The sequence below is a fragment of the Solanum lycopersicum genome, chromosome 6 (assembly GCF_036512215.1).
Source record: "Solanum lycopersicum chromosome 6, SLM_r2.1".
In the NCBI taxonomy this organism is placed as follows: Eukaryota; Viridiplantae; Streptophyta; class Magnoliopsida; order Solanales; family Solanaceae; genus Solanum; species Solanum lycopersicum.
The window spans coordinates 37,945,502-38,013,488 of record NC_090805.1 but is presented as its reverse complement, the minus strand read 5'-3'; the positions used below and the strand labels follow the sequence as shown (position 1 = coordinate 38,013,488).

Sequence of the window (67,987 nt, the reverse complement as noted above, 5' to 3'; positions counted from 1 at the left end):
AACCATTAAACTCACCTCCTTTACGAAACTTCTTAAATGTCGATGCCATGGTGAAGTCGTCTGACTTTACTCCTTCCACTTCTATCACGAAATCTACCACCTCCTGAAAAGATTTTGCTGCAGCAGCTACCTGTAAGGCTGAAATCCACAAATCTGACCTCAACCCTTTCACGAAACGGCGAATCCGCTCTTGTGGACTAAAGCAAAGCTGGGTGGCATACCTAGATAGTGCACGAAACTTAGCCTCATAAGCAGTAACCGACATCCTGCCTTGCTCTAGGCTCAGGAACTCATCTCTCCTCCTATCCCTCAAAGTTCGGGGTATATACTCCTCCATAAACAAACTAGAGAATGATGCCCAAGTCATAGGTGGTGACTGTGCTGGTTGACACTCGACATATGACCGCCACCACATTTTGGCGTTCCCCTGAAACTGATAGGTCACAAACTCAACGCCAAATCGTTCCACTATGCCCATCTTATGTAGCAGCTCATGACAATCAACCAGAAAGTCATAGGCATCCTCAGATTCAGCACCCTTGAAGACTGGAGGTTTCAATTTTAAGAACTTACTGAAAAGTTCATGCTGATCACTTGTCATTATAGGCCCTGTAGTCAACCGAGGAAACGTGCCTATTTCCAATGAGGCATCCATGCGGGGAGCCACAACAGCTGCATGCTGTACCCCCGGAACCTGAGGTGCTGGTGCAGAAAACACTGGGGGTGTCTGGCCCTGATCAGATAACCCTGCTAAGATAAGCAAGAACCTGGTTAATCATCTCTAGGGTAGGTTGGGGTGGTAATTCCTCGTTCTGCACTTGTTCATTTCCCCCTTCCTCACCCTCTCTTAATACTTCCTCAGTCGGTGGATGAGTCACCGCCCTAGTACCAGATGGGTCAGGTGCTTGTCCTCTTCCTCTAGAGGACGTCCTCCCGCGACCTCTACCGCGGCCTCTTGCCACTGTTCCTCTTCGAGCTACAGCCTCAGTTGCTGGTTCAGACGCATCTTGTCTTGCCGGTGTTGGTGTCAGTGCAGTTGTTGCTCTAGTTCTAACCATCTGCGAAATAGAGTGAAGATGGTCATATACCAATTTGTATCACCTAGATACCAATTGGATCCAAGTAATAGCACGAAAGAAAGAAAGAATGGAATTTTCCTAAAGTCTTGTAGCCTCTCAAAGAAAAGTAAAGGCGTCCCCCTACCGTTCCTCAAGACTCTACTAGACTCGTTCTTGTGTGATGAGACCAACGAACCTAATGCTCTGATACCAAGTTTTTCACGACCTAAAACGAGCCGCGAGTGGCACCCACACTTATCCTACTATGTGGGCGAACCAATCAATCTAAACCCCAACATTTCAAACATAATAAACAGAATATAATGCGGAAGACTTAAAACTCATTAATATAACCAATAAATAACTTCTAAAATTTATCAATTACTATCCCCAAAATCTGGAAGTCATCATCACAAGAACATCTATCCTCGAATTACTAAATCTAAGAGTATCTAGAAAGCTAAGATAAGTAAACAAATGGTCCATGTCTGAACTTCAAGGACATCAAAACATGAATGAGAGAGAATCCAGTCTGAGCTAGGAATAATAGCTCACCCTGAAATCTGACGCGATGAAGACTGGCTAGAGTTGCGGTTGAGTTGAAGACGATGGTACGTTTGCTACACTCCACAAATAACAAAGAGAAAAACATACAAGTAGGGGTCAGTACAAGCACAAGTACTGAGTAGATATCATCGGCCAACTCAAAATAGAAAGCAATATATATCGAATAATAACATAAAATCAACCATAACACTTAACAGGTGACAACAACAAGTACCATAACCATTGGGCACAACCCAAGCACATCTATGAGGAATCAAGCCTCCACACCATACTCATTTGGGAAACAGGTTCATTAAATTGAGTACATTAACATAATTCAAGATTCATTCTTTTTACTATCCTGGTGTCGGAACATGACACTCCGATCCCCTAATACTACGTGTCGGTTCGTGACACCCGATCCCCCTAATACTACGTGTCGGTTCGTGACACCCGATCCCCCTAATACTACGTGTCGGTTCGTGACACCCGATCCCCCTAACCTCATTCTTTTAGTTCATCAAGCCTTCTTTTATACCAAGGCATCGTCATTAACAGAGAGGGTTTTAGGTTTAAGCTTCACAACCTTATCTTTCCAACTTATTACAATTACATAATCACATCATGCAAGCATACAATTAAGCATATGGAAGACTTTACAATACTACCCAATACATATCATTCGCTATTAGGAGTTTACTATGAAATAGCATAAAAACCATAACCTACCTCCACCGAAGAATTCGTGATCAAGCAAGCTATCCCCCAAAACCTTTGCTTTCCTCTTCGTTTCTCTCTTCTCTCGATCGTTCTCCCTCTCTTTCTCTTTTCCTGATTTTTCCTTATTCAAACTCTTTTTCTTTTAGCCTAATTACCATATAATTAAGTATAAAAGATGACCAAAGTAACCCACTAATTAATTCAAGGTTTAACCCCAAGTAATTGAATTATTAACATTCAACCACTAACTTTATAATTATAAGCAGGAATAGTCCAAAACGCCCCTTAAAACATTTAACAAAAATCCGACCTAGTCAGGGTTACGCAGCCTGTGACGGCCCGTCGTGCCTGCGACGGTCCGTCCTGCTGCTTCCGTCACAAAGTTCAGAGAGTCAATTTTATTTATGACTCTGTGACGGTTCGTCGTGCCTACGACGGTCCGTCTTGCTATGTCGTCGCGAAGTTCAGAGAGTTGTTCTCAGTACCCAAATTTCCAGAATCTAAGTGTTTTGGAACGAGATCCCCTCGACGGTCCGTCGTGTCCATGACGGTCCGTCATGGGATCCATCGACTCAGACAGTTATTACCAGAAAATAAACTCTACTGCTCAAAACGACTAAATAGGTCGTTACAATATGCACATATAATCTTTGAAATCATGCTTAAAGGACATTTTGTTCAATGTCATGCTAAGTCACTTTTGAAAGCCTTAATGCACAAATAAGAACACATACAAGCCAATGATCACATATTTATTAAGACAAGTCCATATGCAACACAAGACCTACATCATCAATAAAGTCAAGTCACATGGATTTTATCTACATAAGGTCATGTCACATGAATAGTAACATATCAAGATCATATAGCCAAAGCAACTCCAACATAATTTCATAACAACAATACATGTACAAGAGTTCAGATCATCATAGCTTGTAAGACCCTTAGTAACAATCCCATCCCAAACATACAAGTGCAATGCTCATGTGAAGTCCAATAACCCCACATAATCAAGTAAACAAGGAAAGAGATCATAAGTAATTGCCTGGCGTCATATAACATAGCATCATGAGTAGTCATCATCATATATAACAATATACACCAATAACTTGTTCATAAGTGAAATCAACATCATATAGGATCATCAACATGTAAACTCAACATATGCATATCATTTAATTTATAAGAGCATAAGAACAACCTCCTAGGACTTTCCTCAAGGCAAACTAGTGCAATGTATAGGTAGAGTCCCATACCCCTACCTACACTAAGAAGAACCCCTTAAGTCTTCTTAGTTTGAGTTCACTATATTACTTTCATTTTTCTTTCGAGAATAATCACCTTAATCGACAATAGATTATGTGAGATAAACATGGAATTCGGTGTCATGAAACTCTACACCGAAATAAGGTGGTCTACTTGCCAAGGTAGGATCAAAATATGAACATAACATTCTAGGTGGATCCACTAGCTAGTATTCCTATGGGGGGGGGGGGGGGGAAATAGTTCAAGAACTAGGAGACATATGCTGGACTCTCTTTATGCACAATTGCATTATACTCACTATGTCATGAGAACCCTTGGTGAATTTCCCTTCTATGGGGAGTCAACAACTCTCATTGTCAAGTTCACTCAGTGCTAAGCTAAAGTCCATTTTTGAAATGCCATTAAGTCATTCTTAACAATCATAGCTTAATTTAGGTCATAGGAGACTAACCCCCTTTTCTATAATATCATTTAGCTTATTAGGCATAGGATAAGAACTTCCTATCATCACAAACCAATATTAGTGAGATCAACATATCGTTATCTTATCATCTAAGGCACACAAGAGAAGCCATCTTCAAACTTGCATAGGATAGCCTCACAATGATCTCACATTCAATATAATTATATCATATCATAATAATCATATTCATCACATCATATCTTCCTAAATCTACTCACATGTAATTCTACAATTGCACAACATCATCACTAAATACAATCCATCATTATTGAAGTAAAGAGTTCAAGATCACAATGTCTTACCAATTAGCCTCCGTAGCCTTCATCAAGAATCTCACCCTCAATTCATTAATTATCCAATAAATAACTCATCATCATCATAATATAGTGAATTAATCAATAACATAACCAATTCTAACAACCCTTATCATCTTCAAGTCCAATTCATAACTAGGGTTTGGGTAAAAGGACAAATTCATAGATTTCATCATAAACTAAGACAATGAATAAGCACTAAAATAATTAATTCATAAAAAATAATAATCTATCATTAATAATCAAAGGAATTCAACATTAAATCCAATTGAAAGACAATTCACGAAATTGAAAAGAAACCCATGTTTTTGATATCTTTTGAAATCAATTTGAAAGAGCCTATTGAGGAAATATATCACAACAATGAACAACTTCTATACCTTAACAATCCTTGAAGATTTATGGAGATAAATTTGAAATCTTGTAGCCCTATTGAACTTTAACCTTGGTCTTCAATGGTGTTCTTTGGAAAAAGAGAGAGAAAATAGAGAGGAAGCGGAGAGAATTTGAGTTTGAGAATTGTGGGGTGTTAGGTTAGTTTAATGAGTGTTAAGTGTTATATATTCCTTTAAATAACTAAATTAAACGCTACTTAACTCTTAATTAACCATCTAAATAACTAAATAATTAAGTCGTTAACTAAAAAATTAACAGTTAAAACAAACCCTCACCTATGAGACCCCGACCTACGATCCATAGGTCCATCGATGGCCCCGTACTGTTCAAGCTTCATTTGCGATAGAGACCAGTTTTACTGTAAATTTTGGAAAATTTCTAAGTGTTGAACCACGGAGCCGTTGATGTCTCGTCGTTTGGCTCGTGGATGGTTACTGTCAAAAATAACTTTTTGGGTCAATTGGAAGGGTCCTCTCCAAGGACTGTTACGATGGTCCTTGGAGAGTTGTACTCGGACATTTTGATCCTTAAAATCCTCTTCTATATATTTAGCAAATTTTTACCATTTTTCATTAAATTCCAACCCCTAAAACCCATTGAAACATGCCAAGGCACACTAGTGCACATTTCACAACTCATCGGACGTCATGGTCGTTTATTAACACTTTGACTTTAACACTTCCTAACTAGTTTGAATACATTATTTTATGCCTATATACAGTGTTCTAAGTCTTAGTTCTTCATGCAAGGCTCTAGAGTAGGTCTTAGACTTCCAAAGTGTTACACCTCGGCTCAAGCGAAGGACCTGTCGCTTAAGCAAACTTCACTTCAGTTAAGGCCATTCGCTTTTGCAAAGCCCAAGATATTTATAGGGTTTGCTTTTGCGATATATGATAGGGGTTTTGACCTGTCATTTTCAAGGTTTAAGCCCCATTTTTAAATTTTGAGCTTGGGAATCCTTGGTGTAGATTATGGAAAGATTTTCTTGTGCTAAATCATTTGAGTAAGCTTCTATGATCCTAAACCTTCATTTCCATTTGATTATTTATGAATTTTAACACCAAAATATGAGATTTTGATTGGTGAATGATGAAGTTTTGCAAGAACTCAAGCTCTTAGCTAAAATGGAGATTTTGAACTTATATTTAAGTTCTTTTTCGAAATTAGTTTTCCCAATGAGTTCCTAAAGCCTTGAGCAATGTTTTCAAGTATTAAATTTTGGATTCAAACCTTATTTTCCAGAATTGAGTTTTGTGTTGATTGACCCCTTTTTACGAGAATTGATGTTGGTATTGTTGTTTCTCCAAGGGGCAGATTTCTGGGAGAGAGAGGGTTTGAAGAAGAAAAAGTAAGTATGTTTTATTAAAAATAAAAAATAATATTGATGAATATCGAAGAAGAAAACAACTATTGAAGGCTAGAAATTTGAGGAAAAAAAGAAGATAGTTGTAACAACCCATAGTCTAGTAGGCCAACTAGGGCTAAGTATGACGAAAAAAGCCAAGAACTAGGGGAAAGAGCCAAGGGAAAAGGGGAATGGTCCAAGAAAAGTCACCAAGGATGACCAAGAGTTCCCAAGCACTTTCCCCACCTTCATGAATGCCACCACAGCCAGTGGTGGGGACCATGGTCAGTGGTGTCTAGGTAGTAGTTCCCTATGTGCTTCCCAATGGTGTCTCACCTTCACGAGCCACTTCAAGGCCAGTGGTGAAGACCACGACTCGTGGTGATGCCTTCAATTTATGGTGGCCAATAAAAGGTGGCCTAGAATACTAGTCTAAGGACCACGGCCAGTGGTGAGGTTCACAACTCGTGGTGCCTCTCGTGAGACCTGGGCAATAGGCTGACAAGTGAGGGTCATTTTTGGGAAATTCCAGTTTAAGTTAGATTAAAGTGAGGTCATTTTTCCTAAGTGTAGGACCACTATATAAGTGATTTTAACCCTTTAAACTCACCATTCAAGATATTATTTCCAAAACCCCAAAAGGATCACAAAGTTCATCCTCTCAAATATTTCTCTCTCTGGAAACTGAAGAAGAAGAAAAAAGAGTTGGAGCTAGAGTCAAGATTAAGTCTCCATTACTCAAGCAATTGTGGGCTTTGTAATCAAGGTATGATAACTTTCGTCCAAGTACATCTCTCAAAATCCAATTTCAAAAGATATAAATCCCCAATTATTAGGGTTTGATTCAAAAGTCATGGGTTCCTTTCAAACTTGATTTTAATGGTTAGCTTGAACTAGCACAATCGAGTGCTTTTCATGGTAGCTTGACTTGGTTGGTAGCTTGGATTGAGCAATAGTCCCCTTCCTTGAATAGTTTGGACTTGTATAAGTTAGGTGCTTTCTATGGTAACATGGTTCAGTTTAATGTGGTGGTTAATAGGTTTGAGTATCTTTGAGTACCCTTGAGTATTCTTGAGTTGAGGGAGTTGAGAAAGGTAAGTACTTTTCTTTTTTCAAGATTCAAGCTTATGTTATGCTTTAGAAATTCTCTTACATGCTCGTACATTCCACGTACTGAGCCATTTGGCCTGCATCTTCTCATAATGAAGACACATGTATTTAGAATCATCAACAAGAACTTTGTTGATACATCCGAGAGTTTTAGTTAGCTATGGTGAGCCTTCTTGCTTCCTGAGAATTTCATTTACTTTTCAGTATAGTAAGAGAATCTGTATTATTTATTTTATTAAATGTTTTAAAGACTTAAATTTCCTATTTTGGGGAGAGTTGAATATATTTTTTATTCAAAGTTTTCTTTTAAATTAAAGTTTGTATTTAAGTTTTATGAACCTTTGTTTCAGTTTTTAAGCTTTTTCATGCTTAAGTTAGTCTTCTTCTTGTACTCATCCAGTATGAGGGTTCGTTTGGAAACCATCAATGATTCTTAAGTGCCGGCCACGTCAAGGGTGTAGACTCGGATCGTGACATTGAATACCAAGAAAAACACATTTCTCACCTCCATCATCAAGCTTATTTGTTTTTGCCTCTGAAACATGTGCATAAGCAATGGACCGAAAATTTTTGAAGTTGTCTACTACCGGTTTCCTTTCATCCAAGATTCCTTGGGTATTACATATCGAAGAGCAAAAGTGGACTTCTATTCAAGATGTGAATTCTCCAATTCACTGCATTTGGTTAAAAAAATTTCCATCAGCATGCACTAATGGTCATAGTGACCAACAAAACACAAAATAGCTGCTTGCACACAATTTCTCTCTGATGCCAAAACTTACCATTTTTTTTTAGTAAATTTCCAACTCATAAGCATTATTGATAAGGTGATTACAATAGGAGATGATATATTGGCTATTTTTTCATTTATGCATAGATTTTAATATCTATAATGCTTCTTAACCTGTTAACATTTTCTATTTTTTATTTTATTTCATTTTAATCAACACATTTAGTTTTGTTGCAGGAGGTGTGTGTACCCTTGTCACGTCTTGTTGAACTAATTTCAATATCAAATTAGGAGCTGGATGCTTCTCCTTTAACGTGGCATGTCTTGTATACACACAATTGTACTCAATGCATTGGGCATTATGAACCTTAAGAATACGAATTCACATAATATATCAAGCTCATTGCCTCTCTTATTGTAATAGCACCGTCGCTCATGCTGGTGATGGAAATTTCCACGTAGTAGTTCAATTTGATCCTACCAAAGAGGAACAACCAAGAGAAGTTGTGAGGTTAACCACTTCATGGTCCATATCACGTTATCATTGGAAGGTACAAGTTGCATTTTTCTACGTCTTAGTGACCCTCCTTTTTCCTGGACAATTTCCATGTAACACCTTGCCAAAGAAAAAGGAAATATAAAGCAACAATGTAGTCTAACTTCATTTAGGCTATGATGCTTCAGCAAGAAAGGGTCAGATATACGTATCAACTATTTTATTTTGTTTAAACTAGTCACCCATTATACTATTTGGCTATATGAGTCCTTACTGTCAAACAAAGTTTCATATCTAACCCTGACTTGACGGACTGGACATGTGGATTGATAAAACATCCAATATGTACAATTTTTCATGGCATAGGTGGCTGTATGCAGAACGATTCACAACTTTGAAGGTTGGGGTCGAACCACAAGGATTTTCATCAATTGATTTCACAACACGAACACACTAGCAAATTGAATTCTCAACACTCATATATAAAAGGGAGGGGGGGCTAGTAATAACTAAAATTCACCAATATCAAGTAATGAACGAGAAATGAACGCAAATTTGATCTGCCAAGTTTGGAAAAGACTAGCGGATATTTCTCATATTTTAGAGTCTTGTGACCGCCATAGGAGTTCTTTTCCTTTAGCAACTTTTGGATGTAAATATTACTAGAATACTCCTTGTAAATTCTTTTGTTTATAATAAAAGTTACCTTTCTCAAGAAGTTTGGAAAAGACTAATGGTGTGTGTATAGTGATTAGAGTTTCAACTCAAATAGGCAAAGATTAATCATGACCAAATTGATTGTTACATGGATAGCATTTGGTCTAGGCAACATTCGATATCCTCTCAAACTATCCAACGTATGTTTCTTGGATTCTCTCAAACTCCAAGACCCTTTTTAATAAAACACCAAAATTTGCTTTAGTATATAGACTATCCCTCAACAAGTCCTCACTTTTCAGTCTTACCCAACTCCATTTTGCCTTCTCAAGCCAAAACGGTGTTAAAGAGCTAATCAATGTTTATAACTACTGATTTTCGGATTAAAAATTCAAAACAACCGTAGATCCATTTCATACAATCAATCTTAGTCTCGATTAATTAAATACTCATTTTGGGTTTTACACCCTCGTCTAGCGCATGCATACCCCTAGTTAAGGACTTAGCTGCTCATAAAAGCTAATGTGATCCACAAAATCTGAATCTCAAGCTTAGAGTGATACAACTTTGAAGTTTTTTCCTCTACTAGCTAAAAGAAGTTCTTCACTATTCTCTATGAATATCCAACAAAAGAGTGCCCCTTTATCCCCGATCGAAAAGAAGATGAAAGTACATAACTATACAAATTTCTAAAATATCCTTGGCACCTCCCAAATGAAGCACTAAATTCTCTGATTGCGGTGTTTCCATTCAGCTTTCGTCTTTGAGCTTGAGTTGGACTAGCGGAATGCCTATCTAGAGTGTCAGTTGCTTCGCTGCTTCTACCTTGAGTCCTCTTAGAAGCATCTGCATTGGGATTAGCGAGATTCTAATCAAGCATTGTACCACACCAATTGAGGCGCTGATATTGAGGATGTTTTGCCCTAGTCGAGATGACATTTAACTGGCAAGACGCCAGTTCCTTCGCTTGTGTGCTTCAGTAACTTTAAGCTTCAAAATCCACCAAACTTGATTTTTCCAAGAAATGCCTGCATATAAGAGAACTACGACTAAAATTTCCTTAATTAACATTAAAACATAGCAATAGTTTATAAATTTGAGACCATAAGTTGGTAAATATCAACTAATCATGGAGGCTTGAAAATGGAAGGCCCAACTCAAATAAAATAGAACTCTTCGATCCTAGATAACCTGCGACCAATTAATTTAACCCACTTCCAAATAAAATCCCTAAAACTTAATAAGCAGAAATTTCTCATTACACTTCTCCGTCCAATTTCAGTGAAAGAGAAAGAGGTAAATATTAGTTGCTTGATTTCGAACTCCCTCCCATTTCATTGAGAAAAGAAATTGGATGAAGATGTGACTAAAAGACGTGAGTAAAAGACGTCATGTTTGATGGTTGCATTGAAGTATTTTTTTTCAAGAGTAAGGGCTAAAAATATTTTCTGTTTGTTAGAGTTGGGAGTCCCACGTCGGTAAGGGAATGAACAAGAGGTTTAGTTATATAAACTTGGACAATCTTTCGCTCATGAGCCAACTTTTGGGATTTAGTTAGGTTCACGTGGCATGTCTTCATATGGTATCTAAGTTAGGTTCATCCTCATTTAGGCTCCCGACCATACTCCAATTGGCCTGGACAGCAAAGAATGTGGGGTTTAGAGTTAGTTAGAGTCTCAAATTGGTAGGATAATGGACAAGATGTTTGTTTAGATAGACTTGGACATTCTGCCCTCATGAGCAGGCTTTTCGAGTTGAGTTAGGTTGAGGTGTCATATCTCCACATTGTTCAATGTTGATTGAATTCAGTTGGTATTGTGCGTTAGAAAAGATTTGGAATATAAGTTTTGGAAAACAACATTGCCTGGATTTTAGAATTGATTTTTCTTTTAAATTGAATTATTTCTTGTCGGGGCTTGATTTGGAGCTAATTATTAGCTTTAAAACATTTGAATGTAGCACCATCAATTATAAAACAGAAAAAGGCCTAAAATACCCCTCAACTATGTGAATTGATATAAAATTACCCTTCTTATACCTTTCGGGCCTTAAATACCTTCGACTCAACCTTTTGGCTCTAAGATAAGGACTAAACTTTAACCTCAATTAAAAGATTTATGTTGGTGTGTCATTATCCTATTGGCTACCCTACAATTATTTAAAATAATTAAAAAGATCAAATCCACCCGCTCCTCCCAATAAAAATGCTCAAATCTTTTAACCTAACGCCTCATCTCCAAACCTTAAACATACGCTTGACATCAGTCAACAATTGAAGTGCTTCAAAGGAAGACAAACTCATGTAGTCATACTAACTATCATTAGAAGATGATTTAATCCACCCTAAGTATATGGAAACCCAAGGATCTACATCAAACCCAATTAATATACCATTTAAAGTTTCAAATTAATATCAATTTGATATGCATGCACGCAGGTAAAGCTAATGCTTTTAGCCTTATAAAGGTTATGGAGTTTTGAAATTGAACATTATGGAAGACCACCGACTTCGTTCTTCTAACCTATTGGCCTGACACGGAATAATTTTTGCATCCAACTTCATCACGTTTCATAAAATTGCCATCTTTACATATGTACCCACTTGTTGAAGGAAGCTATCTCTTCTGATTTGACTTGGCCTTGCCATTATTGTGCAATCTTCAAAAGGAAAGGAAGAAAAGAAGTTCCTTCTAAGTAGTTTACAAGGTTTGGGGATGAATAGTTTAGTTAAAGATCTGAGTATTTTTTTATAAGTGGAGCTTTCGGGTGAAACGGGTGGGGTTTTTTTAAAATTATTTTAATTAATTATTAGGGTAGCCAATAAAATAGTGACACATCATTAATGAATTTGGTAATTGAAGTTATGATTTAGTCTATTAAAGATAAGGGAAAAATGGAGCCAAAAGATTAATGTCAATGGCATTTTAGGTCCGAAAGTAAAAAGAATGGTAGTTTTGTTCCAATTCTCATAGTTAAAGGGTACTTTAGGCCCTTTTTTCCGATTATAAAATTGTAATTAGCTGCTCAAAGATAGGCCCTAGATTTCAAGATAACGGTGCTTTAGCTACATGTTGCACTGACATGCATGAAATATGATTGGAGTGTGAATTCGATACGGTTAGATTCAACTTGATCTATTATTAGTTAATTTTATTTGAATTTTAATAGGTTTTTGATATGTTCAATAGAGAAATTATTTTCTTTGTAGACAAGGATAAATCAAAAAAGCGATAAGGTAATTGCATTGTTTTGTTTATTAAAAACAACTTCACTCTAGTAACACAACACTTTTTACTAGACTAGTTAGAGTGGGTTAGATTTTCATTATGGTTGGGGAATGGATTGGTGGTCTACTTATACGGAGTTGGGAAATTCTAAATTATGAAGTTAAGTTAGGCCTAGGTACCATATCTTTACATACTATTAGAACCAAGTCATCCAGTATGGACTTTCCGCCCACGCTTCCGTTGGGTTTGGGCATGAGGGGGTGTTAGAGTGGCTCTAGTCCTTCATTGATTGAGGAATGGAAAGACGTCCAATTTCTTGTATAGACTTGGGCAATCCTTCTCTCATGGGTTAGTTTTTGGGATTGAGTGAACAAAAAAGTGGATGAAAGGGTAATTTTAGACCAAAAAGATGAGTAGAAAGGGTATTTTTAGATCAAAAGATGAATGGAGGATATTTTTAGACCTTTTCTTGTAGTTAAGGGGTATTTTTAGCCCTTTTCCGTTAAGAATATAATACCAATACAGATAAATCGGCACAAAAGCTACTTCATCATTACGTTTATAATGACACCATCTCTTACTAAGTTCACTTGTAGACGATGTACTGAAGTTAGATTTATCTGTAGGGACAGTATTTATCATGTTTGTGTTGAACATTAGGATAATGCACATCTCAATTCATGAAAAAAGCCACAGGAACTTGTCTCGTAATTTGTTAATTAGAAGAAGTTGGTTGTGTATAACCACAAATCATATGATCCACAAATTTTTGATAAATTTAGGGATCCTGAGGCATCCATTTTAGAGGTCATAGGAAAAATATTGAATTGCAATGAAAACTCTTTTTTCAGTGGTGTTTCTAACATACCGTAAGATCCACAAATCTAAACTTTCATCTCCTTTCTCTATCGCTATTCAACCCAAGGCTAAAGTTCAAATAAATTGATCTTAGTTGCAATGCGAACAAGGTACTGAATTAGACTCCATTTACCTAGAGTCTAGGACAAGTCGTGAAACATCCTGCTATAATTCTATGGCTGGATTTAATCATACTTGATGATACATTTCTATTTGATCATTGTATAACAGACTACTACCATAATATTTCAAGCATGCCAAGAGGGGAGGTGCCTATAAGAGAATATATGTGTTGCATCAGCACATATCAATATGTATTATCAAGTGTTTTCTTTTATATATCGTTCCAATTTTATAGGATGTCCTCAAGGACATGCGTCTTTTTCTGAAAATTGGCAAATAGACTCAATAGTCTCTGTGGACCAAAGCTATCATTACCTCCCCATAACCACCAGAAAAAAAAGTAGAAGCATTTGAATGGATGCTTAGTTTCAGCAGCACAAGTTCAAATTCACACCCCTGATTTTGGTCTCCATACTGTCTGTGTTTGAACACGAATAGCTTGTGTGGGTCCCTGCACCGTTGAATTCTGATTCCTATTCATCCTTTTGTCCTGAAGCTGATGAGCTTGTAATGGGGGATTGATGGGTCTCTGTGCCTGAGGCTGATGTTGTGCTCGTAATGGTGGATGTATAGCTCTCTGGGCCTGACGCTGATGATGTGCTTGTAATGGTGGATGTATAGCTCTCTGTCCTTGCAATTGTGGCCGAAGGCCATTTCTACTGTAGTTATTTTGGTTTCCAGATATTCTTGCCACGAACTTTGATACATGTGGCTTAACAAGAGTAGAAATAACTTCATTCTCGTTTAGATTCGATGAACAAAGCATAAAGTGGGTACTCCTGAATGCTTCTTCTATTCTTGTTAGTTGTTTAGTGCTTACACCCCTTGCTGAATTAAGTGGCTGCTCAAAGGGATCCTCAACCTGGACACAGTAAGTTGAAAGTCAAAATAAATAATAATAATTTTTAAAAAAAGAGGTGGTATAGACCTGCAGCAGCTTTGATGGGAAAAAGGGTGTGGGTATTTGGGATGTATGTGCCGCATAAGAGAGAGGGAGAGAGATTTACAAATATTGTATATGTTTTAGGCAGCCATCTCATGTTGCTCACGATGTCTTCCCACTGGCCAGTAAATGGGCTAATTCCCTGAGCAGAGGCTCTTGAACTGATGTTGCAGAACTACATAGGAGTAATGAAGTTAATTTTCGTACAACATTGTTATAAAAATAATCATCTTCAAGATTGTACTAAATATTCATAGACAGAAAATATCAGAACAGTCAATAGGTTCAATATCATATGACAAACACAACAGACAATAGAGTCCTAAACCAATTACTACCTTTGCAATGAATGAGATGAAAAGCTCAGACAGAGAACTCCTATTAATCACTCGAGACTTATTTGACATAAGTCGATTTATATTCATAGCACATGTTTCTTCAATGAATTTCTCTGCACTAGCCCTAACACCTACAAAAGCAACATTATATTAGACGGATTAAAAATTAGACTCAGTTAATTGAGTCTAAAACAGAGAATAGGGAAGAATAGGGTAAAGGTAAGTGTAGTAAGGCATGTGAGTCAGCCATAGCAGTTCTTGTGTATAAACCAAATAATTTGTGTTTGGTCTTCCTGTTTGTCCAATTTAGTCTGGTACTTGTACTCACAAATGACTTTAGAGCCAGAACAGTTGCCATTCAAGCATCTGACAACCCATTGCAATTGTAATCTAGTCCTCCTCTCTTACTTTGTGAGCATTACATTACCATCATTATGTTTTTTTATGAAACACAAGGCATGCAACCTTGTATGATCACAGTTTAGGTCTACTTTTGAGGTTGAGTCCTACAGCCCCCGACCTTGAGACCCAGAAAAAATCTGCTCAAAGTAGTCTATGGAGCACAAAATCATCACAGCAAGTAAGTTATGTACCCAAAGAGTTACTCCCTCCGCATTAATTTTATACCAAGGTATTCTGAATGAAAACAATTTAAAATGTTACTTTCACTCATACATTGCCCTTTCGAAAACACTCTCTACCTTCACGATGTAGTGGTAAGTTTTGCATACACTCCACCCTTACCAGACCCAACCTATTCACTGGGTATGATGTTACTTATACATCACCCCTTCTGTTTCACTTTGTCTTATTTTCTTTTAGTATGTCTAAAAAGGATATTACTTTCTGTATTGATAATAACTCCTTAATTAAAACTATCCACATGACATGTTTCAGACCACAATAATCAAGGGATATTTTGTCACAATATAAACAATCTAAGACTGCAAGATTCAACAGTCTTCCATACCTTCTTAAACTCTAGGAGTAGTCAAACTAATACACAAAATGAAACAAGAGTGTATTAGTGATAGCTAAAGAAAAAAGCGAAATGGTCTGATGGACCCTTGTACTTGTTTCAGTTTGTATTTTGAGCCCTTGTACTTACTCTGTTGTCATCTAGACCCTTAAACTCAATAAAACACAATTTATCGAACCCCTCTGACCGTTGACCACGCTTATATGTCTTTAAAATGGCTGAGTTGGCGAAAGTGTGTGACTTCACTCTCCTTAAAGCGAGTGAGTGTTATATATCAATTTCAAAAATATTAATAAAAGAATAAAATAATACAAAAATTAAAAAGTCTCCATCTTCTTGCTCACTCCACCATTGCAACCATCTTCATGCCCAACCTTTTTTTTTCTTTCCGTACTCTTGTCATCATCTTTAAGAGATCTTGGCATGTCATTGATAATCGCATTTTCTCAAGATTCATCTGTTTTCTCTTCAAATTAGCAGATCTAAGCAAAACCCAAAAGAGATTTTAAGCTCAAAAAATGGAATCAGCTGCTAGAAGAAGCGGTGGTGGTGTACTTATTTCTTAAAGAAATGGTGGATGTGGCAGCTTTCTCCGGTGGATTTTTGTCATTTCACGGCTGGATCGAGTCTGAAAATGTTGGGTTATGCGGCTGTTCACTAAATCTGTATCCGATTGCATACACATTCATCTGATGATCCCTCTATATATCCAAAGTCTCCCTACTCTTCGCCATAACTGATGATTCAGGGCAAAAAAAAATCAACCCAGATCGCAAAATCAATTATTTATCAATACCCAAATATCCAAATTCAATCTTTTTCTGATATTAATTATACCCACACAAAAAAAATCAATTGTTCATACAAATTCTAATCGGGAACAGGGTTTTTAGCAATAAAAACCTCTGGTTTTTCGATTAGGTACTTTTTCAGATGATCGGAAACTAAATATTTAGCATCACCGGCGATTCAGTTCGGCAAAATGCAATTGGATACAGATTTTTATGCTTTTTTTAGCGAGATCCATTTTTTGGTGGTTGTTTTAACTGGAAATGGTTGAGAAATGGATCCTTGGTGACTTTGTGGTTGGTTTCCGGTGATTTGGAGCTCAAGAATTCGCTAGAAATGGAGAAAATGAAAGAGCAATGCGCTGGTTCACTGTTGCTCGTGGTGAACCTCGAGGTTACTGGTGGATCCATGGAGGTCGGAACAATGGGGTTCTGTATTGTTGGTTGAAGCTGACTGGAAATGGAGTTTGGGTGGTCTTGAAGAAGGTTGACGGTGGCAACTTTGAGAAGATGCTGGTTTCACTATTTTGGAATAAATTAATATTTTATTTTAAAATAGATGATACATAATTATGACGTGGTATTAATGTGAATGACATTGATTTGACATGTCATCTACGCAAGGGAGAGTGAGGTACACACATGGTTAGAGTGGTAACAATTATTTTTTTATCGAGTTCAGGAGTTTAGATGACAAAAGGGTAAGTAGAGGGTTCACAACACAAACGCATACAAGTATAAGGGTCCATCAGACCATTCCGCCAAAGAAAAATATTAAAGTTGTAAGATATGACACTTTGGCCTAACTCAATCTCAAAAGATACCTAATGAAGCGAGGATTGTCCACGTCGAAATAAGCAAACCATCGGCCGATGTTCCAACCAGTCTGAGACTCTAAAACTCTCTTCACGCCCAGGCCCAACTACAGGGTGAACCGGGAGGCCAAACGGATTGACTCTCATGTTCACAAATAGAGAGAATAACTGTTGGTATCAGATTGGTAAGCAATAAAACTACATGCACATCATGAGCTAACTAAAGAAAGAAATAGAAGCGACCCTTACAAATTTGCTATCTATATATGAGTTATGTACATTGCTTAAGAATGAGTCTAAGTTCATTTGTAACAAAAGCAATATTGAAAAGTCGATTTGACAGATGAAATATCACTACAAAGTAAGAAGTACAAACAATTTTATGAATCTGAATTCTGGAATGTTATATAGAAGAGAAAAGACATAAAGTGACACCTGAAGTTGTCCCGAATTTTCGAAAAGACACTCTAACTATCCGGACGTCCTATTACCCCACAAAAGTATTCATTACATTTGTAAAGGGACCATTTCGACACGTTTTCTCATCAATCCAAGAATTGTAATAGGCGAGTGACCCTCACACTCCATTAAATTAGTTAATTTAATTTAATTATTAATAAAGCACAGGTTGTTGCTATGTGGATGTCCTTTTCCGGAAAACGACGACATAAGGGCTTGGGTTGTTTCTTATCTCCGAGCTTGCTTTGATGATTCATGGGATTTCCTTAGTACCTCTTGGGTTGATGATTTTAGTTTCTTGTGAGCTAATTTATCTCCCGTTTTTTGGAGCACGCTTTCACTTTTGGGATTCAACCGTTTTTGTCGCCATTGCCGCCATTGTTGTTAAAAGTTGAGCTTCGTTGAGTTCTATAGGTTTGGGTAAGTTTGCGGCACTTTTGCAGAATGAAGTAATATACGACATCGATTATTCTCGTCATTACAAATACGAATCAAGATTTGCATTTGCTATTTTAAAAAATATTTTTCCTCAAAATCTAATTACAAAAGCTAAATTGATTTCTCAAATTTTAAAGAGATGACTAAAATTTAACAAGTTAGAAAGTTCTTCCATTTTTGGGTTTTTTTATTGGAAAGAGAAGATTTTATTTTCAACTTTAATTTTTAACCAACTAGTGTTTTGAATGAATTGGGGAAGATGGTGTATTTTGAGAGAAAGTAATCAAATAATAAAGAAAGAAATGACACATGGCATTTCTTAATTCGTTTTTGGAAGAATTTTTTTTCAACCACGCGCGTCATCCATGTGAATACAAACATAGGCAGAAAATGAGTTAAAATGATGTATTTATAAGGGTATTCAATACTTTTATGGGGTAATAGGACTTCCGCATAGTTAGAGTGTCTTTTTAAAAATGTGTGACAACTTCAGGTGTCACTTTATGTCTTTTCTCTATATAGAAATATAACTGTCAAACATTTCAAAGTGTAAATTAATATGAACCAACTAAGGGTGATTAATGGGACAGGACATCCTGAACCGGCCCGGTCTAATGCTTGTCCAACGCAGTACCGGTTCAGGATGTGGGATGGGTTTAGGGTTAAGGTGGGAGTGGAACAGTGTTGGGGTTTGGGCCCAGTATCTCAGACCGGTCCAAACCCATTACCGTCCTAGTAGCACACGTGATTTTTGAGGGGGAAGGCGGGGGACAACTGATTTGCAAAAATAGTCGTAGGGAATGGCCAAAACAGCCCCAAACCCCTTCAAGTTTTTATTTTAAACCCCCAAATTTGTTAAATTACACTTTGGCCCTGATTCTAAACTATAAATATCCTCCATCCTTCTTCATTTTTTCTAATATTCTCAATTCTCGCATTCTCTCTAAATTTGTTATTCAACTAGTGCTATCAATTTCTTTGTCTGAATTGGGAAAATATTTGGAGAAATTTTCAAGCTTTAACTTTCAACATTCATTTATGGCTTATGATTATAATTTTTTGCTTTCGTGCAGACGTTTGGTACACTCATTCCATCTATTACTTTCTCTAATTTTTGTATTTAATTTATGATATTTCAACTATTATTTGTATTAAATTTTATTTTATGTTATATTATGCCTCTATATGAAACAATCTCTATACCTTCACAAGATAGGGGTAAGGCTGCGTACGCACCACCCTGCCCAAACCCCACTTATGAGATTACGCATTTTCACTAGTTATAATGTTGTTATATTATGTCTCCTAAATAGGTATTAGGCATAACCATACCTTTTTCTAAAAAGAGTGACAAAAGGTGCTAGTTCTAGGCTTCTAATAATCTTTTTCCTGCTAAAACTAGAAAAAGTATAGAGGATAATGTCCTGTGGATGAAACCTATTTTTGCCAAAACACATCAGTTTTGATATTAATTTGGAGTTGCAACTAGACAGCAAATGATAGGATAAACAATCTACTGATTATGGTAGTATGAAATGCGAAAGAAAGAAGATAAAATGGATGAAACACCCACTAGTCCAGTTACAAAAGCTCCAACTTAGAGTGTGTTTGGTATGAAGGAAAACATTTTTCCAGAAAATGTATTCCAATTTCTCATGTTTGGTTGGGACAAAAGTTTTGGAAAATGTTTTTCAAATCAACTCATTTTCCTCAAAATTAAGGAAAATGACTTCCCTTCAAAAATAAAAAATAAAACATTTTCCAAAACTCTCTTCCAATTTTAAATTACAATTTTTTTTGGGAAAAACAACAATTTTAAAAAGAAAATGTCAATTTTAAAATTTTATTTTTTTTACCCGATCCCTAACCCCACCTCCCCAACCACGGCCCAGCCCCCCCCCCCTCCCCAAAAAAATAATTTTGCTTTTTAAAAATATTTTCAACTTCAAATTTTTATTTTTAAACCCCTCCCCCCTCCCCCGGCCATCCCCCCACCCACCCCCAACCCCCCAAAAAATTAATTTTGTTTTTTAAAAATAACATAAAGTTCAAATTTTATTCACTCCTATCCCCTCCCTCCTCCCCCCTCCCCCCTCCCCCCTCCCCCACCCCAAATAAAAATTATTTTTTTAAAATATTTTTAATTTCATAAATTATTTTCTATTCTAGTAAAAATAAAAGATGTCTCTCAGCAAAAATTTTCATTCATTAATCAAACACAAAATTATTTCCGGAAAATATTTTCTACTCTCCAACCAAACATGAGAAAATAAGTCCAAAATCTACTTGTTTTCCAGGAAAACATTTTCTAGGAAAACATTTTCCATGGAGAACATTTTCCTTCATTCCAAACACACCCTTAGAGTCAATCTTGGTCGGGAGCTCGACCTCCTCTTGTACTTCCTACTAAGGTTAAGCCAAAGACATAAGAAAATAAATTAATGAGCTTGCAAAATTTTCCAAAAATTATTTGGTATATGTTATCCTACTATTATACAAATGGTATATGTGGAATTTCAATTGTATTTTCTAAGTATATAAAGCAATGGATGAATATACACCCGCCGTTGAAGAAATGATTTTAAAATATAAAAATGTTTTCTTCCTATTCCCCACATATATTTAGTTTCTACTGTACTTGACTCATCTTTAAAATGACGAGGTGCAAAAATACTTACCTTAAAAATTTATAAAATTTTGAAATTGATCGGCCACTTCTTGAAGATTATGAACTAGCATTTCATATTTGAAATCAGTAACTTTGTGTCATGTCAGGGATCAAAACAGTACTACGAAACCATATTTACAATAGAGCTCTAGTGCTTCCCTCTCTAGCTATAAAGAATCGAGAACATCTATGATAGACACAGTATCAATAGAGTAAATCTTATTACACCAAAAACATAGCAGTAAGATGGAAGTTCAACTTGGTCTTCTACATATCATTCTCTAAGCTCTCAAAACATTAGGAATTCCTCTCCTTCCAAATTGTCCACCAGAAATAAGCTGGGACAATTCTCCATCTACTCCTATCCTTAGCATGTTAACATGTTCCCTCCCAAATGCTAAGAGCCTCTGTTATCTTTGCTAACATTGTCCATGTTATACCCCCTTAAGGTTTTGGATTATTTTTCACAAATGAGTTGTGTATGGGCATAAATAGATGGTTAACTGTCTCAACTATTTCTTTACACAGGAAGCATCTTGTGCATCTTGAGCACAGTGGCGTACCTCTGTGCTTATCAAGTTGTCCACTGTAAGAGTAGCCTCCTTTGCTAGTAACCATACAAAAAATGATACCTTCTCGGGAACTTTTATCCTCCAAATCTGCTTCCACGGTCAGTTTGCTATTTAGTGGTTGGACTAGCTCATCATTCAGCATTGACCCAAAAATGCCTTTGCAGGTTGAAGATATCTCGAAAGACCAGTTCCATGGTACTAACCTCATGCCAATTATCCTTCCGAAATTTGGTTTTGATTCCATTTGCCACATTGATTCTTGATCCAGTTTTCAACTCACTCCAGAGGGATCTGATAGACCTCCATAGTCTGACCCCATATGGAATATTGACCTCCTTGGTCATCCAGCTATCCTCTTGTTTATATTTCTCTTTAATCACTCTTCCCTACAATAGGTGGGTTTTTTTGGTGAACTTCTACAACCACTTCATCATTAGAGCTTTACTTTGAATTTCTAGGTTCTTGATACCCAAGACGCCCCTTTTTTTTCACAAATGACCGAGTTCCACTAGACCAAATGGTAGCCTTTCCTCTCTGTCACCATGACATAGGAAGTTCCTCCTGATTCTGTCCAATCTCTTAATGACCCCTGTTGGGATGGGAAACAAGGACATCATGTATGTTGAAAGTGTATCAATGACTGAGTTGATCAAAGTCGGTCTACCTCCTCTTGACGAGTATTGGGTCTTCCATCTTTATCAATTCTTTTCACATTTCTCACTAACAGTATCCCAAATCTCAATCGACTTTGACTTGCCCCCAAAGGCATTCCCAGATAAATGGTTGGCAAAGACCCTACAGCTCCTCCTAGAATAGATGACAACATGTTCATGCAAGGAATATCATTGATGGGGTAAAGGAAGTTCTTACCCCAATTTATGTGAAGGCCTGAGATGCCTTCAAAGAGCAGTAGGATTATTCTGAGATGTCTCGATTGGTTTCTATCAGCATCACAAAATATGAGAGTGTCATCAACATATTGTAAATGAGTCACCTCTAGGCTATCACTCCCTACCCTAGCTACCTCAAAACCCTTTCTCCATCCATAGAAATTAGTTGTTTTGAAAATATTGTTTAGACTTTCCATGGCAATGATTAACAAGTAAAAAGATAGGATCTCCTTGCCCGAGACCCATCTAAGCCTTAACAAAGCCAACATGTGATCTATCAATCAACACAGAGTAACTAACAATGGATATAAAAAATCTGATCCAGTATTTCCGTTTTTGCCAAAGCCCAACTTCTTGAGCATACATAGCAAGTACTCCAGTTTACATGATCATATGTTTTTTCTATATCAAGTTTGCAAAGGATATCAAGCTTCCTTTGTTGAACTTTTGAGTCTATTATTTCATTTGCCACTAAATCTGCATCCATGATGCCTTCCTTTAAAGAAATCCATTTGTTTAACATCCACTAGATTGGAGATCACTCCTTTCAGCCTCCCTGTCAACACTTCAGAGAATAATTTGTAGATGCTTCCTATCAAGCTAATAGGACTATAATCTCTTAACTGGTCAGCATCTTTCTTCTTAGGGATAAGAGTTCTGAATGTTGCATTGAAGCTTCTTTCAAAAACATCCTACTCATAGAAGTTCTGAAAGGCATTCATAGTGTACTATATCACAATCTCCTAGCACTTGATAAAGAAAACCATGGAGAAACCATCGGGAGCTTTATCTCTTGCACACAATTTCCGAAAACTTAAGACTTCCTCCTCAGTGAAGTTCTCTTGCAATCTCACATTGTCTTCCACTGAAAGAGTTGGACAATTATTGAGCATGCCGGTAGGTCTCTAGTGAGTGGTCTCTGAATACAACTTTCGGGTAGAAGTCGATAATGGCACTTTCTATTCTTGTAGACTCCTCAATTAATTCACCTTGTACCATAAGCTTTTTTCTTAACTGATTTTTGTCAAGTATAAACATATGGCAAAATCTGATAGTGCACCTACTCCAATTTCTGAGGCTAGAACAAATGAACTTTTGGGAGATATGAATGAGATTATTGGTATTGACTCAAATTACAGATTCTGAAAATGAATGCAATACTTATCTTAAACAGGGATTGGAATCTAGTATAGATGTACGTAATGAGCAGCATTAAGCATGGTGTCGGGGGAGTGGAAAGGCATTTCTAGTCTTTCAAGAATGGCTAGAGAGTTATTGGTATTCAAGCAACATCAGTAGCTTTAAAGAGAGCTTTTAGCGTGATAAGATATCAATATGAAGAGCACATACATTCATCAACGAGGATAGCTTAGAGATTCCTGTTCTATTCAGTGATTGGATCAATGTAGAAAGAAACAAAAATTGGCCAACCAAAATAACAATTTTACTGCTTGTATTTAATAAACTTCAAGGGTCTAGCCTTCATTTTTTTAACAAATTGTCTTACATAGTTATCATACTTGTAGTTTTGTATCAGACTATCACCTTTTTATAACATTTTATTTCTGAACTATTTTAGGATTAAAAGTACTAGACATTGCTAGCTATAAGTTTATTGTTTATAAAAGAAATGCATTTCAGTTAAAGGTCAAAGGGAAAAAGTGAAATTAAATTACTGCTTCTGGTTGCCCCCAGGGTTTACTCTAGTAGTAAGAGCGCTCATGAAGTGTGGGTTAGTAATGAAGCATGGTATTTAAATAGAGGAGGGTACAATAGCAATTCTATTATCCATTGAGTTCCAAATAGAGTTCCATTCGCCTTCCAGAAATTCTTGGTTATCAAAAGGAAAGTAACTACTTATGACTGAAAATGGAGAAAGACATCTTGGCCTACATGAAGTCGTCATATTTATCATTCTTAAAATACTCGAAAGCAAAGAGTAGAGTCTATTTTTTTGGAACTGATTAGAGAGTATTTAAAGGCTGGAAATACTTTTACACTTAAGTTGTCTATTGTGTTTCTACACTCCTTTCACTTAACAATTTGTACCTACAACGAGTCTAACGACCCGTATGGTCATTTTGTTCTTTTGGACCCATTTCCCCTGTTTGAACCTTCTCGTAGCTTCATTATGTTGTTTTTGACTTGGGAGAATGAGTGGCATGATTATTGAGGTGATCGGATGAGGATTGGTTGAGATTTTCCAAAGTTGAAGGTTTGAAATTTGACAAGTTTGCTGTCTTCAAAAATATTGACAAATTTGACCAAGTCAACATTTTGGATTAATGAAGTTGGTTTCCTAATCTGACAATTTTGTTAGGTTTCGAAGGTGATTTTTGACTTGGTTGAACGATTGATATGGACCGTGAGATTTCCGAGAATGATTTGAGCGTTTGATTGAAGAAAGTTAAATTTGACAATCAACTTTTGGTCAAGAAAATTTCATATGGTTTGATGATTTCAATAGGTACAGAACGTATTTTATAATCGATTTGCACCATTGATTTACGTTTAGAGGGTCTTGGATGAATTTTGGGTGTTCATTTGAAGTACGGTGTTTGGATGTTGTGGTTTAATGGTTTCACCAGAAGCAAATGTGCTCTAAATGGTCTTTTGATTGAACCATTATATTTATACCACGATTTCAGAACCATTGAAAAACGAATCGTTGCATTTTGAGTTTGCATGATGGAGTTATGCCCTTCTTAGTGAAAGAGATATTGCTAAAGGGCCCTTCGTTACGACCTCGGGATAGCCGCGAAAGGTGTCCGTGATTTATAAAAGCACAACTTCGAGGATAAGTGTATTTATGACATTTTAGGAGATAGAAAGCTCTAATTGACATGCCAAACCTATCACTCTGATAATGTTATAGGATTGAAATACCCTCTTAACATCTATAATACCTCCCATAACAACATCAGCCCAGCGATTTCTTCCTAAAACATGTTTTTTGACCCATTCCTACTAGCTCATAAATTTCCACAAAATCCCATTTCGTTTGTATTACTGTGATTTTAACAATTCTAAGGCAATGGAGAGCTTTCCTCTCCCCAACTCTCCTCCTAACAGGAACCATATCAAATCTCACCAATCTTTCTACACTGAGCTTAACCATTAACACTGGAATATCTTCCAGTTTTAGTTTAGTGCCGACAATTAGCAATTATCTTCATTCCCTCAACCCACCTTGATGGTCCTTTATATGGGTCATTCATCTCCCTCACAAGGCCTCGCACTTGATTAAGAAAAATGGCAACATGCTTTTGATGTCTTCTCCGTGACCAAAGCTTTTCATATGGCCAAAATGAGAAAAAAAGATTATCTTAACATCCAACAGGCTAAGACCTTATACCACCACCACCACCTCCTTCCCAGGTGATTCATACTTGATAAAGTACTTCAAAATCTTTGAAACTCACTTTTTTTTTTACCCTCCCCTGCTCTCATCTCCTTCCAACTACTGATTATTTCCATTCTTGATATATCTCCGATTAAGAGTTGCATACAAGAAGTGATGAAAATTCCACTTAGCATCTTCAAATTATCAAGGAACCATTGTAAACAACTTCTTTCTAATTCATAGTTGATAGAATACTTCAAACGCTTTAAATCCCTCACCTTTTATATTACCATCCTCCCTCCTTTCATCTCCTTTCCGCAACAACGTATTCCCAGTCTAAATCTTAACTCAGCTGAGGAGTAGCATACTTAATTGCCGAATTGTTTCACTCAGTATCTTTGAATTTAAGGAAACCATTGGAACAATTATCCAAAAAAAAAATTAGAGAAAAAAAATGTGTGCTAGTGATGATCTTCTTGAGGATTCATGAGGGGGCAAATATCTTTTTGGAAAGACATCCTACAACAACTTCTCCAGAAGATTCTTTTTTGGAAGAAAGGGAACTGCGAAAACTTCTTGATGAAACTTAAGCAAAGTCATTGGTAGAAACAAATCTTGCAACCTTTGGAAAATGGAAAATTCCACAAACAAATGTCACCTGATTTCCTTGGATAGAGAACCACTATAACTTATCAGATGTAAAGAGCTCACGCTCCAACAACAAAACAGTAAATTTGACACAGAAAGATGGATCAGCATATTCAAACAATAGCAAACAAATCATTTTAAGTACCTGTAAGATCATCAACCATACTTCCTGGATATATTTCTTTAAGAGGTGGTAGAATTGCAGGTACACATGTCTGCAAAAATCAGTAGGCTAGCTAAGACCAGAAGGGAAACCCTTATTACAAATGAGATGAGAGTAATTTTAATAGAACTGTAACAGCCTTAAAAAAGGAAACATAACCAACAACATTGTAAGAATGAAGTCCAGATAAGTTGGTATCTACCATGGTTGAAAATAAGAGATCAAAAAAACATCATCTACCTTTTCTTTTCTTTTATTCCATACCTATGTTTCTTATTTCAATATTCATGTACTTATGAGCAGGTAAATAGATGGGGTTGACTCTCCTAAAGTGTTTTCCCAGAAAATCACCTATCTCCAACAGGTATTTCCTCAGTCCCTACTTCTCACTGGAAATCCACTTTTTTTCTACTCTCTACTTCCTGATGATAAATAACTCTTCTTCCTAATGCTTCCTTAATTCTTTTAATTATAAAAATGTAAAAGCTAATAATAATAAAACCATATAATAAAAAATTCTCTTTTTTCCTCTTTTTCCTTCTATCCTCTGGGTAAAAAAGGATCTACAAACCATGTATTTGCTTCAGATGAAATGCAAGTCTGCAATGTGAAATCCAGAGTTTATTACCCTATAGCAATAGGACACATGCTCTTCAATATTTTGGGGATGCTCGACTAATAACTGTCTAGCTAAAACTAATGCAACAGAAAGTTACCTGTAAGTGGAAGACAACTAACAAGCTTAGAGAATAAGAGTTCAAAGTTCCAGTCTTAGAATCATTGATATTATGTGCCTTAGCCCATTCTTTCACCTGCACAAAGAGGAGAAAATCATCAAACTAAGTCACATTATTCAAAGGTAGCCTATCTTTTATGAGTGTATACCAGTAAGACCATATCACGAAATCTTCCATCAATCATGTTGATCCAGTATAATATCTTGGACTTCATTTGGCCGCTCAAATTATTGATTGATATATCACAAGAAATATTGTTATTGCCCTGAAACTTCAAGATTGGGACTCGTGCATTGGTAATAAATTGCAGCTTTCGGCATCCACCTGGGAAGTAGTGCTAGCAATGAATAAGGCCAACACTCTAGAAATCAAGAAACAAACAAGAATAAAGATTTCTAAGGCTTTTCTCCAACAATACCAGCAGCACCATCTATTAAATGAAATTACAATCAAGAAAGACAAGAAGAACTAGGTTCGGCTCGGACAATTATCAACAGACTTGAATATAACAAGTCGTGTTTGGGGTTTCTAGTCTGAGCAAAAATCCTTTCCACAATCGCTTTTTTATTCTGTTGTTGCTGCTGCTGCTTTGTTGATGAGTGCATCTCTAATAAAATCCCAACTTTATACAATAAGATAACTTTAGTCACAAAATGCTAAATCTTTTTAAGAACCCTACTACTAAGGTTGTTAATGCTGAATCGATAAATATTCGAAGGCATTTCATAACATAATGATATCTCATGTTAAACTGTAAAAACGGTGAGGTACTTTGGACAAGATCCAGAACTTGATTTGAGAACATAAGTAACCATGAGTTAATAAGGAAAGCAGCGCAAAGACGTGATCTCAAGTACTAAAATGCATCTCTGACAAACATATGAAGAAAAATGGATTATGATCTCCAATCCTGCATACAAACATAGTGCTTATCTTGTTGTTAACAAGGTTGGGTAATAAAATAAGAACATCTATATCCTCTTCAACCCCCAAGAGAATAATTCTATTTACAAAATAACACCTGGTAACTGGAAAAGATATTAAAACAACTGACAAAGCTATTTGATTTTCAGTCAGTACTCATTTTGAGAAAGAGGGGCACAAATTGATATCCAGTTTCAGGAAGAATTGGAATTTTCCTTCAGGAGGTGCTAATTATATAAAATTGATATCTGAATAGAAGACCTCAGAATCACTGGTTATCATTCTTTCAATTCATTTTCAATGACTCAGATGCGGTTTTCCTTCATTTAAAAGTTCTAAGCACTTTCTACTACACCAAAAAAAAACTTCCTATTATTTATTCTTCTATTTCAGCAACCCTATATTTACAGTCCCCCAAATGATTATGAATATATTTAACTTTCATCAAAAGAAATTTCAAGCTATTTAACCATTGATCCTTGTTAGAAATAGAACATTTTCATAATAAAGATGTTAGCAAAGAAATTGTCTGTTTAAGCAAATCAAAGGGCATTCATCATGAGATCATACCTTTAGCTCTCAAAGCTTTTAGTACATCCCCTAGTAGACTTAGTTTGTACTTCTTCCCAGCAGCTGATATATGTAATCCATTGGGCAACTCTATGGAAATATCAACATCTCCCCATCTTGTAAAAAGATTTGATACAAAAGATCCGAATGGCTCTACAGTTGCCCCTGGTCAAAGAGTAGAAGCTGAGAATGGTAGGTTTTGCACTTGTTAACCGAAACAGTATCCAAGTCTTCAACTTTAACATACCAAGATGACCCAAAGTAGGATAATTCCAGGAGAAGAACTCACACTTCACTAAATTAGCATCTAATTTACATGTAAGAAGAAATTCAGAAGACCAAAATAGAGTTGTTCATCCTATCGAAATCATCGTTAACTTAAACTGCATCCTTTACTGTTCATTCCAATCCATTGAATTAGACAACTAATGATGCAAAAGATTTATAGATGGAGCAAACCATTTAGATAATATATACAAATTCACTCCCTCTTGGTTGAAAGGAACTCCTATAGATCCAATAAACAAAGTAAGGACTCTTAATACAAATATTGGGGCTAAATCACTTTACGCTCAAACAGTAGTCATAGTCAAAATATGGTCAGAGAAGAACCAATTTTTAATTCCATCCATTGAGTTTCAGTACATAGAAACACCTCTATATGCCAACCCACAACATTGTACGTCATATTTAAATGATTGGAAAATCAAGAAGCTCATCTCTACAAGTGAAAAATAAGTATCCTAACCATCAAAGTTCCACTGAATCGTGAAGTAAAAAAAGCATCACCACTTTGAATTACCTCTCAGGATTTCTATGCTTTCAACCACAGCTCGAAGTTCGTGAATGAGTTGAAATCGCATAGACCAATCCTCCTCTGAGGGATTGATGGAGTGAAGTATATTCTGAAGAGTATGCTCCAACAAGCTGTAGCCATTCATTTTGAGAACCAGATACCACTGATTCTAGCTTATAGAAGACGCTATATCAAACTCTCCATGAAAAGAATTCACTACCTGCAGAAAGAAGGGATAAGAAGAAGGTTTTAACATTTGGTGCAACTACTCAAGAAAAAATGATACAATTGAAATATGGTGAGTCTAACAGGAGAGTAGTTTAGATTCCTTACATACTAAGATCTTTTTAATGACTAGGGAACGCGCAGCCGCTACCCTTTGAGTGCACCCAAGTTTAAGCCCGCTCCAGAAGGTTTATAACATTTAGTGCAACTACTCAAGAAAAGATGACACAATTGAAATATGGTGAGTCTAACAGAGAGTAGCTTAGATTCCTTATATACTAAGATCTTTTTAATGACTAGGGAACTTGCAGCCGCTACCCTTTGAGTGCACACAAGTTTAAGCCCGCTCCAGTATAATAGCCTAAAAACCACACACGAGAGGTAAACCGCACTAGGTGAACCCCATACGATGAGCTTTATTAAGAAAGAATACAGGGGTTTTGAACCTGAGAACCCCCATCTGGGAGATCACTGGCTCAACCAACTCAGCCACCCTTGTGGGTTCCTTTCATACTAAGATTTGAATTATCTTTACAATAGCACTGTTGTCAAAGGCGTTCTTAATCCCTGAAGCGACGCTCACATGTTGAGCGCTTCGGTTTGCTTAATATGCGCTTCAATATCGTCATCAAGGTTCTAAGGCATACTTTCCCTTGCCAATGAACCTCTTTTGAAAAAGTGACACTAAACAATTGATTTTTCACTTTACAGTAATTTATTTTCAATTTTTTTGTTCATATATTTGTCATCATGCTTATATATTATTAGTCTACTAAAAATATAAATTTGTATTTTTTTCTCCCTTTGCACCTTTTTTCATTAGAGCCCACACTTTATTTGCAATTTGTGTTTAAAGCCCCAACGGACCTTAGAGCTTTTTTGTGCTTTTTGCTTTTGATAACAGTGAACAACAGGGCCATAAAATAAATTGAAGTTGCTTCAACATTTAGATACTCAAATATTTTATTGGCTCACTGACATGTTACCTACCATGTTCATTGGATGATTGACAACAAGAAGACACTCTTGCCACCAGCCACCACACATATTATTACATCATCAACCAAAGGATAAAATGATCAAAGAAATACTAGCATCCCCAAATTACTGAGTACTAAAAGTAAATAAATGTTAATATCAATCACGTTGGATTGCCCAAGAGGACATTAAGAAACATATCAACAAGAGAGAATAGTAAAAGCCAAATCACAACCCACTGATGGTATACTTAGTGTAAGCAAGCTCTAATATCACATCTTTGGATATAACACCCAGTTAGAGAAAAGAAAAGCAAATTAGAGATAAGTTGTTGATAGCATCATGCATAGGCAAAAGAAGCATGAGGAGGCAAAGCCCCCATCTTTCGCATATCTTGCTCATCCGACTGGCATGAATCACCAAACCAGACTTATGGCATCCAAGACATAAACTTCACACTGCTCAGTCCTAAAGTCATGTCATTCCCTAACAAGTTAATATTATTACACCATACCAGATAAAGCCACCCATCCACCACTTAAGAAAGACCAAAAAAACAAGAAGTCAGACCTCGTTTCGAGTTCATTAGTGTGGTCCACCTTTTCTATTATGCTTAATATGTACAGAAGTGAAACTGGATGCATTGAAATTGCAATTAACCAAAAGAAATGAATACACCAAACACCGTTTTTTTAGAAGAACATCAAACATATTTTATACACAAAATAGTAAATAGATTATGTGCCTTACATTACACAATCATGCTCAAAAGCTATGGAACCAAGTTCAGCAAGCAAGCATTCATTTAATTTACCTAACAAGCATAATAAACAAGTCCTTTTCAGTATGCGTACTGGCTAATCCATCAATCCAATTCTGCATGCCTTACTAAAAGACTTATCTGATGAAAGAACCCACTTCCACAACTAAGAAAAACACTCACATTTTTTTATACATCCTTTACAAGTAACATGATTGCAAAGCAAATTTGAAAGGTAATAAAAATAAGTGATGAAATTTTCAGAGCAAAAACCTCAGTAAGAGAATTGAAGTTTACGCTTGTACATACAAACTCCCGTAATCAAGGAAACGATAATTTAAGTTTATGCTTGTACAAACAAACTCCTATAATCTATAAAATGATAATTTCAGTTCATATTCAAGTAATTGGACAAAATATTTCAACATCATAAATATGCAATAGGATGATTAATATATTAGCCTATGTTGATTCACTGGTATCTAATAAGTTTGTACGTAGGGTGAAGCTTTCTCTGGGGTTACCAACCACCTAGGTTTTTAATCAGATGCTTTTAGACCCAAATTCCATATTTTCTTCTTATATGATACTGATAGTAAGAGAGTTAGGTGAGAGATTTCTTGTAGGGATTCCCAACCCTCCTAGTCTCCACCTAGTTGTGGAATAGGGGTTCTTGATATGAAGGTGGCAAGGAGGCTGAAGAGGGCCACAGTAGAAGCAACTGATCTTTTGACCATTCAATTGTGGCAAAAGTAAACCACATTTCCAAAATGATGGGCTGAACCAAGTAGATTTACGAAGAATGGCTAATATCTGGCAATTATTGAACAAGATAGTTAGGCATTAAGCTTTTAGTTTTTTGTATCCAAATCTTTCAGTCGGGTCAGACAAGCCATTCAGCTATATAATACTGTCCAGGGCAGGGCGTATATCAACAGTATAAGACAATCAATTACACAGATTCATATAAATAAGCAATCGGACAACAACAACAACATAACCAAGAGTAACAAGTAAGTAGGATAGAGTAGCGAAATGCAGTGAAACTTGACCCTAATCAACAATTCTTTAAACCAATATTGGCACTGACCTAAAAATGAGGGCGACAATCTCGCAAAGTGAGATTTTCGATGTTTAATGGGGGAAACGCGTAGCTCTTTATTCCACTCCTCACTCCACCCACAGAGATTGGAATTTCATTGACGACCGACCACTTTCAACTTTCAACTTTGAACTTTCGACAATCCCCAATTTCCATGTACCTTACTTTATACACTTCTATTACACTATTTCCCTATAAAAGTTATATGTCAATTCTAATTAATTACTCTACTTAAGAGTATTAGTTAAGCTTCTTCAATTGTAAATAATAAGCTCTCCATCTAACAATATTTATTTCTTATTGATTTTGCACACTTTTGAGAAATTATTCTCTCTATCTTTAATTATTTGTTCATTTTTAAATTTGGATACTTATTAAGAAAATAATAATTGACATAGTGATTTTATCATTTTACTTTTATTAATTATAAAGTGGAAGAATTAAACATTTAATATTTTCAAGAAGTTTTACCTTTTTCAAAGTAATTAATTGAGGTTATAATAGGTAAAAATAATTTGTCATTTCTTAATTTGTCAAAATAAACAAGTAATTAGAGACAACTAAAAAAAGAAAAATAGATAAGTAACTAAGAACAAAGGAAGTATAAATAAAGGGGGAATTTTGTTATATCACTCTTTGAATATAATAAAATACAATGTCTGAAAATTAAAATAGAGAAATAACTCTAATTAATAATAAGGGTAATTCGAAATTAAGGGGTCATTTGGTAAAGAGTAATAAGAGAAATAGTCCAAGTATTATGTGTAGCATTATTTAGTACTATGTTTTGTAGGAATTTTGGGTCTATGTATAACCAATCCATGGATTAGTTATACACCCTATATGGTATTAGAGGGTGTATAACTAATTCCTTCCATTGTGTGGTATTAGTTCTAATATCATAGGACTAATTTAGGTAAACACAAAATACCCCCTCAAATCCTTTTAATCATTTTGTTTATTTTTCTTGATTTCATATTTTATATTTATACTAATAAATTTATTTAAATAAATTAGCTTACAAACTTTATTATTTAGATATAATTTTTTATTTTTTAAGTATGAGTTGTTTAATCTACTTATTATTAATATAAAATATTATAATCCGACTAATATGTTAATGTTGATGTATGAATTCAAGAACAATTCATAAGTCAAATATTGTTTCTTAATGAAAGTCTATTAAACATTACATAAGTAGTCTAAAGCAAGAGCATATATATATATATATATATATATATATATATATATATATATATATATATATATATATATATAACATCTCGAGTATAGAAATAGTTTAATTTATTTTGCAATATTTATTTATTTATTATTTTATAATAAAGAGTTTTTTTAAAAAAAATTATTGAACAAAACAAAGTTCAATAAATTTTCTCTACAAATTATTATAATTGTGTGACCTTTGAGATATTAACTCTAATTTATTAAGATGACAATTATTTACTCTCAAATAATTTAAGTGAGAAAATGGTGAACATGACAATAAAAATTTTATTCTCCTAACTAGTTAAAAATGTTATAAAAAAATATAGAATTTTTTTTTAAAAAACAATATTTTAACATTTAATGGGGCCTCATATTTGAACTTTTAATATTTATTAAAAATGTCAATATTTTAGTTTTGTTATGAAATTATATGAAATTAGAAGACGAATAAAGTAGGGAGAAGAGCAAAGATTTCTTATTCATAGTATATCCAGGATTCATAGATCTTTCATGAATCTTATTTACAATGAAGGAAAACCCTTTATTTATAGGGAAAAACCTTACTTGGTCCCAAGTAGGATTCCTACCCATATCCTACAACGAGTCAACATAATTAGATATTCACTATAATACAAATTGTTTATAACACTCCCCGTTGAATGTCGGTAGATTATGTGTCTCGTTAAAACCTTACTAGATAAAACCCAGTGGGAAAAAATCTAGTGAAGGAAAAAGAGTACACATATCTAATAATACGCATTATGGATGTCTCATTAAATACCTTACAAGGAAAATCCAATGGGACGAAACCTTGTGAGGGAAAAAGAGTACATCGCGTATTAACTCCCCCTTATGAGAACACCAATTCAGAGGCTAGAATCTTAGTTTTCCAAGCTTGTGCACCATCTTCTTGAAAGTTGTAGTTGGTAGAGACATGGTGAATAAATCAACTATAGTATTACTTGAACAAACCTCTTATATGTTGATATCACAATTCTTGGGAGCTCATTAGTGTAGAAAAACCTTGACGAAATATGATTTCTTTTATCTGCTTTTATGTATCTTCCCTCCAAGATCAAATATTTCTGCAAGTTCCTTATTTTAACTTCTATAACCAAATAATCTATTGCCTTTTCAAAACTCCTCAAGAGTTTCAATTCTAGTTATCAATTTGCATAACAATATTTGTATATGCTTCATGCATTTTGAATCGATTTAATCCTTATAAAGATTATAAACAAGTTCTCCAAAAACTTTCACATAATCCTTCATGACTTTTCATATTAATTTTGTCAAGTGATAACATCCAATATTAAATGTATGATATATTCTAGTGACTAGATTGCAAGTCAAATAAGCTTTACGCTTACCAAGATGCATCATTCCACTTTTCACTTGATAATAAATCTACATCAGCATCTTTAATAGACGTAAAATTTATAACCTCATAATCTTTTACAATATTGCGCGCTATTGTATTAAAGGTATCGTCAATGACATGCCATTTTGTATCGATTCACAAAATGACAAAACTTATTGAGATCTCATCACTTCATTATTTTTAGGTAGCTACCCCTCTCATAAGGTTTCATAAAGTGTTATGTCGTAGGCTCTCCAAGAACATGTTGTCTCCTTATTATGATCATTTTGATTCTTTGATCCTCCCCCTTTTTCAAGGATTATTTTATTTAGAATTGATTAGTCTATCATGCTTCATGCATGTCATAGACTTTATCCTTAAGGGACTTTCAATAGATATATTTACAACTCGTGTTACTTCTAGTCTCCCCCTTATGTTAGACAAACTAACATATATCTCAATCTTTTGGAGAATTTATCCTTGCGCATTATTGTATATTCATTGATTATATTCTACATATCAAAATAATCAGATAAAAAATATTTGGTCCCTGACCAAAATTAATTAAAAGAAAATTTGATCATAATTTATTGGTCTGATGCATACAATTACTTTTGGATGCGGTATCATATTTCAAATCAACACATGGTGCTTTATTTTCACAAGCAATGATTTCACTATCTTTGACATTTAATGTCATATCATCTTGAGTCTTTATCAATATTATCAAGATAAATTATCTTGATTACATATTCTGAAATTGTGCTCTTAACTCAATTATATTTGCACAAACAATTTTGTGAATGTCAAACTACAGGTTGAAAACAGAGGCTCATGTGATTATCTTATAAATACATATTTTTATCATGTCACATGATAGGTGAACGGGCCCATATTCACTTTTTTATTTTTCAGAATTTAGAGATTTAATCTCAACATTAGTTGATCCAATCAACTAGTCATGAGAACAAACAACAAAAGAATTCTTGAAGAATCTTTTAGTTTTTCAATGTATGTTCATTACTCAGTATGCACATCTTTGGGATGACCAAATTATTCATGTCAACTAATAAATTATTAGTACTTCTAAACTCCAAGTTTATTATGTCATGTGCTTTTTTTGCTTTAGTAAATTCTCAATTTATTACTATTATATGAGAAAGTTTAACTTTAATACTTTGAGAGTATATTTCAAATATTTTTTCCTCAATTACTCTACATCTTCACTTTTTTATTTTTCAGAATTTAGAGATTTAATCTCAACATTAGTTGATCCAATCAACTAGTCATGAGAACAAACAACAAAAGAATTCTTGAAGAATCTTCTAGTTTTTCAATGTATGTTCATTACTCGGTATGCACATCTTTGGGATGACCAAATTATTCATGTCAACTAATAAATTATTAGTACTTCTAAACTCCAAGTTTATTATGTCATGTGCTTTTTTTGCTTTAGTAAATTCTCAATTTATTACTATTATATGAGAAAAGTTTAACTTTAATACTTTGAGAGTATATTTCAAATATTTTTCCTCAATTACTCTACATCTTCTAAAGGTGAGTCGTGATTCCATCACTAAATAGACTACTCTGATTATCAGATACATGCATGTAATCATATTATTCGTGCCAGCATTTTTGGCACACATCAAGTTGCGAGATAACAATCAACACACATGAGACCATCAAGAAAAAACATCTATTAGGACCATTAAGTATCTAAACAATTCACTAGGTGGATGAATATGTCCACAAATATTTGTATACGTTCCTACAATGCAGAGGATTCAATCTCAACTTTCGTATATAATGGTCTCACAATTAACTTTTCTTGCTAACAAACAATACAAGAAAATTCACCATTTAAAAAAAATTAGTTTCTTCCATGGATGTCCATTTTAATTTTTCATAATTCGTCTAAACATAATAGACTAATGATGTCTCAGACAATCATGCCAATTAAGAAAGTATTAAAATTAGAAAACTTCTTATTTATCATAGAATGTGCCTCAATTGAACTAATTCCTGTCCAATACAAGCCTGAAGATAAAGCATGAAATGTTTCTATAATGCATGTCTTCTTAGAGACATTCTTGATGATACCACATTGTTAACCAAAGGTCACAATCTTTCTCATGCCTAACATGGTGGCTTACACCTCATTCCCTTTAGAGAATGAATCTATATTTTTATCATTTATCAAAAGTTATCATTCTTCATGAATAGAGCACAATCATTTAAGTACATCAAATTTTTATTACTTAGTACCTCATTCCATATTCATGTGCATCATTTAATCAGTTGTCTTCTTTTAGATATTTATGCACTGCTACATTCACTTCGGGGAATGGATCTGCTTCAACGAGATATATTTCATAACTATCAAAAACTCATTATTTGCCTTAGTCGTCATTATATAATCAATATGGTGCATTGAGACTCAAACCCAACGTCTTATGTCATAATTAAATGAGGGACTTGAACCCAACATCTTTCATCACGAAGCATCAAGACTCATGATGCCCTCTTGGTGTAATTGAACATGAATCCATCTTCTTCTGCTTTTGATGCGATGAAAATTGATTCATCATCTTATTCTCAATTGAGACTCACCCGAGTCTCTAATGATATTATGCCACATAAACTCCAATAATCTTTTTGAATTAATTGCTCATATATAATAATAATAATAATAATAATAATAATAATAATAATAATAATAATAATAATATAATTTTCAAATTAAAATTGAACATGTACAAATGCTCACATAAAAAATATGTTCACTGCCACCTTCTTCTTTTTTTTTTTGAATTTATATGCGATTATTCCACATTTTTATTTAGTCAATTAATTTTTAGATTATCAAAATTAACAATAAATGTTAATCAAGGAAAATACTACTACATACCTGTTTGGTGTCCCACTTGCAATATTAACACGATTCTTGAGAGCAGAAGCCTGCTCAATCTGAATGATCTAAACTTAATTTCAAAATTTGAGATTCTTGCTAATAACGTGTTATGCAATTATATGAAATTAGAAGACGAATAAAGTAGGGAGAAGAGCAAAGATTTCTTATTCATAGTATATTCAGGATTCATAGATCTTTCACAAATCTTATTTACAATGAAGGAAAACCCTTTATTTATAGGGAAAATCTTACTTGGTCCCCAAGTAGGATTCCTAACCATATCCTACAAGGACTCAACATAATTAGACATTCACTATAATACAAATTGTTGATAACAAATTTGTTGTATTGTTGATTTATGTATTTTTGTTATTTGTTTAATTTGAAAAAAGTACAGTAGTTATTAAAAGAACGGAGAAAATTAAGGAAAATAATATTTCAAATAAGATAATTTTTAAATTTAAACCAACAAAGTTACCATAATTATTAATCAGAATTTTGGTATAACTTTAAGTAGGCCTAAATTTTTTTTTCACTATACTTATTCTCTTTTCATAAATTTACAAAATTTCTTTCCTATTATGCGTGTTTGGTTCCACAATTGACATAATTTCTCTCTTCCTTAAATCTCAAATTTTCGTTATTAATTTAAATTCCCCATCGAAAGTATTCAATATATGTCAAATTTAAGTCTATTGATTTAAAATTTTTATTGGCAGTGAAGAAGATTTTAGGATAGATACAGAATAAATAAAATACAAATTTGTTGGCATACAAAGTGAAATATAAATATACATTCACTAAAAATTTAAAACTTGTTAGCATACATTTAGAATTGATACAAAAAAAAAATACAAAACTTGTTGGCATACAAAGTGAGCACGAAAAATCTAAAACTTTTCGGTATATACTTAGAATTAATACAAAATAAAAAGAAATAAAACACTTGTTGGCATACAAAACGAGATTGAAATATAAAATGAGCACAAAAAATACGAAACTTATTGGTATACATCTAGAACTAATACAAATTTAAAAAAATACAAAACTTGTATAGTCATACAAAGTGAGATTTAAATAAAAAATGACATTGAAATACAAAGTGAACAGAAAAAATCTAAAACTTGTTGGCACACAGTTAAAATTAAAAAAAAAAAAAGAAACACAACACTTGTTGGCATCACACATAGTTAGAATATATACACAAAAAAAATTGTATGAAGCCTAATTTAAAATAACATACAAAATTTTGTAAAACTATTTATCTAATGCAAAATCAAACATATACATAATTTGAAATGAATCTCACCTACAAAATTAATACAAGTTACACCTAAAAAACTTAAATTTTAGCAGATACACATGAATTTTGTGATGAGTACAAAATGCAACAAATGATAAAAATAGTAAAGAATACAATTTGATAGTTTAAATACAAAATACAACATGCCATAAAATTATTTTTCATCAATCTGATCTTCAAAAATTTTATAAATTTTTCAAATATTGATATTCAAAAATGACACTTCTTCACATGACACATCTTCAAGATCAATTTTTCAATACTTTTGAGCTGTTTATTCTAATATTGACATTTAAAAAATGACACTTCTTCACCTGATACTTCTTCCAAATTCAGATCCGACATACAAAATATATAAATACTTTTGTATCTCAATACTTCAACAAATGTTGAAAATTTGAATGATTTCTAAAATTTCTTAGAAAAATAAAGGATTTTGATTTAAGAAAAAAGACAAGGTTTAAAGTTATATGAGGATATGGAATAATGAAAGAAATCTTTAGAGAGAAAAAGAGAAATGATAGAATTTGAGTAAAAATATTTCGTGAATGAAAAGTGGGTAATGGGGTCTAATAATTTTTAGTCAAAAAGTGCGCCTAATTTGAGAAATAAAAGGAAGATAAATGAATTATATAAGGATCACACATTATTTCTTAAAATATTGTTATTCTGACATTTTAAATAAATATTTTAAAATGTTATTATTTTGACTAAATATATTACGTATTATGACTTAATTGCTAATTTTTTCTATTATAATATTATCCGTCAATTATCTATTTTGACCCAATTACATGAAATAGAAAATCTCATAATAACTCAAGGGTATAATCGAAAAGAACTTTTTTTTGCACATTTTTAAACTACACACAAAACTAAGTAAGTAACAATGAACCAAGCACTTGATAAAAATAATCTATACATTACTAATCTCTACATTACTAATCTATGCATTACTACACCCTGCATTATTGATTGATTTTTTTCACAGCGTTTTAAACCACACACAAAACTAGGTAAGAAACAATTAATCAAACACTTGATAAAAATAATCTCTAAATTACTAATCTCTGCATTACCAATCCATACATTACTAAACCCTACATTACTAATCCTTGCATTATTGATCTTTGTACCAAACGACCCTAAATGTAAAATTATTCATTAATTTCATAAAATGGGATAAGTATTGTTGAACATTTCAAAATAGTACAGTGGACAACTCTTGTTGGACAAATAAAGTAGTAAAACAAGTGTTCATAATGTCAAAAAAAATAGCTACTATTCCATCCGTCCAATTTAATTGATCATTATACTAAAAATAATTGTCTCATATTAGTTCTTCACCTTATTAAATCAAAAATTAATTATTTTTTTTCTATATTATTCTTATAGTTACTTTCTTTTTAAAAATGTTCACATTTGTTTGAAAAATTCTGAAGAAGTTTTTTAAGGAGTAAATTAGTAAAATTATTTTCTTATTTAGAATTTCTTAAGTACCATGTAAAATTAAAAGTGATCAACTAATATGGGAGACCGAGGGAGTATGTCTATGTAAAAAAATTGTCATATTATTTTGAGTATATTTAATAGTTTGAAAAATAATATTTTATGTCAAAAACAAAGTGTAAAAAAAATACATAAACTACTCCCCGTTTTGAGGTTCATACCTAAACTATTGGGAGTGTGAGTTCACACATAAACTATCACTCATTATTTTGAGAAACACATTAGTGGTATGTGTAATACACTCTCTTTTATTTGCAAAAACTTTGTCACTGTCATGTATAAAATATTCCACTGTCACAAAAATTAAATAAACTATTAATATTAGCTAAAATTAAAGTATAAAGTATTACTATCTCCAAGAAAAATATTTATTTAAAATATATTTTTCTCGCACTACTCCACTCCACCACCATTTTCAACCCGCCCACCCCATGATCCCCCGTCCTTTTTTTCAAAAAAAAATCAAACCTCACACCCCCCCCCCCAAAGAAATTGATATTATATTTTTTTAAATAATAAAATAAAATCGTAGTCCATCCAGCTAACCCCTCCCCTCCTAATTTATTTTAACTCATATTTTACTAATTTTGTGTAAGATGTGTATATATATTTATAGAAAAATATTATTTTCTACTTATATACCAAATATAACAGAAATAAAAAAATTATTTTGAATAAAGTCTTCAGGCTAAAAATTAGAAAAAATTGAAAGTGAAAGGTTATGTGGGGTGGGGAAATTAAAAAAAAATTAAAATAATATCTTAATTATTATTTGAATTTGGGGGATGAAGTGAGAGTTTTCTTTACACAATTATAAAATAATATCTTTTAAAAAATAAAAAATAGGTTTGAGGAGTACGACGAGAGGAAGTGGTGGAGTGGCGTATGAAAAACATTTTGATTTTTTTGGGGTATGGAATAGTAATATTTTAATCTTTAATTTAACTAATATTAATAATTTTTTTTGTCAAAATGGAATGTTTTGTTCATGTGAGTGTGACATGACAATTTTTAAACAAAAGAGAGATTGTATTACACACACCAGGATAAAGTGTAATAAAAGAGAGATATGTGTTTCACAAACTAATAAGTGATAGTTTAGATATGAAACTTATGCTTTTAATAGTTTAGGTATAAACTCAAAAAAGGGAATAGGCTAGATGTGTTTTGACATTTATCTCCCAAACAAAATAGTTTAATTGAGTACATATTTTATATTGTCAATTTTAAGTCATTAACGGCTTAATTAGTACATTTAGACTAATTTTTCAAATAAATTTCTTAGTTTATTGTAATTTTAAAAAACTTAATTAGTTAATGTTAGGCCGTCATAATAGTGAGGTTACACGTTTATGTAGTAATTGTGTTTTATTAGAATTCATGTTTATAGTTTCTCTCTTGGAGAGTTACTATTCGACTACACTGTGTAACCAACACGGGTTGTGATGCACTGGTGGGAGTGTTTTGCCCTTAAACAGATGTTTCGGGTTCGAGCTCTAGGTATGAAGAAAATTCTTTTCGAAGTGCCACCCCCAAATGGGCCCTAGAGAGCGCGATCCAGAATTAGTCGGAGCTCCAATGTGGGCAAACCAAAGAGAAATCTACACTTTGTGTAACATCCTTTATATATTGAGGAAGAATTCTTCCGTAAAATAAAATCGAGAATCATTATCTTAATAAAATCTCTACATGGTATCGGAGCCCTACGAAGACTCATGCCTCACATTGACACTTGCTTCCATTACCACTATAACCTCGTAAACCCCTTCCCATAATTCATTCGCAACCAACGTCACCCCTCTACGAACACAAGGTATTTCAATTTCCTTTATACTATGAATTCTCGTTCATAAGCTGATTTTGAATGTGGGTTATGACTGAGGGGTTAAAATTAACTAAAATTGCATGCTAATTTCAGTGTAATATGCCCCTTGTAATGATAGAAAGTGGTTGTATGGTCTTGTAATCTGCTTAAAATATAGTTATGGGTGTCATGTCTTCCAAATCTGTCTTAGGGTTGCGTATCGTCATTAATTTAGAAGGCCATATACTTGAAATCGAAACTCTTGGAATGAAGAAATGGTCTCCTGGTTGCTATACTATATTGTCTAAACTTGAATGGGTCTTAAAGTGTCCAAAAGTGGAGATTGAAAGAATGGCCTGAAATCTGTCTTAGGCCAACAACATGAGACCCCGCCGATGGATCGATAAGCCATCAATGGGGTTCGTTGATTGGACCACACTAAATATGTTGAAGTCTGAGACGACGGAAGTGGACTACGGTTCTTCGATTGATCGATGGGCCATTCTACACGTTTGTCATTTCTTTCAGAGAACATGTTTCTTTTGAGCTTAAAAATAATTCTAAGTGTTAGACGACGGAAGTGGACTATGGTTCGTTGATTAATCAACGAGCCGTTCTGCATATCCGTCATTTCCAACTGTGAGGTCTGAAATTGTTGTGTAATTGAAATAATTCTAAGTTTTGGACGACGGACCCTATCGACGGACCGCCGATTCATCAATGCACCGTTGATAGTGCCTGTCAACCTGAAGATACAGAACTGAACTAAAGTGTAAAATTTTTCTCGTTCTTCGCTCTAAATGTTTCGATTGTGTATTAGCATTGAAGGGAGACTAATAACTTCTCTATAGGTACAAATGGCGCCTAAAAAGTTATTGTCTACTGAAGGGGAAAGTCCAAGACCTTTGTATCCTTCTCATAGGATGGGTTTTAACTCCGACAATGAGCAGGATCTAGAGTACATCCCCCCAGGTGCTACTACCCCCACACCAACTTCACAAATCACTCGGGGTAACCCCTAGAAGCTGGTTCCTGGAGTAGTCACTGCCTCCCAATCTGATGAGGAGCACATACTGACTGACACTCCGTCTGGGACTGCCTCAAGTTCTGAAGGAGCATCTGGATCCAAATCAACATCTGGATCCAAATCTGCCTCAGCATCAGGGTCGGCTCAATCGTGTAGGTCGAATGAGAGCACTGCCTTCGGTTCCGTATCTCAATGAGCCACTCGGTCGAAGGGACCTGACTGACAAGCCTCGTCTGATGAGGATACTAGCTTTGAGTCTGCCCCGACACCCTAGGCAAATATCCCCGCACCGATTGCTGAGGAGCCTAACTGGTAGGGTGTAGATGGTCATTATCAGGTATACAAGGGTGCTAGAATACTGAATGAGAAGGGGGTGATGATCCGGTTGGTGATTGTCGAGCGTCGGGTTCTTATGGGGAGTTTGCACACAGTCCCCCATGTGCATATGATGTTTACCTAACACAAGCTATAATGGATGGCTAAGAGTGTGGGTACTTACAGTGAGGAGATACTTCGAGAGTTCTATGCCTCCTATGTGGCGACTCTTAAAGGCTCTCTTGATAGATGGGCGAGATCTGCCCCACACAACCCGCTCATTGAGTTACTAGTTTGAGGCTGCCTAGTTGATCTGTCTGTGACCACCATTTGACGATTCTTGTATGACCACAATATTGACGGACAATGGGCCCTTCTGACTCGAGAGTTTGACTACAGGTGGTATATGATCAAAAGTGGCCAATTTAAGAGAATAATAGAGCAGAGAGAAGCCGATTATATCTGTCAGTCGATGGTGCGGGGGCAGACTAGGTGTTAGACCCTAAGAGCTGATAAAAAAGGTCAACCTAACTTTCACAGCCAAGTTCTTCTGGTTGTTAGTTTGCCACCGCCAGTCGAGCCCCTAGTTCCTTCCGGTCCACTCCCCTATCTGCAGCTGCACCACATACAGCCTCAGATGCAAAAGTCCATCGCCGAGGCAGAGGAACGGATTGTGAAGAGGGTGGCCCAGCAGATTGAGCAGAAGATTCAGGCTGTTCACCAGCACCTTGACGCCTTTGAGTTGTGAGTCCTTGCATGCCCAACCCCTACTATTGACTTGACTACTCTTCAGGAAGCTGTGTCTAGTTTGGGGAAGATGTATATAATATTATGAAGATACGGGGGACTAAGCCAGAAACTGCACCCTCCGAGCTAGTGGAGGACATTGTTCTTGTTGCACTGTCATAGCCCCTTCTGAGCCTTAGCGTGATCCACATGGTCGTGCCAAGAGATATCATTTTAGACGCAGTACTGAGGGAGAGGATTCCTGTGCAAGTAAGAAATAGAGGACAAACCTCGAGGCTGCGAAGAGAGCCTCTTTGATTGATGAGGAGACCCGCCAGATGAGGGCACAAGAGGTAGCTGTTGAGGTGTCTACTTCCAGATCGGAGACCGGTGAGAGGAGCACCACTGATGGTGTGGAGATTTATGTGGCACAACTGAGGGTGACCCATCTACTGATGTTGCAGGTTCCAAGGAACCACACTTGCCCACTTGTTGTTAGATCATCGGCGCTATGCGCCTCTGGTTTGCTTCACTTACCACCCTATTTTATTATTACTATTACTATTATTATTATTATTATTATTATTATTATTATTATTATTATTATTATTATTATTATTTAGGACAATTGCATGCTCTTCTTTTGGGGGGTGGGGTAAACAGAAATTGAGCGTTAAGGTGAAGTCTCAGTAGCCTAAACTCGCAATCCTCTCTTCAAGGTTTTCTTGCCTATGTTATTTTTCCCCAAGAGACTGGTTATTTTTCTGTTGAACCGACATGTCATAACTTATACAAAGTATAAAAGCATGAAGTATGAAGCATGATGGCTAAGTATGAATAATATCCCGTCCTAAGAAAGTGCTTGCATGAATAGGTGAAAATGAGTTGAATATGTTGGCTCTAATCATGACATAGATAGGAACCCATTGCATGACCCTCAAACTAACACCTAAACCAAGAAATCTGACAATCTAGTAGGGTAATGAAGTGTCAAGAGTGTGAGGAATTTTGAGTATATAACTGTTGGTACCTAGCTAGAACTTGGCTGGTTAATTATGCACAAGGAATATATGTTGGACAACTAGGAAATGATCATAGGCCCTTGTTCAAACTTGCAAACATCTAGCCTAAAATGAAGTTAACCAAATGAAAGTTTATCCCTTTTTGATTCAAATCTATTGAGCTTATAATAGACCTTTATTTTCTTCACCAACTCACCTTCCCTAGGTTTAATGTGTTAGCCCTCATCCCTCCTTGGACATGTGCACCTCGACTTAGGCTAAAAACCTAAGTTGAGGATGACTAATTTAGAAAATGACCTCGTCTTGGCCCTGACCTAACCTCGGGTATTGTGTACCTTAACTCACGGAAAAGCCATTAGTTGAGGGTGGCTATTATGAGTGAGAACACAAAAATGGGTATGAAAAAAGTTGAATGTTTAAAAGAAAAGATAAAGTGAGTGAAAGATGCGGCTCAATGAAATCATCAATGTGAATGAAAGAGAAAAGAAAAGTAAAAGAAAAGAAAAAAGTGCAGAAAAGAAAGAAAAGAGTTTCCAATAGTTGAAAAAATAAAGACGAGTCATATCTAAAAAGAAGGGTAGCAAGGAAAAGTAGGGCAAAAAAGGCAATGAAAAGAGGTAGAAAGGGAAAAAAGTCACTAAAAATATACCCAAATGTACCACACTTGACCTTGAGCCGACATTTCAAGCCAAGAAAGTCCTACCGTGATCCTAGGAGTCTAATGTGGTGAACTTGAGCAGTGAAAAGAAGGGCAAGCCTATGGAGACGAGTACTAGCTATGTATGAACTTGTTTTTGAGCGTGACTGTTTAATAAAGATCCTTGTACCCAAACATGAGATCACTGTGCAAAAAATGAGGATTTCTTTTGAAGTGAGAACACTAGTTGGAATGTCAGAAAGTTTGTGCCTTCATGAGAGGCAAAACAATAGAAGTGTCTGTGTATGGTGAATTTATGTCAATGGTTAGCTTGTTTGAACATGAGAGCCTAAGCATGCACTAAATCAAATAAAGAGTCGGGATTGATAGCCATGTGATTGCAAAAGCTTAAAAGAGTATACTTTTGTACAAGTATGGCTTTGAGTAATAGTGTGTCGCTTGAGGACAAACAACAAACTTAAGTTGAGGGTGTTGATGTGTTGTGGTTTTACGGTGCTTTCAATGCTTTTTGCTAATGTGTGTGTCTAGAGCCTTTTTGTAGTAGTTTTAATGTGCTTTTGTATTTGTTTTGCAGGAAAGAAGTCCATAATAAAAATGGAGAAGGCAGCTAGAAAATAATGTAGAGAGGCAACCTGTGAAGGCCATTGACGACCCATCGTTCAATCGACGGTTCGTAGGTGGTGACTGTTGATTGCAGTTCAGACAAATAGAGAAACTCTGGGAAATCTGACCAAGTGTGGTATTACGAAGTGGATCGATGGTCCCTAAATCGATCGATGAACCGTTCTGCTTAATCATCGATGTGATCAGAGATAGTCCCAATACTCTATGTTGGAGAAATTCTAAGGATGGAGCGACGGAGGGTATCGATAGACCGTAGGTGCAAATCGTGTTGTTAGTCCGTTGATTGATTCAGAGATGATGCCATATGAAAGACAAAAAAGTATTCTAAGTCTGGAATGATGGAAGAAGTCAAACAGACCGTCGTTCCATCGACGGTCCGTTTATGGGGGTCGTCGATTATAGCCACATTTTTAGACAAGCTTTCCTTATTTTAATTCCTTGTAATTTAGGACTATTTTTTTTATATTAATATTGAAATAAACTTAGTTTTTGGGGTTAGGCATTGGTATTATTGTTCTTGTTTTGTTTGAAGATTGGGTTTTTCAAACTTTCACAAAAATTCAATTTTCGAATTTGGTTTCAAGTATTGTCATGAAATTTCAGTTGATTTGCTGGGCTCTTCTTCACATTTTAAAAGTAAGTTCATGATTTCTTTCTTAACAACCATGAATTGTGTTCTTGCTTGCATGGATAAATAAATCCACAACTAGGGTTGTAGGAACCATGGGTGATTAATAAAGTAGACCTAGCTAAATAACAATTCTCAAATAGGTTCTTTCATGTATGATAATTCTTTCGCTTAGAAATTTTTTTAACGGTGGCCAACTTTAGAACTCTCTTGTTGCTACTTGCCTGACCAAGGAGGTAGTAATAGGAAAATAATTATCAACATAGATTTAGTGGGATATTAACTAATAGGCTAGTGTCGATTGGTGTGAAATAATAACTAAGTCATACATCGATTATGATGATTAATATGAAGTAAAGGTAAAAATGTTAATAGCTTATAACATGTAACCGGACCAAGATACGGGGTGAAATTATTTAAATGCCGGGCCAAGGACTTAGAGATACCTAACTTATCCATTTATATGCAAAACATTATGGAAGAATTGTTATTGCTAGGAATACGGAGTTATGAACCTATGGGAAAAACATACACCCTAGTTTATCTCACAACTTGATAAAAGATCAATCTTTACTTTTGCTTACTTCTTTACTTATAAGTATCAAAGAAACTTGTTTTACAAAAACCCCCTTTAGTTACTTGTTTTTGGAAAGACCTTGGCTAAATAGACATAATTGTAAATTGTAGTTAAATCTAAACCATTTTTCTTGTTGTATCGACCCCAACTTACTAGTTGACTTCTTTACTTGATACGACCGCTTATACTTCTTTAGGGAGGTGTAATTTGAGCGTATCAATATCTTACTAATGCATATTGCCTACTTGTTGTCCATGTAGGGTCTTGAGAAGGTTTAGTTGCTTTAAAGGGTAGAGTTGCAAGGTTTCCAAGAAGAGAAGATTCGTCCTCATAGCATTTGAGGACACCACCACTATGATGTCTTTTATATCTTTCATGTTTAGACTTTTATAGGCCTTTACCCAACACTATTGTACTTGTGATGTCATAGATGGTATTTGAGACATATGTTAGATGTTTTATGAAATAACTTTCGCATTATGTTTTAAAATAAAATTTTTAATTCTGCACTACTTTTCATATATATATATGAAATGAATGATGTTTAAGGGCTTGTACAAGACCTCCGAGAGTTCAAGTACGCCATGTTTTGGCCTAAGAATGCCCTAACTTCTAAGGTGTACATGCAGGTCGTGACAAACTTGATATTAGAGCATAAGGTTATGAAAATGGTCTTAGGATGTCTCACCACGTTTAGTAGAGTCTTATTCATCGGTGTGAGTCGCGACACACCTATGAGTAGGAGGACATGGATTCTTAGGAAAGTTTCACTTCTTCATTCTTCAAGTCGTGCCATAGAGTTTTGCTTAAGTAAGCCCTTTTTCTAATGCTTGCCTATGATTTTATAGGTTATGGATGACACTAGGGCTAATGCTATAAGGGGAGGAAATGGGAGTATGGAGAAAGAGCATGTGCCTCCACAAGTACAAGAGCATATACCTCCCTAAATGAAAGAGCAAATTCCTCCTCAAATTCCTAATAACCCTCCAATAGGGAATGCTATGTTTGAGGAATTTAGTGCTTTTATGACTTTGTTTTCTCAAGCCTTAACAACCCAAGCTAATAGAGGAGAGGTGGCTCCGACTAATCCTATAGGAGGAATGGGTGCTACTAGAGTAAGGGAGTTTTATAGAATGAATCCATTGGAGTTCTATGGATCCAATGTGGAGGAAGAACCGAATGGATTCATTGATAAGGTATATAAGGTGCTTGCAATTATGGCACTGTCTTCCATTAAAAAGGTGGAGTTGGCTGCATATCAATTGAAATATGTTGCCCAAATTTGGTATGAACAATGGAAGGATAGTAGACCAATAAGAGCTAGCCCTATGAAGTGGGAGACTTTTAAGTTTGCTTTCCTTGATAGATTCTTTCCCAGAGAATTGAGGTAGGCTAAGTTGGAGGAGTTCATAAACCTCAAGCAAGGGAATTTGAGTGTCAAGGAGTATGATTTGAAGTTCACTCTTTTGTATAAGTATGCTCCAATCTTGGTGGCAAATACTAAAGACTTGGTGAATAGATTCATGACGGGAGTGTCCGACTTAGTAGAAGAAGATTGTCGTATGGCATTGCTTGTTGATGATATGGATATTAATCGACTCATGGTGATTGCTCAACAAATAGAAGAGTCAAAGCTAAGGAAGGAAAGGGCTAGAGAGAAGAAGAGGTCTAGGTTGGAAGGTGATAAGTCTTTCCATGCTAAGTCTGAGGGACAAGATAGGCCTAGGACTAAACCAAGTTATTCCGGTAAAGATTCTTCCAACACCTCTAAGGTTGATAAGGAGAAGGGTAGTGCAACTTCCAAATTTATTTGCCCCAAGTGTGGGAGGAGTCATTATTGTAAGTGCCTAGCCGACAAGGATGAATGTTTTGTCACATCCTGAGAGCACACCCTAGAAGATATGACACTCTCGTAGTGCGACACGTTGTACCTGACCTCCTGGAGGTCTTGTACAAGCCCTTCCGTATTATTCATCGCATATACAAGTATGAAAAGTAGTACGGAATTAAAACTTTTCACACAAATATCTTAGAACATCTTTCATATTAAAATCATAGGAACGCTAAGTGTCAACATATGCCATTTTTAGACTAAAGAATACTTGGGATACGACCCAAACAATACGAAATAAAAATACTTAGTCTATTCCAACTTTGAAATAAAAGACATTTATATGTCCTCGAGTCAAATGAGGACATACTTCAACTTTGCTTGAACGATATCTAGAATCCAAGCTTTCCTTCATGATCCTTCTCACCTTCCGCCTACACCTTTAGATATAACAAAATGTATGGAATTAGTACAAACACTTGTACTAAGTATGACATAATGCATAAAATCATGAAAACCAACATTTATTAGAAACATGCTCTTTTTGATTAAAACATCATATTATAAGCATAAAAATAACATATAACACCTGAGAAACACATATGAAATCACATAAGCATTAAATATATTTTTAGGAAACATTACAGTGAATTAATTCATTGTTACAATGAACTTGTTCACTGCTACAGTGAAGGTCTTCCACTTCACCTTGAATCATTTCTAGCATGCAATATTCTCACTAAAAGCTATCCTAAGACTCAATTAAGTAAGAAAATGAGAGACCGCCCATACACCCTCTCTAGGCACACCTAAATGATCCTTAAGACCACCTATAATGAGATATACAAACTTACAATACACCAACCACATAAACATGAGATCCTCCTACCAAAGGTTATTCGTAGTTTCACTTGTGTGAGTTGTCAAGCGACCGCCCATACAATCCCTTTCACACACTATTAAGAGATACTTTAGATACCTAAGATAAAATCATTCTCACCTTAATACCACAACATACATAATATGACATTCTCCTCCCAAAGGTTATCAAAAGACTTACTTAGGTAAATTAAGAAGAAAACGTCCATGATGACCTCTTCAAGATTACGTAAATAATACTTAGGACTACCTAAGGCTTATATCATGTATACATAATCAAACATCTTCCCTAACTAGAGTCATCCTTAAGACCTATCTAGGTAAGATACGAAGTGACCATTCCTATGTCCCCGTCACACCTTAACTAGACAACCTTAACTACTCTAGATAAGAACTTATTCATTTAACATGCTTTCTTAACCTAAGTAATTACATTCATTAGTTTATTTAAGAGACATTCATCACATAAGGACATTCAAGTAATGGTCTTGGAAAAAACCTAGGGACTCTCACTTACATCTTCAAAGCGTATTGTGCAATGTCTAGATAGCGTCCCATGCCACCACTTAAACTTCATAGAACTTCTTCAATACTAGTAGTTATCCAATATGATGAGATAGGAAATAACCGACATAGACCATGGTAGCAAAGCATGGAATCCAGAGTTGTAACCTACTCCGATGGAGGGTGTTCTACTTGCCAATGGTAAAACTAGGACACATCCCATGTAAGCACATGGTTAAGAAATATGAAGGGCTTTATTTGTAATCTAGCCTCAATCTTAACTAGAGATACTTCCCTTACCATACTAACTTGGTGCTAGCCTTCGTTCTCATAGAGTAATTCACATTAAAGGTTTATACAAAAGGTTTCATATCTTATTCATAACCCTATCACATCACCCTACCAAGAGGTTCCCTAGGGCTACCTTATGATGGTGACAAAGATAGCTCATCATGACTTTCCTAAGAATGATATGATGCCATTCCAGCCAATCAAACTTAAGCCCATCATTCATTGCAAGAAGGATACCATTACGACTTCCGACTTCAACGTTCATTAGCTTACCGCTAGGTTCCAGGTTCCACATAAATGACCTTCTTAGAATCATTCAAGGTCTCATTTTATTCATACATACAAGACTAAGAGTATTTAGCATCCTAAGTCAATACATCTCATATTCACATTCATGCATGTATCAAGTAAGGAACATAAGTCTACCAAAGCAAGACATAATATTACTTCACTTTAGCACATATTGCATATCATTCTAGAAGCACATAATATCAACTAAGCATACTTACTATTCATCCTATATACTATCATAGCATCATCAATATAATCATCATAGGCTCACATAGTCAAGTAGGAAGAATCATGCATCAACTCTAAGATTACACACATAATGACATAGTCATAGTATAACATGATCACCTAACAACATCAATAGAAGAACACATAATTTAACTTCAATCACATGTATAATAAAACTACACACATCATCACAATATATCAATTAATTTGTCGGCAATGCCATGTTCATCATAATGCATAAAGTAACGCTGACAAGGCCACATCAATTGCAAGTAACACACATAGCACTGACACCATAAGTGGACCATACCAATCATAACATAATTCAAGTATAATTAACATAAAATAAAGACAATTAGGTCAGTGTACCACCAATCCATTCTCACCACTCCAATCCATAGCTAAATCATCCAATTCAATATCATAAGGCCCTTACCCATAACCATGAACATCAATTCAATACAAAAACCATAAGACTCAATGAATATAAGTCAATTCAATATATATTTATCAATCTAAGACCAATTATACATCAATTTCATACAATTCTTACATCATTCAATATCCCATAGAAAACTACACTAGAATTTATAAGCATTAAGACAATATCACTTAACCGATAAAGTAGTCAAAAACTAGGGTTCATCAATTACATGGGTTAATAGTTTAATTGAGTTAAAATCATATAATTAACAAAAATTCAACCAATATTCAATGATTTAAAACCTTTAATACCAGAACCCATGGATACATTTCAATTTAGAAAACTCATCTTTTAGGAAGTCTTTGAAAATCACTTTGAAGATTGGATCCTTCATGAATAGAGTTTCAAGGATAGAAAACCATACCTTAATGAATCTAATCAAAAATTTGATGAATAATCAACAATTAATTATCCAATCCAAGCTCTTCCTTGAGTTTTTGCTTCAATAGAGTTCTAGAGAATTTCTAATAGCTTTTGGGGTTTTGATTTTTAAAGAATGAATTCTCCTAAGTGTTTAAGGCTTATAAGCATGTTTAAAATACCCAAAGTACCCCTAAGTAACAAATTCTTATTTTGACGTGGGAGTGAATCTACCTATTCACCTCTAGAGTTTACAGTAAAACTGCGCAGGAAAGCAACTTCACAGATGGATGCAATCGACTAGCCGTTTCCCAACCAACGGACCGTCCTATTGGTCTGAGGTTTGGGACTGATGCTGGTCCTTGGAATCTTACCTTGCCACGTCCATGTATTGACTCACTCCCTCAATCTATGGGGCGTTGACCAAGCTACAGTCCGTCGACTGCCTCAGTCAACTGGGTTGGTCTAAGACAACCTTTGGCTCAAGGCAAGGTCCTTCCTCAAGGACCCTTGGATGGTCCTTGGGGATATTTTACTAGAGGTTTCCAACCCGAATATGTACGTATATGAGTGTAGGACTGAAAACGTCAATTTCATACAAAACGAACACATAAAACTAGGCGAAACATGCCAAGACACACAAGGTCGTTTCAAGGAAAAGCTTTCGAACGTCATGGACGTTCTTGGACCTTGGACCTCCATACTTCATGAAACTTTACACCCTGCATATAAGCACTATTATAACTCATATAAGAACCTAATAATCTCATGAAACACACATATAGGTACATAACCACACATGAGGCACATATGTGACTTATTCATCAAATATATTGGTCGTCCCTTGATGTTTCACTTCCAAATCACCTTAAACTCTATACACTGCCTTAATACCACATTATAAACCAATTTAGGACCTTATAACATCATGAAAAACATGTTAATATCTAGATTCACCTATGTCATTTTCGAGGTATTACATGTTTTGGGTATGGGAAGGATGGACACAAAGTGAGGGATTGTCCGGATCATAAAAACAAAGGGAGAGAAGTCAAGCAAGCTGCTCCAAATAGTGAAGAAGGTGTTCCTAGATCTAATTCTAGGTTCTTTGCTCTCAAATCTAAATGTAATAAAGAGTGATCTCCTTATGTCCCTTTCTAGTATGTTTCTCTTTATTGATTTATGAAGGTTTCCAGAATTTCTTAGGATTATGATTTGCCTTGTTGATTGATGTTTTCTTATGATGGGGAATTGAGGTTAGAACGACATGTGTAACTTATTCCCAAGTGGGGGATGAGGAGCCTTTGTAAGAGGTTCTCTTTGTATATGGTTATGTTTTAGCTTAAAATTGAATTGTTTCCTTGATTTCGATATGTGAATTTAGGCATAATGCATATATGATATGATGCTAGTCTAGAATAGGCCCCTTAAAGAAGAATTTAAGAAGATGTCATTCGAGGATGAATGTTTCCCAAGTGTGGGATATTGTAAATCCTCAAAAATTGAATTAGGTGTAGATAGATCCTAACATGAGTGTCATAAGGTTTTAAGGTCATAAAATTGATAATTATGGTGTTAATAAGCAATATATAATGTTTGGGAGAGATTGGAGGTGAAGTGTCCACTTGGGAGAGATTGGAGGTGAAGTGTCCACGAACGTCCGGTGATGTTTGAAAGTTAGCTTTGAGAAGTGCTAGCGTGCCTTAGTATGTTTCATGAGATTTTAAGTTGAGTTTTGGGCTCAAATTGATATGGATGGTTCCTAGGATATAGACGTACGTATTTGGGGAGGAAATTTATGGGAATAACTCCCCAGGGACCCACCTAAGGTTCCTTGAAGAGGGACCCAACGTGGGAGAAAAACCGTCAAAATAGTGTCAATCAACGAGGGGAACCAACGAACCATAGGTCCATCGACGCCCCGTTGGTGAGGGGAATTCGTTGATACTTAGCTCCATTAGATTAAGACCCAAATAACGGGTCTCTTACCAGAACGACGGCTTGACATGATGGCCCGTCATCTGGTCTACGCCCCGTCAATGCCCAACCGTTGATTGAGTCTACAATTCTTGCAGCTCATTGTAAAGTTGAGGGGTGAGTTAGGAAATTCACCCCACATACAAATAAATGCAGGATCGGTTATTTTAGGTATTTTTGGATATCTTATGATTATTTAAACAATAAAAAGACCCCCGTAGACTCTAGAATCCAAATCAAAACCCCTCTCTCACATTAGAACTCTCAAGAACACCATTGGAGAAGAAGAAGAATTGGGAGCAACAACTTAGGACGATTTCTCCAAGAGTTTAAGCTTGGATTAAGTCTCTAATATAAGGTATGTGAAGCTTATTCATTAATCATTCTTCCATCCATGAAGCCCCCTAGTTTCCCTTTAATTGTGAATAAAAAATAACCCTATCTAGAGAGGGTTGCGATTGCATTGTGGGTAAGACTTCTTTGTGATCCCAATATAGTGGGTAACAATAAATGATGCTTATATGATGATTATATACATTTTATGGAGTTTTCATGGTGAATTATGATAATTGAGTTGTAGGTTGATTATAGTGATCTTAGGACATTAGAGACTTGATCAAGGATTTATGTTGATTCTTCTTAACTTGATTACATTCTATATTAATTAATCATGATTGAATCATCTAAGTATGAATTGGACTAGGTTTGATGAATTGGATTGGTCTTTATTGAATTGAACCCTAAAGTGTGAATTATGGCTATATTCACATAATATTGAAGAAGTGAGAAGAAAGCTAAGGGTGTAAGACTCTATAATCTACCTACGAATGAAGATAGAATGAATTGATGAATATAGAACCTTCAGATGATTATGTTAGCTGTAAATTTAGGATGGATTATTGAAAGTGATAAAATTTACTTGAGTATGAAGAGATTGTCTTGGACATCCCTCCACGAGAGAAGGTTGAGCAAGGCTTGACAAGTAAACCTTTGAGTATATGCTTGAATCCAAGTGGATATGAAAAATGAGACGAATAGTTTAGAAAGGGTCCGCACTCCAAGTAGAATGGAGAGCCACACCTAGTAGTTGTGATGCGTATTCTATTAGGTCTCATGAGGCGGGAGTCCCTCACATACTAGAGTCAAGGTATCGTATTAGAGATCTCCACATCCTATGAACTTAGACATGCTTGAGAAGCATCTCGTAGTGTTCATAAGCAATGAATGAACTTAGACATGCTTGAGAAGCATCTCGTAGTGTTCATAAGCAATGAATGAACTTAGACATGCCCAACGGGTATCTCGTAATGTTCATGATTAAGGAATCAAGACATACCTTAAAAAGTATCTCGTAGGATCCATAGGATTAAGGAACTTAGACATACTTAAATAAGTATCTCAGAGTGTTAAAAATATAAAGATAGGGTCTAGGCTCCATAGTATGAAGTAATAGAAAAAGGATCCAAAGTAGTACCTTGCATGAATAGTGTTATGGGACATCATAAGTGCATTGCACAAGGTATAACCTAGGGTCATTAATGAAGAAGAGATTGAAGATAGGATTGAACTAGAGTTACCTTTTCTAGTAACAATTTTAATAAAAGAAGTTAAGAGGTGGTAAGACTATGGAGGATGAACATGTTAAGGATAACTTCAAGATAGGCTTAGTATATGGAGTAGTATGGGCTGCCTCATGTACATTGCACAATCATGTTTTGAGGGAATCATAAGAGTGTAGTACTCTTAGAATGAAGTAATATTATTAGAGACTTAATGAAACAAGATAGGGTGACTTCAAGATATGCTAGTGTGTGAGGTAGTATGCGATGCTTCACAAACATTGCACAATTATGTTTTGAGTTGGCTTAGGATCTTAGTGCTCATTTGACATGATGAACTAACGTCTTAATTATGAAAGTAAATTATGATCAAGAATGACCAAAGAGATATACTTAGCTTTGGAGGTAACTTGTGATGTAGTTCACTTGAGTATGAAGGAAAAATAAGTAAGTATGTACTTTTATGTGTTTTAAGATGCTTTATTATGCTTATGCTATTCATGGAATACTTATGACTTTATCTCTTATGATTATGTCTCTTATTGACTAACCCTTTGAGATATCTTATGTTTGGTGTGATAGTTTCTATACTTAGTACATATCGTACTAACGCATATTGCCTACATGTTGTCCATGTAGGGTCTTGAGAAGGTTCAGTTGCTTTGAATGGTAGAGTTGAAAGGTTTCCAAGAAGAGAAGATTGGTGAGTCCTCCTAGCATCCGAGGACACCACCATATGATGTATTTTATATCCTTTCATGTTTAGATTTTTATGGGCCGTGACCCAAGAATATTGTACTCGTGATGTCATAAATGGTTTATGAGACATATGTTAGACGTTTTATGAAATGACTTCCGTATTATGTTTTGAAAGAAAAGTTTTAATTCCGCACTACTTTTCGTATATATGCAATGAATGATATCTAAGGGCTTGTACAATACCTTCGAGAGGTCAAGTACGCCATGTTGTGACCTGAGAAATCCCTAACTTCTAGGATGTACATGCGAGTCGTGACAACTACTATGTCTAGAAAACCAGAAAAGCCTTTGACCAAGTTGAGTTGTTCGGACATACCCTAGCTAAATTTAACAAAACTGAAAACTAAAAGTAATGACTAAAATATAAAGCATGTTAGTTGTCCTGGAAGTATAAGGACATACCACTAAAGCTGTTGAAGTCAACCTGAGGATCAAATTAAGTGTGATTTGGATGCAACGGTCAAGTACTAATGACGAAGATAACATATTGAATTGTATACTAAAGCATGTGTTAAAATTTTGGTCAATGCACTAAAATTCTGATTATGGAAGCTACTATTAACCGACATAAACCACATGAGCTAAACATAGAGTCAAATATATATGCTCCATCAGAGGACCCAAAATAGATCTCTAGGGGGTATAAAAACATGATTATATGTGTATACGCCCCATCAAAAGGACCCAATATATCTTTCCAGGGGTATAAAGGCATGAATGTGGCATGATCATTAAAAAGTGATGCCCAACAAAGAGAACTTCTCACCCTACATTTGCATATAGTTTTGGGACTTTGAGGGTATGCTGAACCCTAGTCCAACTTGGTGCTAAGTCTACTGCCAACTAATTATTCATGAAACTAGAATGAAATAAACTCTTAATAGCTCAAAAATGACATGCTAATTGAGAACGCAACATTTATATAGTGAGAATATAACATTTGAAATATAAGACATGAATTTCTGTCTAGTTGGCCTAGAAAGTATAATTTAGGAACCAGGATAAACATACGCAAGATAGGGTTCTGGGTTCTATCCATTGAATTGTACTGGAATTATCAAGAAAAAATTATTTAGATCAAAGGAACCATGATCACAATAAATCTAGAAAATCTAAAAATCAGTTTATGAGAATCTTAAGAATTAATTGAATATTGGGACCTAATGGTTAAAGAAACCCACTGGTGAAATCTCACATACCTGGTGACGAAATCTACAAATAAATCCTTTGGATTTCTGGGATAAAAATGAAGAAGACCTCTCCTTGTTCTCTTCTTTTCGTTCAATGTTAGGTGATTTTTGGAAAATAAGGGTTTTAGGTACATTCTTACTAGTTTGCTAATCTTAGACTAAGTAAAATGTCATATTTTAAACATTAAATGATGTATTTTAAGTACCAAACACATATGGGAATAGAACTGACCTCAAGGAGGGATTCACTACCCGTCATGATCATGACGGCTCGTCTAGCAGCTCGTGAAGATGCCTTGCCCAACAGGGTTTCACTAAAAATGGCATAATTTTGTACTCATATCTTGAAATTTGGAGAATTTGGTGGTGGTAGAAAGAGGATTAAAATATCTTTAATTTGCTAGGAGTTACCACCTAATTTATTTTATGGTGAAAGATATGATCATTTGAAGTTGACCATAAACTCAGAGTTTGATAAGTCTCCTTCATGGACGACTTTATGGTCCATGTAGAGCTCCACAGACCGTTTAAATGTATGTGGTCCTTAACCAATGACTTTGGGGGTGAATCCTCACTTAAAAGATAATCAATTGACTTCAAGAAAAGCTTCTCGGACCGTCATAAAGACCACAGGCTGTCAAGTTTGTGGGAACATGCTCTGCATAACAGGGCTTCAATAAAGCGAGTATAATTGTTTACTCCAGGCTCGGAATTAGACAAAATTGGTGGCGTTGGAAAGAGGACTCAAATATTTTCAATTTGATAGATCGTGGGCCACCTAATTAATTTTGTTCTTAAATACATGATCATTTAAGTTGAATTAAACCTCAAATTCTATCAAGCCTCTTTCCATATCTACTTTACGACTTGTGTGAAGCTCCATGGACCGTCTAGTGGTCCGTGGTACTGCACAATAGCAATGGTGGTTATGTGTCCTCCTCATGAACCACTTCATGAACCGTGTGGAGCTCCATAGACTTTTTAGTTGTCCGTGTTCATTCACCTTTTGGGAGATCCACAACAACGAGTAGGGTGACAGATAAATGTCCTCTTAAGGCTCCTGGACCCTTCCGTGATTTTCCATTCTCTCTTGTTCAATATTAATTCGGATTTTTGAGGTGTTACAATATTATTAGGAGTCTTTCTTTACCAGTCGCATCGAGTTCTCGATCTAATGTTTGTTCATCTTGCCAATATGGAAAGAGTCATAAGTTGTATTTCTTATTTCCAACTCTAGTGCTATTATCCTCTTGAATTAGTCTAGAATGATTTATGGTTATTATGTTTCACTATGATGTTTCTTTCATTGATTATTCTATCAAATTTACATGGTTGTTTCCTATGAGTTCCAAAATGGAGGTTTAAATCATTTTTTATGCTTCAAAATTCGAGTTGAGAAATTCTTTGACCGTCATATAAAAATGGTACAATCTGATTGGGGTGGAGAATGTAGGAAGTTATCTACTTTGTTTATTCAAAAGTGGATCATTCATCGCTTATCTCGTCCCCGTATTCATGATCAAATTGGTGCTGTCGAGAGGAAACATAACCATATTGTTAAAAGGGGTTTAACTACTCGTCCATTCCTCCATTCCTCTCACCTTTTGGGATCATGTTCTTGCTACATCAGTTTACACTATAAATCGTATTCCATCACCCTCACTCAATAATTCTGACCTTATGAGAATTTTTTCAAAATGGTTCCTAATTATCATTTCATGAAAGTTTCTAGCTGCATGTGCTTCCCATTGTTTCGTCCTTATAATGCTCACAAACTGGTCTTTCACTCCTTAATATGTATTTTATTGGGGGTATAATGGACATCATAAGAGCTATAAATGCTTACATGTCCCTAATGGATGTGTGTGTGTGTATATATATATATACATATATATATATATATATCGTCATGTGGTTTTTGATGAGTTACAATTGCCATTTGCTAGTTCATGGTTGACTCCAAATAGAGCGCTGACATCTGAGTGTACTATTAGGCCATATTTGTGAGGTGTTGCTCCTATTAAATCTTCTTCCCAAACCACTACTGCCAGTGATATTACCATAATAGTTGCTATTTTGCCAACTTCATCATCAACTCTTTTATTACCAAGCCTATCGTCTAACTCATTGGTGTGTCATTCAACCCGTTTGATTTGTCTCCCTCTTCCAATTCTCTTATTAATTTTACTGTTGTTCATCCAATAGATATCGATACAACCATTTTTCATACTAATTCTCAACCATTAGTTTCTCGGACCATAAACTTTGTACGTTATCATATGGTAACCATGTGTAAGGCCAAATCTTAAATTCTGAAAAGCTTACATTACCATAAAATACCCTCTACCACAATCGACCTTTCTATATGAGCCTATATATTTTACCCAAGACAAAAAAAATTCAAATTAGATAAAGGCTATTGAAGAAGAGTATAACACCCATCAGCAAAATGGTACTTGGTCTCTTCTCCCATCCTTCGTGGCCAAAAATATTGGTGGATGCAAATGAATTTTGAAGTTTAAAGTTAATCCCGATGCTCCATTGAGCGATAAAAGTCTAGTTTAGTGGCAAAGGGATTTAACCACGATCTTTGAGTCATTACCCTAAGACATTTAATCAGCTAGTGAAGCCTACAAGTACCCCCATGGTTCTATATCTAGCTATGTCAAATGGGTGGTCACTATGATAAGTTGATGTCCAAAATTTGTTTTTGTATGGGAAACTACATGAGGAGTAATACATGTCTCATTCCTGTGGTTTTACTGATCCAGAATATCCAATTCATATGTGTAAGCTTCACAAAACCCTTTGTGGCTTTAAAAATACACCTCATGCATGGTTTGAGAAACTTAGCTCGAAATTGCTCGAACTCAATTTTATACCTTTTAAATTTGATACATATTTGTTTATTCATAATTGTGAAGGCCATGTTACTATTGTATTGGTCTATGTGGACGATCTTAATTGTACCGGAAGCTCTAATAAGTTCATTTCAAGTCTTATTCTTCAACTTTCTAATGCCTTTTCTATAAAGGATCTTGGTAAGCTACACTACTTTCTTGGTATTGAGGTATATTATAAGACCATTGGATTAACCCTTTCTCAGTCCAAATACATTAAAGAACTTCTTGTTCATTCCAAATTGGATGGTGCAAACGCAATTTGCACACCTATGGTCACATGACTTCAATTGTCTCAATTGATATATAACTGTCACGCGTCCAGATGTGTCATGTATTGTCATAAACTATGCCAAATCATGCATAAATCCTATGTATCATTTCATTGCTATGAAATGCATGTTGTACTATATGAAGGCTACCATAGACCTTATTTTGTAGTTGCGTTCAACAAACTCCTTAAAATATTAGACCTTCTCATATGCATACTAGGTTGGTTTCCCCAAATGATTGGATATTTACCAATGGTTATTGTATTTTAGAACCCAACTTAGTATCATTAATCTCAAAGAAACAGTGATTTGTTGCAAGATCCAGCACTGAGGATACTATTGAGGTTACCTAGATGCGCCGTTTTCTTTTAGAACTTCATGTATCTCTTCCTTAAGTTTTGTAAAACCAGAAACTGAATTAGGTGGACTGGAGACTAACATATTGGTATTTATGGTCTAAGTTTCTAAATATGCTTATTATATGGTGTAGAGGCAGTAGCTAAAGTATTAGGTGCATTAGAACTTAAACGTCAAGGGACGACTAAGACGATCGACGATTAAGTCACTTATGTGCCTCATCTGTGGTTTTATGTGCTATTGTGTGATTCATGAGGTTTTAAGGTCTTTAAATGAGTTATTATAGCATGTATATGCAGTGTGTTGAGTTTCGTGGAGTTTGGATGTTAAACGTCCAAGAACGTTCATGATGTTCGAAAGATGTGCTTTGAAGTGACCTTGTGTGTCTAGGCATGTTTCGTTGAGTTTTACGTGTTTGTTTTGGATGAAAGTTATGTGAGAGATGTTAAACTCATAGACAATCGTATTTGGGTTGAAAACATCTAGGAAATTATCGCCAAGGGCCATCGAAGAAACCTTGAGGAAGAACCCAAACTCAATGTCAAGACTGTCCCAGGCAGCCCCAAAATATGGAGGTATCAACGACTCGTGGGTGAACCGATGCCCCGTCGATGGGTGGAGTCGGTGGATAAATATTCTTGGGAGGAAGTAGGACCTTGAAAGGTCTCTGACCCAACCAACAGATGGACATGACGGTCCATTTGTGGAGAAATGGTCCGTTGACTGTCCACCGTCGATGGTCATGTCCCTATGTGCAATTTCACTGCCAAGCTAGGGGTGAATTTGTAAATTTACCCCACTACCAAAAATAGACTTTGGTGGTTCCTAAGGGGTATATTGGGTATTCTAAATGTGTATATAAGTGTTAAAACACATTGAAGACTTCATTCTTCAAAATCAAATTCCCAAAGTTTAAGAAATCCCAAAGCCTCTAATGAAGTTCAAAGTCAAGGAACATCTTGGAGGTGAATTTTTGAGTGAAAATTATTCCTAAAAGTGAAGAGTTATCATCATTGAGGTATGAATATTGATCCTTGAAACTCTCTTCATCAAGGAGCCCCAATTCTCAAGATATTTTTAAGTTTCCAAAGTTGAATTGTCCAATTTCATGATTCTACCATGGGTTCTTGCATAAATGATTTCTTAATATTGAATAATGAATTAATTGATATTTTATTGATGATTTTAACCTAAATTACCTATGAACCCATGAATTGGATGAACCCTAGACTTTGACTATGTTTTGGGTTACTTGATATTCATCTAATGTTGATGAATTCTTATGTACTTTTATGTGGGCTATTCATTGATGTAGTAATTGTAGTAAATTGATATCTAGGTTGTATTAGATTGATGAATTTACATTGATTTGACCTATTTAATTTATTATTGTAGTTTTTATGTTGAATTGTTGGTTATGGCCTTGGGTAAGGGTCTTGTGTTATCGAATTGAGTAAATGGATTTTGGATTGAAGTACTGAAGATGATGTGGGGGTATGCTTCACTATTCCTTTTATTTTGATGTTGTTTATACTTCAATTGTATTGTGATTAGTATGGTACACTTATAGTGGTGGTGTTATGTGTTTTACTTGCAATTGATGTGGCCTTGTCGGCGTTACTTTATGCAGTACGATGATCTTGTCCTGAAAACTACTTGAAGTAATATGACTATTTGTGTAGTATGATTATGTGAAGCATGAAAATATCTATCTACATGTGGAGTCATATATGTATTCTTCTATTCATGTTGTCTTAGGTGACCATGTTAGACTATGCCTTTGACATTATGTGTATAGTGTTGGAGTTGAGTCTCGGTTATTCCTACTTGGCTATATGAGTCTATGTTGATTATATTGATGATGTTATGATAGTATATAAGATGACTTGAATATGTTAGAGTTGTTTCTAGGTGCTTCTAGAATGACTTGCATTATGGGTAAAAGTGAAGTATGTGGTGTCTTATCTTGGTTGACTTGTGTCCTTGCTTGATATATATATGGTTATGAATATGTGATGTCTTGATTTAGGGTGTAAAAACTATTAGTCTTGAATGTATGAATGACATGTGACCTTAATGAACTTAAGATATTCTTTTATGTGAAAACTTGACTTAATGGAAAGGTTAAGATTGCTGAAGTCGTAAGCCGTAATGGAACCTTCAAAGTAAAGGAATGATATACTTAAGTTCAATTGTCTGGAACGGCATCATATTAATCCTTAGGAAAGTCATTATGAGCTTCTTGTCGCATTGTGAGGTAGCCCTAGTGGATCTTATTTGGTACGGTAAATATGACTGGGTTATGAACTTGTTATGGAACCCTTTTATGTGAACCTAATGTTTGAACTACTCTATTAGAAAGAAGGCTAGCACCGAGTGAGTATGGTAAGGTAATTAGTTCTAGTTAAGTATGAGACTATAATTCAAAGAAGCCCTTCATATTCCTTAACTGTGTGCCTACATGGAATGTGTCTAAATTCTACCCTTGGCAAGTAGAACAACCTCATCGGAGTATGATAGAACTCCGGATTCCATGGCTTCATATCATGGTCTATATCGGTTATTGCCTATTCTCATCATATGGAATACCTATTAGCATCAGAGAAGTTTATGAGGTTTCGGTGGTAGTATGGTATGCTATCTAGATATTGGACAATAGACATTGAAGATGTTACTTGGAGTTCCTAGGTCTTGTCCAAGACCATTATTTGAATGTCCTTTATCTGATGTATGAATCTTAATGAACTAATGAAATAATGACTTATGTTAAGGAGTATGTAAATGAATAAGTACCTAATCTAAAGTGACTTACGGATTCCTTAGCTAAAGTGTGAAGAGGGCATATGAGATGATCTCTTCATGTCTTATCTTTGAAAGTCTTGAGGATGACTCTAGTTAGGGAAGATGTTTGGTATTATTGACATGATCTAAGTCTTAGGTAGTCTTAAGGACTATTTAGGTAATATTAAAGAGGTCACCATGGACATTAACTTCTTGATTTACTTAAGTAGGTCTTTTGATAGCCTTTGGAAGGAGAATGTTGTATCATCTATGCGTCGGTGTATTAAGTGAGAATGATTATGTTTTAGGGAGTCTATTGGATATCTTAAGTGTGTGTGTAAGGGATTGTATGGGCGATCGCTTCACAAATCGCTCAAGTGAGACTTAGAGTCACCTTTATGATACTTTGTAAGTGTTTATGTGACTCATTATAAGTAATCTTAAGGATCATTTAGGCACATCTAGAGAGGGTGTATGGGTGACCTCTCTTTGTGTGACTTCAGTGAATCTTAGGATAAATTTTAGTGAGAGAATTACATGCTAGAAGTGGGTTAACAAGAAGGTAAAGTATTTCACTGTAATAGTGAATTAAATCACTATACAGTGAATATAGCTTACTGGAAAGTGAGTCATAAAAATGTGATTTTTGGATGTATGTTATCTTATGTGTTTCTAAGTTATTGAATGTTGTTCTTATGATTATACTATGATTTCTTTTAAATAAAAAGATGCATATTTCAAATAAAATCAATTTTCATGATTTTCATGTATAATGCCATACTTAGAACATGTGGTTGTACTAACTCCATGCTTTTATCTATCTATATAGTTCTTGGTAGTTGATGAGCTTTGAGAAGTGAAGACTTGGACTTAGAATATCGTTCAAGAGAAGTTGAAGTATGTCCTCACTTGACTCGAGGGCATATATGTCTTTTATGTTTCCATTCAAAGTAATATAATAGACTAAGTATTTATATATTCGTATTTTGAAGTATGATCCATGTCCTAAGTTTTCTTGTGTATTAAGATGATTATATTGAGACTTAGTTTTTCCTATTACTTTTATATGAAAGAGTTTTTTGAAGACTATATTATGTTTTGTGAAAAGTTTTAATTCCGCACTACTTTTCACTATCTTTATGAGATGAATGATATTAAAGGGCTTGTCTAAGACCTCCAAGAGGTCGAGTACGCCGGTTAAAATCCGAGATTGTATCTTATCTTCTAGGACGTTGTTTCTGGATTTGACAAGCTTGGCATCAGAGCATAGGTTTGTGAAAGTAGTATTAGGAATCGAAAAGTCTTATCAAGTTACGTCTAGTAGAGTCTTGACCATCAGTGTGAGTCGCGACACATCTATGGGCGAGAAGCTATAGGATGATAGAGTTTCCCTTATTTTCTACTCCTATGTCGTGTGGTAGAGTAAATGTTATGAGTATCCTTCTTAATGTGTTTCCTTATATTTCTAGGAGATGAATACTAGAAGGATGGCCACCAGAAGGTTGGAAGAGGAGAGGATGAATGTGGAGGTTCCCCCTCAAGTTAAGCAAGTTCCTCAAGACGGGCAAGGTGTCCAAGGTGACCAAGTGCCTCCCCAAGGTGATCCTATTCCTAATGTGGAAGGAGGTATTGAGGTTCCGAAGATGTCTAATTAGAGAGGCTTTGACTTCTATAGCCCAAGCTGTGACTATGCAGGCTAATTTGAATATGATGCCTAGGGTTGTAGAGAGCACTATGACAACTAGGTTGAGAGATTTTTTGAGGATGAATCCTCTGATCTTTCTTAGCTCTAAAGTGGGGGAGGATCCACAAGAGTTTCTTGATGGGGTGTATAAGGTGTTGAGTGCTATGGGAGTTACATCTAGGGAGAAGGAGGACTTGGATTCGTATCAATTGAGAGATGTTTCTCAAATATGGTACACTCTATAACAACCCTAACAATGAATATGCTAAGTAATGCTTAATGTGTCTAGAATGCCTACGATTAGACAGGGTTCACACGGATTGATGCGTCTAGAACAAGACCTCTGAACCCTTGCTAAAGCCAAGCCAACTAACTTGGGGAGTTAGTAGAGCTAGAAAAGGTTGGATCCAACCATGTAGGGCTCTTGAATACGAAGATTTACTTGAAGGAGTTTTTACCGGACTTAAAAAGGGGAAAATCTTAGGTTTGGAGGGTCTAGGGGTAAAATGGTCTTTTTCCAGGCTAAGGGTAGTATCGTAATGATTCTAAATATATAATTAATTATTTAATTAATAAGATAGAGGATGTGATCTTGGATGAAGTTTATGGGCAGCAAGTCCAGGGTTTATCGTCAAAGAGGTATGGGTTCTCTTCTCTCTTGGTCCCTTTCCCAAGAGACCCCTAAGGTTCAGACGAATCTATTCCGAAAACTAGGATTGTTCCCCGTTTCATGTCCCTGTCACTAGTTCCCATTTAATCATAGGTTGGTTATGTTTGCTGGTAAAAAACTAGGGATGAAACGTATTTTTGTAATGATTATGTGTTTATATGTATGTTCGGAATTATGTGACTTATGTTGATATTTTTCTGAAATTATGTGTACGTGTGTGTGCAATGTGAACCATATCTATGCGCCTCGGGTTAAGGCTTTAAAATGTGATGTTGTGGTTGTATTTCATGTACAAATGATTATGTAATTCGTGATGTTCATATGAGTTGAAATGTGGTTGATTTGAGTGATAATCTCTTGGCTAAACAAATCCATGAAAAATGCACCTAAGAACGTATTAAATGATCTATGAATTACCCTATTAAATCACGTATAAATGTTGAAGAAAGTAGGCTACAAATGCGATTAAAATTTCCAGCATGTTGATGGTTTAATTTCGGCTAATGTTGAAGTTTAGGGGAGATTGAAAATTATGTTTAAAATGTATAAGGTCAGTTAGGATTGAACCCAAGACCTCACTATAAGAAAGCTATGAATGAAAGAAAAAGAAATGTGAGGCGTGGGAATCGAACCCACGACCTCTAGGCAGTGAAGGAGAGTAAAGAAAATTAAATAAAAGAAATATGAGGAGGGGGGATCAAACCCACGACCTCTAGGCAGTGAAGGAGAATAAAGAAAATGAAAGAAAAGAATACGAGGCGTGGAAATCGAACCCACAACCTCTAAGCAGTGAAGGAGGGTTAAGAAAATGAAAGAAAAGAGATGTGAGGC

At 35.3% G+C, this 67,987-nt stretch overlaps 1 protein-coding gene across 2 annotated transcripts; it reads right to left on the bottom strand.

Annotated features, from left to right (window-relative positions):
• Positions 1 to 13,462: 13,462 nt before the first annotated feature.
• Positions 13,463 to 32,711, bottom strand: LOC101255700 (protein HESO1-like). Of its 2 annotated transcripts, XM_010323902.4 has the most exons (10): positions 32,434 to 32,711; positions 29,714 to 29,813; positions 29,387 to 29,600; positions 28,585 to 28,749; positions 27,239 to 27,414; positions 27,070 to 27,165; positions 26,336 to 26,405; positions 14,591 to 14,721; positions 14,317 to 14,427; positions 13,502 to 14,171 (listed from the first exon to the last, which is right to left on the bottom strand). In XM_010323902.4, exons 3-10 carry the CDS (start codon positions 29,523 to 29,525, stop codon positions 13,698 to 13,700), a joined length of 1,362 nt encoding a protein of 453 aa, XP_010322204.1. In that variant the 5' UTR covers positions 29,526 to 29,600; positions 29,714 to 29,813; positions 32,434 to 32,711; the 3' UTR covers positions 13,502 to 13,697. The 2 variants fall into 2 exon arrangements, with proteins under 2 accessions (NP_001310843.1, XP_010322204.1); NM_001323914.1 differs by lacking the exon at positions 29,714 to 29,813 and having other exon boundaries at positions 13,463 to 14,171; positions 32,434 to 32,636.
• Positions 32,712 to 67,987: the final 35,276 nt, after the last annotated feature.

Excerpts from the sequence above, each read along its gene's own strand:
- LOC101255700 (XM_010323902.4), bottom strand. The coding sequence starts at position 29,525 with ATGAATGGCTACAGCTTGTTGGAGCATACTCTTCAGAATATACTTCAC. Across the intron at positions 27,415-28,584 it reads AAAAGCTTTGAGAGCTAAAG|GTGGATGCCGAAAGCTGCAA; the intron begins GTATGATCTCAT and ends ACTACTTCCCAG. Across the intron at positions 27,166-27,238 it reads TTCGTGATATGGTCTTACTG|GTGAAAGAATGGGCTAAGGC; the intron begins GTATACACTCAT and ends CTCTTTGTGCAG.